General features: G+C 34.6%; 2 long non-coding RNA genes across 2 annotated transcripts in view; one reads left to right on the plus strand and one right to left on the minus strand.

The window, feature by feature from the left end:
- Nucleotides 1-7,683: 7,683 nt before the first annotated feature.
- Nucleotides 7,684-59,171, minus strand: LOC108585869. Its single transcript, XR_001902414.3, has 2 exons — nt 57,517-59,171; nt 7,684-7,940 (listed from the first exon to the last, which is right to left on the minus strand). It is a non-coding gene; the product is annotated as an uncharacterized LOC108585869 (long non-coding RNA).
- A 12,092-nt stretch (nt 59,172-71,263) lies between these two features.
- The window catches only part of LOC116274207, a 4,450-nt gene continuing 3,624 nt past the window's right edge, over nt 71,264-72,089 (plus strand). Inside the window, exon 1 of the long non-coding RNA XR_004182820.1 lies at nt 71,264-71,777. This is a non-coding gene — a long non-coding RNA (uncharacterized LOC116274207). The remainder of the gene's footprint in view (nt 71,778-72,089) is intronic.

Genomic DNA, 72,089 nt, shown 5'->3' on the forward strand with positions numbered 1-72,089 from the left:
TGTGTGCAGGTTTCTTATTTTCAACTCCTTTAAATGAATACCAAACTGGATCATAAGGTAAGAGTATGTTCAGTTTTTAAGAAATTGACAAAATGTTTTCCAAAGTGGCTGTACCATTTTGCAGTCCCACCAGCAAGAGTAAGAGTTCTTATTGTTCCACATCCTCACCAGCATCTGATGTTGCCAGTGTTTTTTATCTTGGCTATTATAATAGCTGTGCGGTGTTATATCATTTTTGTTTTAATTTGTAATAGCTGGATAGCATATAATGTCGAACATCTTGTAACATGCATACTTGTCTCCTGTGTATCTTCTTTGTTGAACATAGTGTCTGTTTCGGTCTTTTGCCCATTTTTTAACTAGGTTATTCATTTTCATATTGTTGTCCCTTAAGAGTTCTTTTTATATATTGCACAATCATTCTTATCAGATGTCTCTTTTGCAAATATTTTTTTCCAAATATGTAGCATGTCTTCTTAATCTCTTGACAGTGGCTTTTGCCCAGCAGTAGTTTTGGTGTTGTTTCTAAAAAGTCATGTGATAACCAAGGTCATCAAGGCTTTCTGGTGTTATCTTCTAGGAATTTTATAGGTTTACATTTGACATTTCGGTATATAATTCATTTTGAGTTAATTTTCAAGAATGGTATAAGGTCTGTGTCTATATGCACGTTTTTTCATTTAGATTGCCAGTTTTTCAGCACAATTGGTTGAAAAGATAATTTTTGCTCTTTTGAATTACTGTTGTGACTTTGTCAAAGATCCATCGATTATATTAATGTGGATCTATTCTGGGGGTCTCTGTTCTTTTGTTTTCTGTTCTTTTTCTCTTGGTTTTTTTTTTTGGGGGGTGGTCAATTATTTTGCCAATATTATGCTGTCTTGATTACTATAGCTTAATAGTAAGTTTTAAATTTGTGTGTCTCTGACTTTCATCTTCTCTTTCAGTACTGAGTTGGCTATTCTAGGGCTTTTGCTCTACCATATAAACTTTGGAACCAGTTTGCCAATTTTCATACAATAACTTGTTGGGATTTTATTGGAATTTTTTGACTCTATAGATCAACTTAAGAACTGACATCTCGATGACATTTGGTATTATAATCCATGAACATGGAATATCTCTCCACCTATTGAGTTTTCTTTGGTATCTTTCATCTAAATGTTGTAGATTTTCTCATATGAATCTTGAATATATTTTGTTAGATTTTAAACAGTTCATTTTGTGAGGTGATCATGTAAATAATGATGTGTTTTATTTCAAATTCCACTTGTTCATTGATGATATACAGGAAAGCAACTGACTTTTGTGTATTAAACTTGTATCCTGCAACTTTTCTATAATTGCTTATTAATTCCACAAGGAGCAATTAGTTTGGATTTTCTATCTAGACAATCATGTTATCTATAAACAGACTTTTTGTATTAACTAGGACTTCCAGTACATTGAAAAGCAGTGATGAGAGAGGAAATCTTACCTTGTTCCTGATGTGAGTGCCAAAGCTTCTAATTTTTCGCTATTAAGTAAAGCCATGGATTACTTAACCACATTTTGGTCAATGACAGACTTCATTAATAATAATGGTTCCATAAGATTAGAATGCCACATTCTTACAGTATCTTTTCTGTATTTAGGCATGTTTAGATACACTAACACTTACCATTATGTTACAATTGCCTACAGTATTCAGTATAGTAATATTCAAAACAAGCTTGCCACCTAGAAGCAATAGGCTATAACTTTTAGTCTAGGTGTGTAGCAGGCTAGACCATCTAGGTTTGCATAAGTACACTCTATGATATTCATACAACAACAAAATTGCCTAATGACACATTTCTCAGAATGTGTATCTGTCATAATGTGACACATGACTGTATGATGTTAGCTGTAGATTTTCTTCTAAAATCAAATTGGGTAGGTCCTCCTCTATTTGTTCTGAAAACAAAACAAAACAATCTATCACGAAAAGGTGCTGGATTTTGTCAAATGTTTTTTCTTCAACTGTTAATGTGATCATATAATTTATTTATTTATTTTTTATTTTTTGGTGTGTGTGTGTTTATACTTCAAGTTCAGGGATACGTGTGCAGAATCTGCAGCACTCTTGTATTTTGCTTAACATGCATTGGTGTTCTCTAAGGACATACATGTTAAGGATTGCTATGTCTTGATGAAGTATTAGCTCCTTTATTATTATATATGCCCCTTAATATCCCTGATAATTATCCTTGCTCTGAAGCCTTCTCTCCCTGGAATTAGTATAGTTACTCTCACTGATTTTGGATAAGTGTTAGCGTGCTATATCTTTCTCCATTCCTTCACTTTTTAACCTATAAGTGTTTTCATATTTAAGATGGATTTCTTATAGACAACATACAGTTGAGTCTTGGTTTTGATCCACTCTGACAATCTCTATCTCCTAATTGTATTTAGAACAATGATGTTTGTAGAGGATTATGTGCTCACAAACAGGGTGTTCCCGATAAGTCCTGCTCTGGCAAACGAAGCAGGGCATTCCCCATAAGTCCTGCTCTTGCAAACGAAGCAGGGCGTTCCCCATAAGTCCTGCTCTTGCAAACGAAGTCAGGGAAAGGTCAGAAAAACAACAATGTGTATTGTGACTTGGCAACATTCCACAAACGACTGTATAAAATAAAGCCAAGCGCGCCATTCGAGGTGGCTGCCATGTTTGTCTTGTCTTGTCTTGTCTTGTGTGTTCATTCCTTTGTTTAGGAAACACGCGGACCCCAACAGATGTTTAATGTGATTATTGAATAATCTCTACAATATTTTTTACAGTGTTCTATTTATTGCCCGTGTTGGTTTTCATTTTTGTCTTTTACAATTTTTTGTCTCTTCTGATTTAATTTATCATTTATGATTTCATTTTCTCTCATTTTTTAGCATAACATTATACTTCTTTTTTAATTTCTTTTTTCCTTTTTAGTAGTTGCCCTCGAATTTACTATATAATTTACAATAAAATGAAGTCCACTCTCAAAAAACACTATACCAGCCGAGCGCAGTGGCTCATGCCTGTAATCCCAGCACTGTGGGAGGCCGAGGCTGATGGATCACAGGGTCAGGAGATCGAGACCATCCTGTGAATGGTGAAACCCCATCTCTACTAAAAATACAAAAAATTAGCTGGGCATGTGGAAGGTGCCAGTAGTCCCAGCTACTAGAGAGTCTGAGGTGGGAGAATGGCAGGAACCCAGGAGGCGGAGCTTGCAGTGAGCCGAGGTTGCACCACTGCACTCCAACCTGGGCGACAGAGGGAGACTCCATTCCCCCGCAAAAAAAAACAAAAAACCAAAAAGCGCTATACCATTTCATGTGGAGTACAAATACCTTATAATAACAAAATATTTCTAATTCTTCACCCAACCCGTTTATCATTATTGTCATTCGTTTCACTTATACATAAGCATATATATAATGTATGTACATATACACACATGGAGAAGTATGCATACATGAATACATTGTTGCTATAGCTTATAATAAACTATGCTAGATAAATTATAAATAAGAAAAATGAAAGTTTATATTTGACCTTCACTTATGCTCTGATATTCTTCTTCTCTTTATGTAGATAACAAGTTTTTTACCTAAACCATTTTTCTTTTTCTACTACTTGTTAAAAATATTTTAAAAAATAATTTTTGTTTTTGTTAAAAATCATATTTCTAAAAAAGATTAAGATAAGGAATTTATATACAATGACTTATTTAGTAGTTTTATATTTAAAGCCCAATTTATATTGTTGAATGGAGAAAGCCTTTATAAAACTGTTTTCCTTGTGATGTTCAAGGTTTTGTCCTCTCCCATCTTTTATAGTGGCTCCACAGTTCTTGAATATTCTGTTTTTTCTTTTATCAGTCTTTTTCTGTTTGCTTTTTAATTTGGAAGTTTCTATGGTCATATTATTCAGTTCAGAGATTCTTTCTTCAGCCATGTTCATTCTGTTAATGAGCACATCAAAGCATTCTTTATTTCTGTTACAGTGTTTTTATCTCTAGCATTTCTTTTTTATCCTTTCTCAGAATTTCCATCTCTCTGCTTGAATTATCTATCTGTTCTTGTATGATGATTACTTTTTTTCATTAATACACTTAACATATTAATCCTAATTTTTAAAAAATCCTGCTCTTATAATTCCAACATTCCTGACATATCTGAGTCTGGTTATGATACCTGATCATGTATTCAACTGTTTATCTTTTCCTTTTTTATGTGCCTTGTAATTTTTGTTTAAAGACAGACATTAAACACCAGCTAAAAGGAACTGTGGTGAGTAGGTCTTTTATAATGTAGTGGTAAGGTGTGATGGAAGAAACATTGCATAGCCCTATGATTGGGTCTCAGTCTTTCTGTGAACCTGTGTCCCTGGACTGTGAACTTTATTGTTGCTTCTCAATTTCTCCTGCCTTAGGTGAGACAAAATGGCTGAAGTGAATTGGAATTATGTATTTCTCTTCCCCCATAGTGAAGGCTACAGAAACTGGAGCTGGGTGTTTCCCTTCGCCCCGGTAATATAGATTCTGGTAACCTCAGCTGATTAGGCTTTGGCAAAATAGATTTTCCTAACAGCAGCCTTGTTAAGAAGAACAGAATGCTCTGGCATGTTTCAAAAACAGTTCCTTGTCCTTCTCTCTCTTCTAGAAACACAAGGAGATTTTTCTCTAATATTCAATGTAAGGATCTGGTAGATCCCCTAAAGATAAAACCCAAATAAGTGTAGGGCTGGCCTTCCAGAAATTTGTTTAAGTTTTTCTCCCCTAGTATTGGTTCCCCAGTAGGTCTCTGCTCATGGGTTTCTGCTCCAGTAAGTTGTGATTTCTCTGTTTCTGCTGTTCTCTCTCTCCAGTTTTGAGGGCAGTAGTTTGCTCTGTGGCCTTACTTCTCTTACAGATCTAAGAATTGATTTTTCAGTTTACTTTTACACTTGTTAAAGCTTTTTACTTGTTTTTGTGGCAACGCCCAAACTCCTTATATGCAGAATAAAAAACCAGAAGTCACATCACCTTTTTAAACCCTTCAATTCACAGCATTTTAATTAAGTTCTAATTGCTCATAATTTCTTAAATATACCTAAAATGTCACTTGGTCAAAACAAGGAATAAACTATGCTTACATATAGCAGTCTAAAAATAATTTTGATTAAAAACAAACAAAAACATAAAAGACATTATTTCCACTTCCTAAAGTAAAATTACCTCTATTTATTTTAGAAGGCTTTTAAATAGCTTTGTCTATTCCTTTCCAGATTAAGTATCTTTAAAATTTCAGTGTAGCATATAAATTAATTTGAAATGATGATAAAGGTAACAGGAAATATTCTTTGTATTTTTATTAGAAATATTTTTATAATTTTTTAAAGCAAAAGAGGCATAAAGAATCTTAAGAAATACTGTGCCCAATTATCTTGTCTTAGAGATATGCTGCCCCAAATCATATAAGTAATCTGTCTTACACCAGCTTAGCAAAGTTGATTCCCTGACTCCGGATCTATTACTTTTACTGCAAGAGGCTCATGGGGATTTTGTTTACTTTATCTTTTCTTGTTTTTCAGGGGCATAGAAGATGTGGTGCTGCATGGAGGGATTCATTTGTGCTTTTTTTCCTGGTTATCAGTGATTTTATTTGCTTACTTCAAAGGAATTTTATAAAAGATTTACACACAACTAAACAAGTAACTCAAATTACAAAAATCCTTTGGAGGAGGCACAAAAATAAATATTCCAGGAGCCATCAAGATGAGTAAATATATTTTGCATTTACTTTTATGTTTTCCAAAGCTAAAATAAAGCATGGAGTTATGTAATACCATTTGCCAGTGGCAGAAACATACCATTTTCACATGATAGAACTTTTCTGCATACTAAATTATCAAATTTAATTACTTGTGGTTTTTTTCAACTGTTTGGAATATGAATAAAATAATACATATAATAGAAATTATTTTCAACATTGCTTCTTCTGATGATAGACTTTTTTCAAATGACTCTTAGAGTTTATAGGTTTATCTGTATGTATATACCTATAGTAGAAGCAGAGCATTATTGATAATTAAAGAAAATGTGGGAGGTGGAGTAAGTCTTGGGAAGGAGTGCTGCTATTGATGTTCATGTACGTGGCTTCAATGATCTCTGTAATTACAAACAATAGGGTCATACGGAATGGATAAATACCATCTTAATACTATTTTGTCAGTTATAGTCATTCTAGCTGTAAAGGAATGTAGACAGTCAGAATTGAATAGTAGCACCTACAGTGCCATATTCAGCTTTTCCTTTTTTTTTTTAAAGACACAGTCTGGTTCTATTGCCCATGCCGACTGCAGCCTCCGCTTCCGGGGTTCAAGCGATTCTCATGTCTCAGCCTCCTAAGTAGGTAGGATTACAGGCACCCAGCAACACTCTCAGTAACTTTTTGTAATTTTAGTAGAGACAGGGTTCGCTCTGTTGTCCGGGCTGCTCTCAAACTCCCAACCTCTAGTGATCCACCCACCTCAGCCTCCTAAACTATTGGGATTACAGGCGTGAACCACCATGCCTGGCTCATATTCAACTTTTTCAATTAAAAGAAAATTCTTTTGCAAGAATATAATCGGTAACACAATTGATGAGTCTGTCTTTTTTCCTTGCCCAGAGTGAGCATTATCTAACATCTTCATGGAGAGTGAAGAAAATTAAATTATCATCAACATTTTTTGAGGCGATTTTTGTGATTTTGGATGAGCAAAGTTGATTGAGCAAGCATTCTGTGGACCCCAGTTTTTGCCCTATAGCCTGGAAGACACAAGAATTTTTTTTAAAGAGTAATAATATATATTTTTAATTAATATTATATATTATTTTGTTTATTATTTTATAATGATAAATATTTTAATTTATTATCAATTGGGTTAGCTAAAATGAAAGCCACACTGTTTTAGGCGTACCTCGGTATAAAAGTTGCAATGGAAAATTCTAATTCATTAGAAATATAATTGAGAAAGTGGCACTATATTCGTTGTGATATAATGAACTATGGATATTTCTTTAAGTTCTCCTACAACAAGTTAAGGGTGAAGTAAAGTACAATTTTTGCACACCAATTTTTAAACTAGACACTAAAATAACTGTCTACTTATGTCAGTGTACTTAACTAACAAATAAGTCTATAAATCAGATGCCAATATTCCCATTTAACAGACCAGAAACGAGGTAAAAAGACCTCCAGTAACTGTTTCAAAACAAGCCAGATAATTGTAACGTAAGTATTACAATATTGTCTTATCTGACTTCAAAGCTCATCTTCCTTTCAGTTCTTTTTATATCTTTAAAATAACTGTGTTCATAAAAACACACTATTTATAATGTGAATTTGCAATAATTTCACAGACAAGGAAAACAGGTAGTTTAGGAGCAAACGTTTCTTCATTGGTTGCTATTTCTCCATTCTAAGATCTTATCTGAAGGAATCTTTTAAAATATTCTAGATTTGTTTTTATAGTTTTTAATTATTCCATCATTGTCTTCCTCAAGGTGAAGTCTTACTGCTACCTCTTAATTTTAGCAACATATTTTTACTACCTTGTTATTTCCCACAGCAGCTAGCTTTATTTCTTATTGTAAGTAGCCTCTCTGTTAATGATAGTCAGTTATCTACCATTGTATAACAAACCGACTCAAAACATTGTATTAAAATGATTTATTATTTCTTAAGATTCTGTGGTTACACCAGGCAGTTATTGTTTTTTGTTTTGTTTTGTTTTGTTTTTACTGATACCTCCTTGTCTCATTCATGGAGTTGCAGTCTACTGTGACTTGGCAGAAAGATGGATGGTTTATGATGACCTAACTCCCATATATCTGGAGTTGTGGTGTTGGCTATTGGCAGATCCTCCCTCTTTCAAGTTGGTCTCTCATCAGTTAGCAGTGTGACTTAGCTTCCTTAAAAGAGAGAAAAAGCATAAACAACGAGGACTCTTGGGGCTATTCTGTAGAACTCACATAATGTTTAATTTGCCTACACCTATTGGTCAAACAAATCACAGGGCCAGCCTGAATTCAAGATTTGGGGAAATAGCCTCCACCTTTTGATAGAAGGACTGTAAAATATTGTGTCCGTGTTTTCAATCTCCCATGACCACACATACTTATGTTAGTATTACTAAAAAACATACTAGTATTATTAATACTAAGAGATACAGAATCGTGTAGAACTAAAATCTCCAACTCAAGAGCATGATGGCCCTGGGTTCAAACCCCAGCACTAGTACTTAGAACTGTGTAAACTTGGGAAAGTTATTAAATCTTTCTGTATCTCAGTTTTCTTATATTTAAAATAGGGGTCATTTAATAGTATCTACCCATAAGGATATTAGCAGGATAAAATTGTTTTACATCATAAAGTGATTAGAACAGTACCTGGCTTATAGTAAGCACTATATAAGAGTTTAAGATTTCCATACTCTGTAACATTAGAATTAGTTAATTAATATACTAATGAAGTACTTTGGAGTAATTAAGTACTTACTGCATATTTGATGCTTAAATCTAGATAGTGTCCAGGTTTATCATTGGTTCAGATTAGTTTAAAGTCCATATTGGGAACAGATAGATATAATACTACCTCACTTTTCTTCCCCTGCCTTCCTTGCAAGTTAACCTTCTCAAATATCCTCTCTCTCTCTCCATTCCATAGTCAATATGTTTCTAAATATAATCAGTTACATGTCTTAAAACTATCTTCTTTCATTTAGCCCTTTGCCACTGCCTTGGTTAACACTTTCAGACCCTCATAATAAAATATGATAGTGGCCTCCCTATAAATATGACAGCTTGCTTTTTGTCTTGGTTAAAATTATCTCAAATACAAAACTTGAGACAAGGAGATGGGCACTGACAGGCAATCTATTTGGGAAGTGATCGCAGGCAGCAGTGTTTAGGGAAGGAGTTGCTGGTGTGGGAACCAGGCTCAAATCCACTGGGAGTGTTGACAAATGTGAAGACTCATCGCATGCAAAATGGGAGGGGTGCATTTATCAATCAACTTTCATCCTTCACAGATGAGGATCTAAACCTGGGAGCCTTAAAACACCCCTATTCTACCTCCCCACTAGGACTTCTGGGCTATGCTTATGGATAAACTACAGCAATAAAAAGTTCCTTGAGCAAATTATAAATTTTACAGCTTGCAATTGAGGTAAGACAGTGGGAAAATTTGGTGAATGTGATCTCACAAGATGTGACTGAAATCACAAGTGGATTGAAGGAATATAATGCAGGCAACAGAGGCATCTGCTATGTCCACATATAACTTCCACCCAGTTACCAGAATAAACCTTCTCTCTTAGTCCATTTAGGCTGCTATAACAAAATACCATAGACAGGGTAATTTATAAACAATAGAAATTTATTTCTCCCACTTCTGGAGGCTGGCATGTTCTAGATAAAGGCTCCAGCAGATTTGCTGTGTGGTGAGGACCCACTTCTTGGTTTTTAGAAGGTTGCCTTTTTGCTGTGTTTTCACGTGGTAGAAGTAACAAGGGAGCTCACTGAGGAAGGTGGAGGGTGCTTATTATAAAGGACTAATAACCTCTCAATCACCCCACTTATAAATAAGTTTCAATGCATGAATTTTCGTGGAGATGTAAGTCATCTATAAGCATCTTTTACAACCTAAATCTGACCTTATCAAATTTCATCTCCCAAAGACATCCACATACTAATCTCCAGGAACTAGTGAATATGTTATGTTACATGTCAAAAGAGACCATGCAGATGTAATTAAGGTTATGGACTGTAAAAGGGGGGATTATCCTGGATTTTCTGGATGGGCCCAGTGTAATTAGACAGGTCATTAAAAGCAAACAAAAAAAGTTTGTCGGCCGGGCGCGGTGGCTCAAGCCTGTAATCCCAGCACTTTGGGAGGCCGAGGCGGGTGGATCACGAGGTCAGGAGATCGAGACCATCCTGGCTAACATGGTGAAACCCCGTCTCTACTAAAAATACAAAAAACTAGCCGGGCGAGGTGGCGGGCGCCTGTATTCCCAGCTACTCGGAGGCTGAGGCGGGAGAATGGCGTGAACCCGGGAGGCGGAGCTTGCAGTGAGCCGAGATAGCGCCACTGCACTCCAGCCTGGGCGACAGAGCGAGACTCTGTCTCAAAAAAAAAAAAAAAGTTTGTCTAGATGTGAGCAGAAGAGACGTGGTAGAAGATAAGCAGCAAAAAGTGAAGTCAGAGAGATGCCAAGTATGAGAAGGATTTGATGAGCCATTGCTTGTTCTAAGTGAGAGGGCCATATATAAGGAAGAGAAAGAAACCTCTAGGAGCTAGAGGCCAGCCCTAGCTGACAGCCATTAAAGAATAGGGACCTCAGTTCTACAGGTATAAGAAACTGGATTCTTTTAACAAGCTGAATGAACTGGAAAGCTATTCTCTATCATTGTGCTCAAAGTGTCTTCAATATGAGAAAGAGGCATTTGGCTTCTATTTTTCTATTACTGTGCTGAAAGTGTCTTCAATATGAGAAAGAATGGGGATACCAATAAGAAACTAAATGCTAAGAGAAAGTAATTTACTTATTTGCAGATGCTATGATTGTCTACATAGAAAACCCATAAGAATGATAGAAATGATGACAACCTAACAGAGTTTGCACATGTTTGCTATTATCCATGTGCTTTATTTAATTATTTACATTTTAACTAGTCATGACTGATATCCAGGAAAACCATTCGTGTTTATATATTTATTAATTCTGTGATTTGCTACATTAGCAAACTCTGTTAGGTTGACATCATTTCTATCATTCTCATGGGTTTTCTGTGTAATCATAGTATCTACAAGTAAGTAAATTACTTTCTCTTAGCATTTAGTTTCTTATTGGTATCCCCATTCTTTCTCATATTGAAGACACTTTCAGCACAATGATAGAGAATAGAAGCCCAAAGCCTCCAGAGACGTGGCCAGCCAATAAATACTTTGACTTTAGCCTTGTAACTCTTGGGTCATATGAATTAATTGAGTCGAATTGGACTTTTTGGCCTGTAAAACTGTGAAATAATAAATTTATGTTGTTTTAAACCACTAAATTTGTGGTACTTAGTTGCAGCAGCAATAGATAACTAATATAACATTCAGAACATTTCAATCATTTTCCATCACTTTTGCTAGATAATGACCAATGAATTAATTTGCAGAACATTTGATGTCAACTCAGCCTAGACTTTCAATGTCAGCTCCTGCAAAACCCCCTGAGAGATCTAGCTGAAACAATATCAGAAATACTTTCATGATTTCTACTCATCCATACACACCATCTCATCATGCTTTTTAAAATATGCATCAACATTTTGAACACTATTCTTTTTGTCCTAAATTACCGTGTCTTCTCTGCCTTATACTTTCCTATTCAAATTGTGAAGAAACTCTCACCTAAACAAAGAAGCAAAGAAAACTCTTTTAGGCTTGAAAAGCAAATAATGTAGAGCAAAACAAAGGAGAGCTAAAATAAAATATGATGAAATGTAAATGTACTTAGGAAGTTCTGAATCATAATGAAATAAGGCAGGCAAAGGAGGAAAAGAACAGATCTTGAATGATCCTGGATGCTATGGTAAGGGGCTTATTCTTTTAATCTATCATTTGAGAGAATCCATTGATGGATATTTTGTAGAGGAGTTGCATAGTTAGATTGGGGGCTTTTTATAATAGTGCTCTGAAACAGTATGAAAGAGACTTTCGAAAAAGTGGTAATGAAAGTAAATCATGCCATTAATAGGAAAGACACAAATTAGAAAGAGATTTGTAACCTAAGCATTGGTGAAGACAAAATTACCTAAGAAATATTTGGCTTAGTGTATCCAGCAATAAAAAATTAATGAATTAATGTTACACACAACCTGAATGAATCTGAAAAATATTGTGTTGAACAAAATAAGTCACATACAAAAGAATACGCACAGTATGGTTCTGTTTATTAATGTTATAGAAAAGGTAAATCTAAATTGTGGTGATAAAACTCAGTTCAATGGTTGCCTTGGGAGGATGACTCTGACTCTAAGAAGTTATGTGTACATTTTTTGGGATTTTGAAAATATTTTATAGCTTGATTAAAGTGGTGTTTCTACAGGTGGATACATTTATCAAGACAACAAACATACATTAAAATACATGCATTTTATTTTATGAAAATTATAACTGAAGTCTATGAAGACATTTAGAGGAAAAGTTAGCAAAAATATAGATTTGAGGTGTAAGGAGAGGAGATATTCAAGTAATGAAGCCAATAACTTCAGACTTTCAACAAGGGTATAAGGACATGGGGATGTCATGAGTTGAGCAAGGGAATCCATAAGGTGAAGTAGGATAGAGGGACATGATAATGATTAGTTCAATTTGCAATATTAAGTCTGCAGTGTGCATGAAATCTCCACATAGAAGAGTTTGTATTTTTGAGATTGAAGACCAGGATAAAACATGAAAACTTGTATTTCTGTCATCATTTTTGCTATTAGCCATGTGCTTTATTTAATTATTTACATTTTAACCAGTCATGACTGATATCAAGGAAAACCATTCATGTTTATATATTTATTAATTCTGTGACTTGCTACATTCCAAACTCTCTTACTTGTCATCATTTCTATCATTCTCATGGGTTTTCTATGTAGACAATCATAATATTTGCAAATAAGTAAATTACTTTCTCTTAGCATTTAGTTTCCTTTGAAGACACTTTCAGCACAGGGATAGAGAATAGAAGCCAAATGCCATGATACGGCTGTGAAATAAGATTTTCCTTGCAATTCATTGAACTCCAGAACACGGAAAGAACCAATTAGCGTGGTGTAATCTTCAGTAGCATGTGTTTTAGAGTTGCACAAAAATTGATTTATGTCTTAATAATGTCATTTTAAAAGTGATATAATCTTGGACAAGTGGTTTAACATCCATGAGGCAAAATTCCCATAACCGTAAATTAAGAAAAATAATAGTAATACTTTTCATGTGCATTTCTGTGAAGATTAAGTGTAATGCAATACCAGATGTGGTAAGTTGTTTGAAATAATATCATAGTATCCACAAATATTATTTTCTAACATCCATGGCTTTTTACAATGGCTTTGCAGCAACTCCAACGAAGGACTAGTTTGCTTTTTATCTGAATTTCGATGAAGGACTAGTTTGCTTTTTATCTGAATTTCGATGGCCGTATGACTTGATTTGACAAATAGAATGCGCTACAAGTCAATACGTAAAATCTCAGACTCAAAAAGTTGTAGAAACCAAGAAACTCTTATTTTAGATCCTGTGAATTTCTGTTGTCAGTATCTCTGGTGTTTAGCATGTAGTTGGGTAGTTTTTTTTGTTAGCCAAAATGAAAATCTTCTCTTCTAACAATTAAGTCTATTCATATTTATTTCTACGACTGTTATTGGTCTCAGCTGTCAGATTTATAATTGCTATTTGTATTTTATTTGATGTATTTTATTGATGAATTTACTTGATATTTAGAAATATCAGTAGTTTTGATCCTGTGGTTATCTTTATACCTTTACTTTTTTAAAAGCCTTTAATCTCTTTTTATTTATTTTGTCTTACATTTTACTCTGCTACTTTTTATGGCATCTTTTGATTGCCACCTATTGATTTTTCATTATTCAATGAATATATATTTCTTATTCCCATCTCTCTTTTTCTACCATCCTTTACATTCATTATTTTGACTCTGTCAGAATACATTTTTATTTACATATGTATACATATTGAAGTACACATATGTATGTGTATATATGTGTATATATACAATAATTTTTTGGCCCTTGCCTTTACAATTAAATGTTCATCAGTAGTGCTTTTGCCAGTGTTCATTCAGTCATCTCTTGGTTAGATGAAGCACATTTTTTAACACAGGAATTAATATGCTCTCAGGGGCCAAATCTGGCATACATCCTGTTAAATTATAGTCCATGAAAGATGTATTTCACAATTTTAAACAGTTGTAGAAAAACAAAAGAAGAAGAAACTGTGACAGGAACACATAGAACCAACAAAGCTTAAAATATTCATTATGTGACTCCTTAACAAAACCTTTTCTGTCCACTCTAGTTGATTACTTGAGAACAGCTAATGAGGATAGTATACCCTGGGCTATTCACTATTTAAAACAATATTTAAATAGCTTTGATCCTTGGTGGACAACTTAATAGTAAACATTCTTTTTTCTCTCATTTTTAAATTAAATTTCTTTAAAAAATGATGCTCCATTAAAGGCTTGCTTTTTATATTGTTTTGATAAGTCTGATGCCAGTCTAATTGCATTGTCTTGTTATTTAATTGTCAATTTCGTTTGGAGGTTGTGATGGTTAATTTTATATGCCAACTTAGCTTGTCCATAGTACCCAGATATCTGTTCATACATGTCTGAATATTGCTGTGAAGATATTTCTTAAATGAGATTAATATTTAAATAAGTAGACTTTGAGTAAAATAAATACTCTCCATAATATGTGTGAACCTTATCCCACAGTTAGTTAAAAGTCTTGAGACAATTAAGAATGATCTCCCCCAGAGAAGAAGAAATTCTGCCAGCAGACAGTCTTCAGATTTAACTTCAACTCTTCCTTGTGTCTTCTACCTGTCCATTTACCCTGAAGACACTGGAATTGCTAGTTTTCTCAATAGCATGAACCAATTTTTATAAATAAACCTCTGTGAGTGTGTGTGTGCGTGTGTGTGTTGTGTCTGAGTGTGTAGATAGATAGATGCACATATATTTATAATCATCTATATATTTATGTGCATTTATGTGTATCTACATGTATTTATAGATATATTTATATATGGCCATATACATACTCATATATATTCATATATACATACACTTATGTAGAGAAAAAGACCTTTTATTTTTACCACTGTTCCCCTATATTTAATATGTATTTTTTCCTTACTGCTTTTGAGATTATTTCTTAATCTTTAAGTCTCAAATTTAATTTTAGTGTGATTAGGTGGTGTTTTCTTTTTAATTAACATTATTGAAATTTGCTTCACTCTTAAAATCTTTGGCTTACTGTAAATTACAAACTTTGAAAAATTTTCAGGAAATAATTCTTCAAATAATTTTGTGTATAATTTTTTCTCTCTTCTTTTTCTGGAACTCTGATAGAAACATGTGAACATAAGCTGCTCTCCCATTACAGGAAAGAAAATTCCTTTCCATGTGATTTTTTTAAAGGAAAAAAATTACAGAGATTAAATTCATATACCATAGAATTCATGCATATAAAGTATATAATTCAATGGTTTATAGTGTGTTCACAGAGTCGTGCTATAATCAGCATAGTCCATTTTAGAACATTTTCGTCATTCCCAAAATAAACCTTGTACTCTTCACCTTACAACTTTCCCATTGTCTCTAGCCCTAGGTAACCACTAATGTACTTTCTGTCTCTATAGATTTGCTTATTAGGGACGTTGCATATACATGGAATCGCACTAATGTTGTCTTTCATTACTGGCTTCTTTCACTTTACTAAGTGAAACACTATACTTAATGTTTCAGAAATTGATCCACATTGTGTCATCTATTAGTGCTTCATTCCTTTTTGTGACTGAATAATACTTCATCCAATAATGGTCGTCCATTTATCAGTTGATAGATTTTTGAGTTGTTCCCATATTTTGCCTCTTTAGCTCCTTGACTTTTAATGTAAAAAGATGAAGGGAAATCCTTAAACAGGACTTTCCCATGAGACTTACAGAAATGTTAAACTCAGGGAAAATATCGATTAGGCTCAAACTGGGAATTTTGAAATACTGTTCTTTATTCTATTTACAAATTATCCTTCTATATTATAAGTTTATTAAAGCAGGGATTTTTAAATATGTGGTTTATGTTATATCTCTAAATTAGATGGTCAGTTATCTATAGAATTAATAAATGAATATATTTTCTACCTCCAATACCAGGGAATAGTCCTCACTTAAAAATTTCTTTGGGGATGGGCACAGTGGCTCACACCTGTAATCTCAGCACTTTGGGAGGCCAAGGCAGGTGGATCACCCTATGTCAGGAGTTCAAGACCAGCCTGGGCAACATGGTGAAACCCCGTCTCTACTAAAATACAAAAAAACTAGCTGGGTGTGATGACATGCGCCTGTAGTCCCAGCTACTTGGGAGGCTGAGGCAGGAGAATTGCTTGAACTCAGGAAGCAGGGGTTGCAGTGAGCCGCGATCACACCACTGCACTCCTGCACAGGCGACAGAGCAAGGCTCCATCTCGGGGGAAAAAAAAAAAAATTAGCTGGGTGTGATAGCGGGCACCTATAATCCCAGATACTTGGGAGGCTGAGGCAGGTGAATCGCTTGAACCCAGGAAGTGGAGGTTGCAGTAAGCCAAGACTGCACCATTGCACTCTAGCCTGGGCAACGAGAGTGAAACTTTATCTCAAAAAAAAAAAAAAAAAAAAAAAATTTTCTTTGGGTAAACAATATTTTTCTCACACTTTTTGTTGCATGAGACAGGTTGATTATTCCCATGATTTATTCCGTACTTAAGGGCAGAATATGTCTACTGTTAGTTTTTTTAAAGACTATTCCAAGCGTTTGTTGTAGCCATCACAAAGGGTCCTAAATTTTATCTGAAGAATGTCTAACATGATACTTAATAGTCATTATTTAAGGTCACAATTTTGGAATCTAGTAATTAGCCTCATACTGAATTATATTATCTTCATCTCTTTATTTCATGCATATTCAACCAAACATTTGTTCAACACATATGACTTTGCTGATGACTTTGCCAATAAGTGAATTTACTGGCAGCACAGTAAATGCAAAAAGAAAAAAGAAAAATATAGCCACACTACTTTTCAGTTCCTTTTGAGACGTGTTCTTACTTTGTTGCCCAGGCAGGGTGGGGTACAGTGGCATGATCATGGCTTACTGCAGCCTCAAATTCCTATGCTCAATCAGCCCTCTTGCTTTGGCCTCCCAAAGTGCTGGCATTACACACATAAGCCAACATGCCTGAATCTTGCAGCTATTCTAATCAATGTGTAGTTTGTATTTATGCCCTTTGAATCTGAGCTGCCCTGGTGATTTCCTTTGAATGATAAAATTTAGAAATGATGGAAGAATTTGAAGTCTTGACCTTAGGAAGACTTACATATTCCACTTTTGCTGTCATGGTGGACCTTGTCACCATTTGAGTAAGTCTGGGCTGACCTACAGGAAGCAGATATAAACTATCAAAGAAGAGACTCCTTGAAACCAATGAGCCATGAGACAACCTGGCAGCTGACCACATTTCACATGAGTCTTGCCAAAACCAGTGGAAAACTTAACACAGATCAATGTGGCCCAAACTGTAGACTCCTAGAATAGTGACATAAACAAATAATATTTTAAACTACAAGTTTTGGGTTGAGTGGTCAAAGCAGAAATTTAAATAATGTCATTGTATAGTGACTAAAAAGTCATGTATATCAATAATCACACAGTTAAAAATGAAAGCATCAAAAGTCCAGAAAAATGCAGAAATATAGCTGAGAAAATTTTTAATCTTAGCTATTTTTGAACTACTTGTTGAATGTAGTGGTAGTCTCATATTTTCATCATGAATTGTTATACATGAATACATGCAACAAAAGTGTTCTATCAGGCAGTCACTTGTTCCATTATTTTAGCTGTTTCTAGTCTTTTTATGATCATCTGTGAAATCAACTGTGACTTTGAGAAAGTTGTTGGCAGTCATAAATTTATTTATTGAAAAGTAGAAATAAGACTTCTACGAAAATAAAAATGAAAATGTATCAACTCAATAAGAAAAAAAACAATTATTAAGTTAAAGAACTTTTCTCAGTAAAAATAACTCTCATTGAAATTAAAAACATAAAATCTGTAGACAACCGCATTGTTAATAATGAGGTGTTTGATATCCAGCAGCAATTATGGTCAGCCTTCATACAAGTACAAGAAACATAGAGTGAATAAAAATAAAACAGAAGATTTACTATCTCTGACGAATTCATGTGTAAATAAAACCAGATGGACAACTTTAGAACTCAAAGGGGCTTATGAAGTCATAAACCTTACCATTCTTTAGTTTAAAAAGAAGAAATAGAGATTCACGGTAAGTTTTTTTTTTCACCAGTGACAAAAACTAGTATTACACATTGGCCTGGGATCTAAGTTTACAAAGTCCAGTTTACTAGTTCTTCATATATATTTTTGAGAATTAATTTTATATTTTACCATAAAATTGGGATGCAGCTTTACTTAGTGATAAAGATACAAATCTATAGTAATCTTAAATAATGTATTTATCATGCATTTCCTTAGGAAAATCTTTATAGATTTTTATCTTCCTTGAAATACATTGTATTTTTTTATTTATTCTACAAATTCTGAAGTAAACATGACTTTTTAATATGCTTTTGTATATAACAGTTCTGAATGTACAGATTTAAATAATCAACTGTTCTCCATATTATAAGCTTTTGCTATTTTATTTGTATTAAAATGTTAGTTAAGTTAAAAAAACGATAATTTATTTCCAAAGCAAATTGTAGATATGAAGACAGTGGTTAACATTCTATATTTTCATATAAACTTTGGTATAAGTTTGAATTTGCTATACATGTTATTAGCTTTCTACTACTGAGGCACTGATTTTATCTTTATCTAAGTTGCTTAACTTCCGTGAGACTCAATTACGTCATCATTGAAATGGCTTAATAAGACTGTTTGGGAAAATGGAAATGATTGTCTTAGTCTGTCTTGTGCTGCTATAAGAAAGAAAATACCTAAGACTGGATAATTTATATAGGATGATAATTTGTCTTCTCAAGGACCTTGAATCTGGAAAGTCTATGACCAAGGCACTAGCATATTGCATGGCCCTTCTTGCTGTTCTGTAACATGTCAGAAGACATCACATGAGGAAGACAGAGAGAAAAGAGGGGTGAACTCATCTTTTTATTAGGAATCTACTCCAACGATAATGAACCCACTGTTGAAAGAATGGAATTAATTCATTCATGAGGTAAGGACTTTCATGACTTAACCAATTTTAAAGGTCTCGCCTCTCAACACGATTGCATTGAGAATTAAGTTTCAAACGCATAAATTTTGGGGGATACATTTGAACCTTAACAATGATTATGTGCATTGTAAAAATGGGAATTACAGGACTTTTTTTCCTTGGATTTGTAGTTTTGGAAAAGTCTGCTTCATTGTTGTTTTTAGTTTGGACATCAAAGACAGGAGTCCTGTTTTTGGTAATAGGAAAAACTTTTTACTATGTACCTAAGAAACATTTTTTTGAAACAAGTGCCTTGGAAGAGGCTGGTACCTAAAACAGGAAAGAGCCTCAGTGTTGGATATATCAAGATAAGGTGATTGGTACTAACAAATGATCTACACATACTCTTCTAATCCAAATCCTCATGTGTTTTAATCAGACACATTTTAGAGTAAAAAATATTTTTTAATAGAAAAAGTGAAGTTTTAAGTATGTGGAAAATTAACTAATGTGAATAAACTATTCCCCAGTGAGAACAGAATGACATAATGATTTAAAAGAAAAACTCACGTGAGAAGCTTGACTGTATCAGTATAAGTTGAAGTACTCGGATTCTTCCTACTGTTCTTTTTTATTATTTTTTCAAATGCTTTTCTTTAACCTTTCCTCCAGTTTTTAAAAAATTAGTTAATTATCTCTTTAGTGATCAACACTGTCAAAACTAAATTAATATCTATAGAAATATTTCCTTGGAGTGTTGCAAATTTCTAGTTATGAGAAAAAATTGTTGTATTACAGCCAGTAGACTGGGATTTATTTGGAACGGGAAATGTATTTTTTCCTATATTTTATATTAACCTGGTTCAGATCAGGCATACACCAAGCATTTGAATACCCATTAGTTGAGAAAAACAAAATTAAACCAGTACTCTAGGCCAGTATTTTTTTAACTTTTTAAAAAGTTTGATCAATTCTATTTTTGCCCATTAAATACTTGCACACATGCACATTTCTGTATATAATTTAAAATATTTCTTACTTTTACTAAATGTGATCCACTTCTATTTTAATCTGTTCTTTTTCATTTAAGAAATGTTCTTTTTCTAGTTTTAGCTCCAACAGTTAAAGAGTCTGAAAGTCATCACTTCAGTTCTGACAAGTTGAGAAATCTTAACAAACTGAAACCTTATGACTTTTCTTGAAGTTATCAGAGACCTGAGGTCACAGAGCAAACTGATATCTTGAAATATGGAGAGATAGGATGAATCCAAAAGTCATTGCCAAGATCTATTCATCTGGAGCAGAGGCTACTGGGGTCAGCAAGTCAGAACAAGTAATCTTGATGAATGCTGAAGACTGAGTGTGAACTACAGGGAGAAGGAGCAACTTCTGAGGCTACAGTGTAAGTGGATACTTTCTCCAGGACCCCCATCAGTCTCTCACTGTCAGGAGCCAAGAAGGATACCTTCCTGGCTCTAGCGGTGGGAAGGGAGGAATAATCATTATGAAATAAATTCAAGTTTTACCCAACAAAAGATTTCATCTGTAGGGGAAAAGGCTAATATAGCGTTATCCCATCTAAGAGAAGATAACTTCTCAAACATCATACTGCTTGCCTTCGTGTCTCACCTAAGTGGGGATAAAAAGTTAAGAAATGCTTGAAAATCACAGCCCAGAAACACACAGCTCACTAACCAACAGAATTTAGTCATAAGATTGCACAATACTTTCTTTCTCCTATAATTTACCACTACACCAATAGATTTCAGTGGAATAGCAGCAACAGCAACAAAAAAGTCATTAGTTTCAGACTCTCCCTGACAACAATTATTAGAAAAGCCCCAAAACAATGTAGAAGACAGAGTAAGAATAGAAAAAGAATTTTAATCTTTAGCACATACAACTATAGAAAACAGTAAACACAATCCTATTTCAAGCAAGAGTAACATAAATCTTCACACTAAAGGCCACATATAATGTAGTCCTTATTAACTGATACATCATGTCTGACTTTAACAAAAAGTTATAAGGCCTGCCAAAAGGCAAGTAAAAACATATTTTGAAGAGACAAAGCATCATAATAACAAGAACCAAATATGATATAGATGTTGGAATTGTCAAACAAGGAATTTTAAATAACTCTGCATATGTAATAAACATATAAAATAAATAGAAAACACTTATAAATATGGTAGATATTAATACAACTATATCGGTAATCATTTTAAATGTGAGTGGTCTGGATATTGCAATTAAAAGAAAAAATGGTAGGATAGAGAAAAAATAATATGCAATATCTATTAAAAATTCACTTAAATATAGATACATACATAGATTGAAAGTATATAAATAGAGAGTTACATCATGCTAATACTAATAAAAGAAAGCTATTGTAACTATTTAATTTCCAACAAAGAAAACCATAGTGCAATAAAATTCCAAGTGTTAGAGTGGCATTGTGTAGTGCTAAAGGGACCAATTCTCCAAGAAAATATAATAAGTCTAAAGGTATATGAAAGATGATAGTATTAGGAGGTGGGGCCTTTGGGACAGTGATAAGGTCATGTATTAGTCAGGGTTCTCTAGAGGGAGAGAACTAATAGGCTATATATATTATATGTATGTATGTGTGTGTGTGTGTATATATATAGACTCCCCTTTTTAATGTATGTGTGTGTGCATATGTGTGTGTATGTGTATATATGTATATACGCATATATATACACATGCACACACACATATACACATATATACACACACATATATACACACATATACATTAAAAAGGGGAGTCTATATATATATATACATACACACACACATATTATACACACACACATATATACACACACACACACATATATCTTTTAACTCAATGATGTTGCTGATAAATGAATTAACTGGCAGCACAGTAATGCATAAAGAAAAAGAAAAATATAGCCACAGTACTTTTCAGTTCCTTTTGAGACTTGTTCTTACTTTGTTGCCCAGGCTGGGGTACAGTGGCATGATCACAATCACAAGGTCCCACAATAGGCCATCTGAAAGCTGAGGAGCAAGGAGTCCCAAAACGGAAGAACTTGGAGTTTGATGTTCGAGGACAGGAAGCATCCAGCGTGGGAGAAAGATGTAGGCTGGGAGACTAGGCCAGTTAATCTCCTTTGGCAACACCCTCACAGACACACCAAAGATCAATACTTTGCATCATTCAATCCAATCAAGTTGACACTCAGTATTAACCATAACAGGTCATGAGGGTAAAACTCTCATAAATAAGATTAGCCTCTTATAAAAGAAGCCCAAACAAAACCTCCTCATTCCTTCCATCATGCAAACAAACAGTGAGGAGATGCTATCTAAGGATCAGAAAGTAGAACCTCATCAGTCACCAAAACTGCCAGCATCTTGATCTTGAGCTTCTCAGTATTCAGAACTGTGAAAAACAGACTTCTTTGATTATAAACTACCCAGTATATAGTATTTTATCACAGCAGTATGAAAAGACTAAGACAGAGACTCAAGTATACTTTTATCATTAATTGATAGAACAAGCAGACAGAAAATTAGTAAAGACATTTGACATCAAGAAAAATATCAATAAACTCAATCTAACGGATATTCACAGCACATCTCATTCAAAAACAGACTATTCTCCTTAAACTCCTGTGTTTCATTTGCATAGAGAGTCCTCCTTCTGAGAAATAAAACATACCTTTATAATTTAAATGTTTAGAAATCATACAATGCATGTTCTCAGACCATAATGGAATTAAACTATAAGTCTATATCTAAATGATAACTAAGAAATCCCCAACTATTTACTGCATGTACAACATATTTTCAAATAGCATATATGACAATAAAGAAATCTCAAGAGAAATTTAAAAATATTTAGAACTAAATATAAATGAAATTACAACTTATAAAAATGTATGAGATATACCAAAATCAATAATTAAAGAGAGATTCATAACATTAAAGACATATTAGGAAAAAAGGAGAGATCAAAAATCAATAGCCTAAGCTGCTGCCTTAGGAAAGTAGGAAAGAGTGATTTAGTACTAACACAACTAAATTAATGAAACATAATAATTAGAGCAAAGTCAATAATACTGAAAATAGGAAAAAATGGAGATTATCAATAAAATAAAAAGCTGAGAACTTTAAAATATCAATCAAATTGCTAAACCATTAGTAAAACTAACAGAGAGAAAGTGATCATATATTATCAATATCAGAAATAAAACAGTAATCATTACTACTGATGTAGATGTCATTAAAGGATAGTTCAGGTGTTCATTGAACAGGGCTATTCTCACAAATTTGATGTTAGATGATATTTATCAATTTATTGAAAGATATAAACTATTAAAACTCTCACAAGGGGAAGTAGAAAATAGTTCTATTGTATCACTAATTAACAACCTAACAAAAATATAAAGCAGCCCATATTGTTTTACTGGAAAAATTTACCAGTTATTTAAGAAAAAAAAACCCAATTCTTCACAACCTCTTCTAGGCAACAGACACAGGAAACATGTTTCCTAACTCATTATATAGGGCCAATATTATATATTGCTAAAGTGTAATGAATTTATTAAAAAGAAGGAAACTACATACTAATATCTTCCATGAATGTAGATACAAATGTCCCAGAAAACAGTACCAAATTGAAACCACAATATATGAAAAGAATTATTTATGACAAACAAGGGTGATTTGTTTCAGCTATTTAAGATTGATTCATCATTGAAAATCAAACCGCGTGCCTCAACATGTCAACAAGCTGAAGAAGAAAACTCATGTGATCATGTTATTTGATGAAGAAAGAACTTCTTCAAAAAACCAACATTAATTTGCAATTAAAAAATTCACAGCAAATTGAGAATATAGATGAATATTACCAACTTGATAAAGAACCCAATATTAATTTGCAATAAAAACTGCACAGCAAATCGGGAATATAGATTAACATTACCAGCTCGATAAAGAACATCTGCCAAAAAACTTATAATCAATAATACACAGAATTAGATGCTTTCCCCATAAGATAAGAAACAAAATAAGAATATCTTCTCTCAGCACACCTATTCAACACTAGATTGAAAGCCCTAGCTACTGCAATGAGACAAGGAAAATAAAAGCTATGCAGTTAAGAACGTAATAATAATGTGTTTTTATTGACATGATGTCATGAGTATCTTTGTAGAAAATCTCAAAGATCCTACAAAAAGAAAAATTTCCTGGAAGTAAAGTGAATATAAAAACATCGCAAGATACAAAGACAATATACAAACTCAACTGCTTTCTGATATACTAACAATGAAAAATTAGAATATGAAATTATAAAAAAGATACCATTATAATAGTACCAAAAAAGGAAATACATAGGTATAAATTTAACAAAATACATATGCAGCTTATATGCAGAAAACTACAGAACTCTGATGAAAATATTACAGAAGAGATAAATAAATAAATACATATGTGAATTACCCACCTGATTCTAAACTTTATAGCGATAAGCAAAAGACTTAAAATTACCAACAAAATAGTACAGAGGAAGACAAACTTTAAGAACATACAGTATCAATATCAAGATCTATTTTAATAGAGCTAATGGAGACCTTGTAGTATTGCCAAAAGAAAAGATACATAGATTAACAGAATAGAACATAGTCCAGAAATAGACGCACACAAATATAACCAACTGATCACTGACAAAGGAGCAAATTAATTCAATGTAGAAGAAATACTTTTTACCTAATAATATTGCAAAGATTAGAAATTCGTATGCACAGAAATGAACCTATAAGCAGACACTAGTTCTTTCATAAAAATTAACTCAAAATGCATCATAGATCTTAAATATAGAAGCAAAATTATAAAATGTCTAGAAGAAAAACTAGGAGACTTTCAGTTCGGCAATTTAAAAAATAAAACAATAAACTCATGATCTATGAAGGAAAAGCTGATAAGCTGAACTTGGTTAAAATTTAAAATTTCTGTTCTGCAAAAGATGCTGTTAAGAAAACGAAAATACAGACCACCAACTGCTAGAAAATAATTGGAAAACACCTATAATAAAAAACTCGTGTTCAAATATACAAAGAACACTCAAAACTCAATAAAAAAAAAAAAAAATTCATTTTAAAAAGAAAAAAAATCTGAACAAATACTTTGGATGTAAAGATGGCAAATAAACATGTGAAAAGATGTTCAACATCATTTGTCATTAGAGAATCACAAATTCAAATAGTATAATAGCACATTAGAATGGCAAAAAAAAAAAGAAGAAAAAGAAACACAAACACAGCCCCAAAAAACTGACAATACCAAACAGGATGAAAAGCAACAGGAAATCTCGTTCATTGCTGTTGAGAATGCAAAATGGTACAGCCCCTTCAATAACAGTTTAACAGATCTTATAATGCTAACAACCTAAAAATTAGACTTCTAGATATGTAACTAAGTGATATGAATACTTTTGTCTACATAAAAACTTGCACATATATGTTTACAGTAGCTTTATACATAATCACACAAAACTAAAAGCAAACAAAATGTCCTACAGTAGGTGAATGGATAATCCTGTGGTACATCCAGTTTAATATTATTTTGTGATTAAAATAAATTTGGTATGAACCTATGAAACACTAGATGAGTCTTAAGTATAAAAGAAGTATAGTTGGTGCTTTTTTTTCCTTCCAAGATTGTTGAATAGAGGCTTTGCCAGCATAACTTAACCACTTGGAAATAGCAAAATAGTGTGTCAAGATTAATGTCATGAATTTTCACTTAAAAAAGAACATAGGAGTTCAACAGAAAAGCAAAAGAAAACTTCAGATATTGAGAAAAAGAATGCAGACAGCAACCAACATTGACTTTGTCCAGCTGAAAATTAGTGAATCCCACGTGTATGTGTGGCGGGCGGTAGTGTCTCTGTGATACACGTACATTCCCATTGGAGAATCATACAAACCAAGCCACAGGGGAGCCTCTTGACCATCCCCAGCCTTGGATCGAACATGGGGAGGAGCCAGGAGACTGTGAGAAAGAATGGCACTGGGAAGTATTCCGTGCATGTTTTCATTCCTGGAGACAAATAGAAAGAAGCCATTTCTGATGCTAGCTCACAGCAGGCTGTATGGAAACCTGCCAGCCAGTGGAGGTAACAGTCACTGGTTTAGAAAGTGTCAAACCAGGGATTGGTATTCTGGTCTCAAGAAGAGGAGGGAACCTATGGCCAGAGCTGAGAGTTGAGTGTGGTTTTGTCTCCAGCCATGGATGTTAAGAGTTTGGCAACTCCCATTCATAGGACCAAAGAATGAGGGGATTTGTCTTAGAGGCATGGTTTTGACCCAGCTGGCAAGTTTTACAGCCTGGGGAAGTTTAACCGATTGAAGCGCACTCTGCATGCGACTTGTCTAACAGTCCCAACAAGCTGCCAGAGTTGTCCCGTGAGGAAGCCTTGCCAGGTTTGAGCATGAGAACAGAGCAGGTCTCACTCTTGTCTACTTGTACCTCTCCTGGCTGTGGAGATAGGACTGCCCCTCTTTCCTGGTACTGTGACTTAAGCACAGATGCAGTTACTTCACTCATTGCAGGGGCATTTCTCCCAAGGCCTGAGGACTGCGCCTTGACTCCAGTCAGGGCCAGCCCTTGTGCCCATCACTGTGGGGTACAAGTGCAGGATTGCCTGGCCCAACCCTGCCTGGGTCACTTTTGCCCCCTCCTCAGAAGCAGAGCACAGAACCAGGACCACTGAGCATTCCATTGTCTAACTCATCACCTGGAACACCCAAGTACCTCCCCTAGTTAACCCCTAGTGAACAAAGGCTAAGAATAAACCCTACTGCCACCACTGCAGCTGGCTCTCACTTGTAAGTGTCGCCTGCTGGTCTGGAGGTTGATTTGCATAGCTTATTACAATAACTGCTGACACAAATGCACAGAACTTGAAGAAAAACTTCTCACAATCTCTGCTACCACCATCACCCAGGACACCCCAATTTTTCAAGAGGTCATGAGACTGCTTACTGACCCAGCATACCACTACAACTGGCATCTGAGAAAGCCACCACACTAAGGCTATTTATGACTGAGGGAATCATACAGTCTTTGCCACTGAATGCACCCAGAAGCAAAGCCAAATGGTCCTATTCAACATACATCATAATCACATTCTAAAGCAAAAAAAAAAAAAAAATCAAGTTTCTTCATATGGGAATAAATCAGTGTAAAAATACTAGAAGTGTGAAAAAGCAAGGTGTTATGACATCCTCCCCACGAAAAACAAAGTAATTCTCTAGCAATGAATCCTTACCAAAACACAAACCAAAAAAAAGTTTCCAATATTTCACATAAAGTATTCGAAATACTGATTTTTAAGAAGCTCAGTGAGATACAAGAGAAATCTAAAACCTATACAAATAAATCAGAAAATTATTAAAGATATGAATAAGAAATTCATCAGGAAGATAAATATATTTAAAAACAAAAACAAAACAGAACTTCTGGAAATAAATGCATTGAGGGAATTACAACAAAAATTTGTAAGCTTCAAAAATAGAGTAAACCACACAAAAGAATGAATCTCAGAACCTGAAGACAGGTCTTTTGATTTAATCAAGTTATATAAAAATAAAGAAAATGATAATAATAAAGAATGAACAAAGTTTTCAAGAAATAAAGTATCAAATAAATTTAACTCACAAATCATAAGCTTTTTTTAAAGAAAGAGAAAAAGTAAAATTCTAGAAAATCTATTTAAGAAAACAATAGAAAAATGTCCTAGTCTAGCAAATGTCCTAGTCTAGCAAAACATCCAGTCAATACATTGCAGGACAGACTACACCATGGCATATTGTCATAACACTTTCTGAAGTCAATATGAAGGAAAAAAAAATCCAAACTCGGCAAAAGTGTCAAGTCACCTACTGAAGAAACCTCATCAGACCAAGAGTACACTTCTTAACAGAAATCTTACAAGCCAGAAGCAATTGGGGTCCTATTAAAAAAAAAAAAAACCTGCCAACCATAAATTTTATATCCTGCCTAAATAAGCTTCATAATAAAGAAGAAATAAAATTGTGCCCAGGCAATCAAACTTTTTCTCACTTTCAAACAAGTGAGTAAATTCACCACTACTAGAATGGTCCTATAAGAAATGCTCAATGGTCAGGTGTGGTGGCTCATGCCTGTAATCCCAGCTCTTTGGGAGGCTAAGGCAGATGGATCACGAGGTCAGGAGATCTAGAACATCCTGGCTAACATGGTGAAACCCCATCTGTACTAAAAATACAAAAAATTAGCTGGGCATAGTGGCATATGATTGTACTCCCAGCTACTCCGGAGACTGAGGCAGGAGAATCGCTTGAACTTGGAAGGAGGAGGTTGCAGTGAGCCAAGATCGTGACAATGAAAAAAAAAATGCTCAAAATAATTCTAAACATGGAAATGAAAATTGGTATTTACTATCATAATAACACATGAAGGTAAGAAACACACAGATCTCATGAAACAATTACACAAAGGAGGAAGATAAAAAACTCAATAGCAATATGACAGAATTTCACCAAAAAACAAAGATAAACAGAGGAAAAAGACAAAAAGATTCACAAAACAACTAGACAAAAATCAACATTATAACAGAAACAAAACCTCATATGCTAATATTAAGCTTGGACATAAATGTATTAAATGTTTCACATAAAATATACAATTTGGTGGAATGAATTTTTAAAACATGAAGTCATTATATACTGCTTACGAGAAACTCACTTATCTGGTAAAAATGCTTATTGAATGCATTTTTACCTGCAATGCTTATTGCAGGTAAAGGGGTGAGAAAAGATATTTCACATAAATGAAAAACAGAAGCAAGCTGGAGTATGTACTTATATTGGACAAATATATCAAATCAAAGACAGTAAAAAACACAAGATCATTTTGTAATGATAAATGGATCAATATGACAAGAGAATATAACAATTCTAAATATTCTAATATATGCACGCAACATCAGAGCACCCAGATTCATAAAGCAAATATTACTAGAGCTAAAGGAAAATATGAATAATCATAAAATAATAATGGGGACTTTGATACCCATCTCACAGTACTAGATAGAATATTGAGACAGAAAATGAACAAAGAAAAACTGGACTTAAACCAGACTTTAGAATAAATGGACCTAACAGACAGAACATTCTATCCAACAACCATAGAATATACATTCTTCTCATCAGTACATGGAATATTCTCCAAGATACAGCTTATGTTAGGTCATAAAAGAAGTCTCAATTTTTTTTTAAATAAAATTATATCAAGTATCTTCTCAGACCACGGAATAAAACTAGATATTGACACGAAAAGGAGCTATTGAAGCTGTACAAAAACTTGAAAATTAAACAACATGATGTGGAACAATCTTTAGAGCAACAAAAGTAAGATGAAAATTTTAAATTTTGAAATGAATGAAAATCAAAACACAACATACAAAAACCTTTTTTGATACAGCAAAAACAATGCTAGGGGAAAAGTTTACATTGTTAAATGCCCACATAAAAAAAGAAATATTACAAATTAACGTCATATCAGTATTCAAAGAACAAGGAAAAAATAAACCCAAAGCTGGCTACAAAAAGATATAACAAAGATAAGGGCAGAACTAAACGAAATTGAGAAACACACACACACACACACACACACACACACACACACACACACACACAATATAATAAGTTGGTTTTTAGAAAGATAAAGAAAATTGATTAATTGCCAGTTGGACTAATGAAGAAGTAAGAAGATCCAAATAAACATAATCAGAAATGAAAAAGAAGACAGTACAACTGATACCAAAGAAATACAAAAGATTATCAGAGGCCACTATGAAATACTGTGAACTGTATGCTCACAAACTATAAAATCAAGAGGAAATGAGTAAATTGCTGGAAAACAACCTCTGAAAATTGAACCAGGAAGAAAGAGAAATTCTGAGTAAAGCATTAATGAATAGTGAGAGTAAATCAACAATACAAAATTTTCTAAAAAAAGAAAAGACCAGGACAACAGAGATTCAAAGCCAAATTCTATCAAATGTATAAAAAGGAATGGGTAGCAATCCTCCTGAAACTTTTGCAAAAAGTTTAGGAGGAAGGATACCTCCATAATTCATTCTATGAAGATCTCATAGAATAAATTGTCTGGATAACAAAGTCAGGCAAGGAAATAACAAAAAAAAGGAAATTATAGAACAATATCCCTATTGAAAATAGATGCAAAATTTTTGTACAAGTGCTAACAAACTAAATCCAACAGCACAATAAAAAGATAATACACCATGATCAAGTTGGAATTTTTTTTCCCAGGAATGCAAGGATGGTTTAACATATACAAATTAAAAATATGATTAATCATATTAACATAATTAAGGTTAAAAACCATATGATTATTTCAATAGATACAGAAATAGCATTTGATAAAACTGAGATTCTTTCATAATGAAAACCCCCAAAAACTAGGTATAGAAAAAATATACCTCAAAATAATGAAGGCTATATACAACAAACCCACAGCTGACATCATACTGGAAGGGGAAAAATAAAAGCATTCCTTATAAGAATTGGTACAAGACAAGGATGCCCACTTTCACCATTCCTATTCAAAATAGTAATGGAAGTCCTAGCCAGAGTAATCACTCAAGAAAAGGCAATAAAAGGCATCCATATTGGAAAAGAGGAAGTCAAATGATGTTTGCTAATAAAATAATCTTATACTTAGAAAACCCTAAAGACTCCTCCAGAAAATTTTTAAATTTATGAAAGGCATTCAATTCCTGGATACAAAAAACAATGTTCACAAATCAGTAGCATTTCCATACATTAATAATGATCAAGGTGAGAATTAAATCAAGAAATCAATTCGATTTACAATAGCTACAAAAAAAAAAAAAAAAAAAAAAAGCCTAACAAGGAAGTGAAAGATATGTATAAGAAAAATCTGTAGAATACTGACAAAATAAATTTTAATTAACTCGAAGAAATGGAAAAACATCCCATGCTCATGGATCAGAAAACTTAATATAGTTAAATGACCAAACAGCTCAATGTACACCAGGTTTTCAGTTGGGAGAAAAGAAAAACAGTTGAAAGAAAGGAAAATGTGGGGGGTTGTGAATTATTATCTATGATACTGTAAGTGTGGATACATGACACAATGCATTTATTAAAATTCATAGAATTGGAGCATAAAGAATGAAACTCAAGTTTGAATTTTAATATATACAATATTTTTAAAAAGGAAAAACATTTGCAATAAGATGATCCAGGATAAAATAAAGAATGTGAGGCCGGGTATGGTGGCTGATGCCTGTAATCCCAGCACTTTGGGAGGCCGAGGCGGGTGGATCACGAGGTCAGGAGATCGAGACCATCCTGGCTAACATGGTGAAACCCCGTCTCTACTAAAAATACAAAAAACTAGCCGGGCATGGTGGCGGGCGCCTGTAGTCCCAGCTACTCGGAGGCTGAGGCAGGAGAATGGCCTGAACCTGGGAGGCGGAGCTTGCAGTGAGCCGAGATCGCGCCACTGCACTCCAGCCTGGGTGACACAGCGCGAGACTCCGTCTCAAAAAAAAAAAAAAAAAAAAAAAGAATGTGAAAAAATGATCTAATTGTATTAAAATTTCATGAAATAACTTTAATGAAGTGGTGTGGGGCAGGTTGTTGGCCTGAGTAACTTGGGAAATGAGTGAAGACTATGACACTTAGAAAAAAAATGAATTAGACATGACCTCTGTATTCTAGTTTATATTTTTTCTATGACAGTGTACATGAACAGTCATAACACTACTGTATATATTGAACAATTCAGTAAATGGATGGTAAATGGAGAGAGCCAGGTTTTTCTCTTTTGAAGTTGAAGATTGCAAATAAACAGGAGGAGAAAGATAGAATGTTCCTTGTGGTAATAGATTAGAATTTAGATCATCAATATGAACTTATATGTAGCTTAATATAAATACAGATACATATAAAATATGTATAATTTTTTGTATATACCGAGTTTAGTATTCCTTTCTCGTCACATATAATATTCCTTTCTCTGTCAGCTGACAAAGGTTAGAAGCAAGGATATCCCAGTAGCTGTAAGCACAGATGGCAGTCAGATCTTGTCTCTTAATATCATTGTATACTAAAAGGAACTGTGACTTTCTGGATAAATGGTTGATTCTAAGACTGGGTCAAGAAATATACAAGAGAGCCTTGTGCATTCTGTAGCGCCAGAAAGTAGTGATTTGCTACACACACACACACACACACACACACACACACACACTCATAGTGCTTTGTCAAAGGGTCACTGAGGCTGACTGCAAAAATTTCCATTGAAGAAAGTTAGAAAACAGAACAACAAAATTAAGTATTAGATTATAACCAAAAATATAGAACATATTCATTATTTCATACTGATATAAAAGAACAAATAAACAGATGTAGGTTTGTGAAGTGATGTCAACAAAATGGTGCAAAAGAAGATCTCTAAGCATTACTCCCCCCAAAAAAGAAACAACTGGAACTATATCAAGACAAGAATACCACCTAGCATTCACTAGAGCTCAAGGGAGAAGCAAAGACACCTCTGTTCCCACAGAATTAAAAAGAGTCATGACTAGTCACACGAATGTTCATTTCAAACTGTGCCACCCTTTCCCCAGGCCAGCCTAATGCCATTTACACATGATTTAAGTAGACCCATGTTTTCGAGATGGCAGGAGGGAATTGGAAGTAGATGTTTAATCTTTCCATTGGTCTTAGAATCTTTGTGGGAAGCCCATTCTGGTCCTATCCTACGGGAATTACTGAGAGTGTCAGGAGGACTGAACCAACTGGAGTGAATGCATGACAAAGAGCAGGCACTAATCATAGCAATAGGCATGTGAATCTCAGCAGCTACTCTGCCCTCTGGTCAATGGGGATACCACATTGAAGAGATTGGCCAGTTCTGTAGTGTATCAGGAAGCACAATCCATGGCAAGAACCAAATCCTTGGACAGATTTTCCACAAAGCCCAGATGTTTGTGGTAAGCCTTCTACTGACCAAGAATAAGCTGAAAGATCAGTATTAAAATACAGTGCCTACTTAAGTCACCCAGGATCAGAAAACAATGGCAGGGCAGTAAGTTTCAGTGCAACATTTTAGTTCCACTGTTCAGAGTAAGTCTTCCCAGAATTAAAAGGAACAACAAGTCAGCATTTAAATCTCAATATTAGTTATTAAAGACCTAACATCACAAAAGAACACCTAAAAAATCTGGAGGAGATGTCTGTCTCCTCAAATGCACAAGAATCGGTGCAAAAATGCACACATGGAAAAAATCCAGGGCCATATGACACCACCAAAATAAACCAATGAAGCTCCAGCAATGGACCCAAAAGAATTGAAAATCTGTAAAATGTCAGAGAGATAATGCAGAATAATCCACTTAATGAATTTTAACAAATTGCAAATAAAAATATAAGAACAGAAAACAAAAGAAAATTTGAAACACAATTCAAGAATAAAATAACATATTTGACAAGTAGAAACAATTTTTAAAAATCCAAGACATAAATAATACAATAGATAAATTGAAAAACTCATTAGAAAATTTCAATAGCAGAAGTGATCAGACAGAGGAAAAAAATGAGCTTGAAGACAGAATATGAACAATTACAATGGCAGATATGATAAGATCTGCTGTCACTGGGGAGGGAATGTCCTGGGTCCAAAATCTGTGGCTCACATTGCCAAGCTGGAAAAGGTAAAGGATAAATAATTTGCCATTAAACTGGGTTAAATGTGCACTGTTGAGTTTTCTATATATAAAATTCACATAAAAAATAAGCCTGTATAGACCAACAACAAGTAATGAGATCGAAGCAGTGACAAAACATATGCTATCAAAGAAAAGCCCAGAACATGACTGGCTTACTACTGAATTCTACCAAACATTTAAAGAAGAACTAATACTAGATTCTACTCAAACTGTTTCAAAAGATTGCAAAGAAAAGGTTATTTCCAAACTCATTTTATGAACCCAGAATTCCCATTATAACAAAATCAGGCAAGCACACAACAAAAGGAGAAAACATCAGGCCAATATCCCTTAAAAACATAGAGGCAAAAATCCTCAAGAAAATACTAGCAAATTGAATTCAATGTTACATTAAAAAGTTTATCAATCATGATCAAGTAGGATGTATCTCAAGGATGCAAAGAAAGGTGGTTCAACATACACAAATAAACATGATATATCATATAAACAAAATCAAGAAAATAAGTCTTATGCTTATTTAAATATATTTTTAAAGCATTTAATAAAATTTAGCATCCATCATGATAAAAGTTCTCAAAACTCTGGATATAGAAGGCATATAGTTCAAAGCAATATAGACCGTATATGACAAACTCACAATTAATATAATACTGAATGAAGAAAAATAGAAGGCCTTTCCTCTAATATCTAGAACAAGACAAGGATGCTTACTTTACCTATGTTATTTAACATAGTACTGGAAGTCCTAACCAGAGCAATTTGAAAAGATAAAGGAATAAATGTTATTCAATCTGGAAAGAAAAAGTTAAATTATTATTGTTACAGATTACATGATTCTATATTTAGAAAAACCTGAAGGCTCAACTAAAAAACCTATTAGAATTGATAAATTCAGTGACATTATGAGATACAAAATCAATATACAAAAGTCAATATATTTTCTATACACCAACAGCAAACTATCTGAAAAAAAATCAAGAAGCAATCCACCTTACAGTAACTACAAAATAAATACCTAGGAATAAACTTGACAGAAGAAGTAAAACATCTCTACAATGTAAACTATAAAATGTTGATGAGAGAAACTGAAGAAGACACAAAAATGGGAAGATATCCCATGCTCATGGATTGAAATTATTAATATTGTTAAAATATCCAGACACTCCCACCAGATGGATGACTAGAAGCAGCTAGTTTGTACTGTTCTTGTGGAGAGGAGATAGAGTATTGAGTAAACATTAGCTCTTCAAATGGATTGTTCAGGGGGCCATGATGGGATTCATCAAGCAAGCAATGACAACCCATAGAGAACAGAGAAGAGCAAGGCAGGACAGTCACCCCCTTGGACTGGCACAGAGTCAAGGGTGGCTCCCCACTGCTGGGAAAGTTTGAGTAAATGAGAGTTCCCAAGGACCCAAACTTCTGCCATGGATCTTTGCAGTCCTAGTGACAGAAGATCTCCCCTAACCACCCCCTTCACTGGAGCCTCCACACTGACAGGTAGAGTTGCATGCAGTATGGGCAGAGCCACCACTGAGGGCCACATAGAGCCCCAAAGGCCTTGGATTCCTGAGCACCTCAGCACCAGCTGCTATAGCTCTGCCAAAAGGAAGGACAGGCTATGTTGTGTGCCCCCAGAATAGAGACCTCATCTACAGTGCTGAAGAGTGAATGGACTATAGTCATTGCCCCCATTGCACCTTGCTACAAAAAAAACACTGGTCTGGGACTCCAGCACAGTTTCCCTATCCCTTTTTAGCACTCAAGCTGATCACAGTTCTGCATTTCTCTAGGATGGAGCTCCCAGAGGTAACTGACATGCCCACAGCTTCTGCTGCTGCCATAACCCTTGCCCGTACTGCCCTCAGGCTGGGGAGGGAGCAAAGAGCTCAAGGACTGTTGCAGACCTCCAGCATTCCGCAGCTGCCTTATAGAAAAACAACCAGACAATTTCCCATGTGAATCTCTGCCCCTGCTACTTCTTACTGGGCAGGGCCTCCTGACCTGGGCCCCTGGTACAGCCACCCTACCAACACCTGAACACTTTGGTTGATGGTGGCTCTGCATTTCTCTGGGGCAGAGTTCCCAGAGACAGTCAACAGACCCTCTGTCATTTCTGCTCCAGCAGTACTGTCCTTGTTACTCTTGACCAGAGGAAAGAAAAAAGAGCCTGCTCATTTTACTTGCACCTCCAGCACACCACAGCTGCCATACAAAGAGAAGCCCAATGTCTCCTCCCTTTGATCCCCCAACCCCCTGCTGTTGACCAGGGAGGGTCTTCACCTTGGGCTTACAGCAAAGCCATCCCACCCCCAGCTGAACATTCCTATTGGCAGCAGCTCTGTTTCGCTCCAAGGTGGAATTTCCAGAGGCAACTGACAGCTCCTCTATCACTGCCACTGCAATGGTGCCTGCTCTTTTTGCCACCAGGATGGAGAAGGAATGAAGACGCTGAGTGCTTTACTCGTACCTCCAGCATGTCACAGCTGCCCTATGGAGAAGAGACCACACTGTCTTCCCTGCAAGCCCCTCTCCCCACTGTTCACCAGGCAGTTCCCCCTGGCTTGGGCCCTTTTGGCAGCTACCCCACCCCAAACTGATCATTCTGATTAGCAGTGGCTCTGCATTACTATGGGATGGAGCTCCCAGAGATAAGTGACAAGCCTTCAACCATTGCTACTGTCAGCGTCCCCACCCCTGCTACCCCCAAGCTGAGAAGAGAACAAAATGCCAGAGCTTACGCAAGGGCTATGGTGCACAGGCTGGAGTGACAAGCTGAGATCTTTGGCTAGCATTTGATTAGAAGAGGAGCTCACATTCTCAGAGCACTGAGAGAGCACAGCTGCAAACATGAAGAAATACAAAGGAGCCAGGCATCTGAGTAAGACCCTACTTACTGGCCATTATGCTTAAGCACCATCTACTAGATTGCAGCTCAAACAACAACACCAAATATACCTTGCTAATGAAAATAAGGGCAAGAATTCAATTACAAATAAAAAAGTCTCTGCACAAAGTCTCAGCCCTCTGAAAACATCCAGAAATGAAGCCAACAGAGTATACCCAAATTATACCACGCTTAAAGGAACATCTGCCCACACAGATGAGAAAGAACCAGTGCAAGAACCCTAACAACCCTAAAAGACAGAGTGTCTTCTTACCTCCAAATGACTTCACTAGCTTCCCAGAAATGGTTCTTAACCAGAGTGAAATGGTTGAAATAAGAGACATAGAATTCAGATTCTAGATGTCAATATACATTATCAAGATTCAATACAAAGTTGAATCCCAACACAAGGAATTTAAGGGATACAGTAAAGTGATTTCATTTTACTAATTCATTATCAGCAAAATAAAATATCCATTTTAAGTATGAGCCAAATTGATCTTATAGAAGTAAAAAACTCACTACAAGACTTCATAACACAATCAGAAGTAATAATGGAAGTATAGACCAAGCTGAGGAAAGAAGCTCAGAGGTGAAAGATTCATTGTTCAAATTAACTCAGTCAGAAAAAAGTAAAAACAAATTTTTAAAAATGAATAAAACCTCTGAGAAATGTGAGATTATTTGGAGACCAAACCTATGGCTTATTAGTGTTCCTGAAAGAGAGGAAGAAAGAGCAAGAAACATACAAAACATATTTGAGTATATTATCCATGAAAAATTTCCCAAACTTGCTAGAAAAGTCAACATTCAAATCCAGAAAATTCAGAAAACCCCTGTGAGGTACTATGCAAGACAACCACCACTAAGACATATTCCATTAAACTGACTAAGGTCAATATGAAAGAACAAATACTAAAGGCAGCTAGAGAGAAGTGGCAGGTTGCTGACAAAGGAAATTCCATCAGGCTAATATCAGACCTTTCAGCAGAAATCCTATAAGCCAGATAAGACTGGGAGCCTATATTCAGCAATTCTTAAAGAGAAGAAATTCTACATAAAGATTTCATATCCAGCCATACTAAGCTTCATAAGCGAAGGCTAAATAAAATCCATTTCAGGTAAGAAAATGCTAAGGAAATTTTCACTACCAGACTTGTCTTATAAAAGGTCTTTGAGGGAGTGTAAACATGGAAATAAGACTTTTACTGGCCACCACATAAACACACTTAAGTACGTGAACAATTAGCATAAAGTAACTACACAATGACATCTGCATAATAACCACCTAAAAACATGATGACAGGATCAAATCTGCACATATTAATATTAACCTTGAATGTAAATGGAGTGAATGCCTCAATTAAAAGGTACAGAGTAGCAAGATGGATTAAGATGTAAGACCCAACTGTATGGTGTCTTCAGGAGACCCATCAACATGCAATGACACCCATAGGCTCAAAGTAAAGGGATAAAGAAAGATCTACCAAGAAAATGGAAAACAAAAAAAAGCAGGGGTGCTATTCTTACTTTAGAAAAAACAAACTTTAAACCAATAATGATCAAAAAAGTAAAAGAAGGGCATTACATAATGATAAAACGTTCAATTTAACCAGATGACTTAACTATCCTAAATGTATATGCACCCAACACTAGAGAACTCAGATTTATAAAATAAATTCTTAGAGACTTATAAAGAGACTCAGATAAACACACACAAATAGCAGACATTTTCAACAGCTCACTAACAATATTGGACAGATTATTCAGGCAGAAATCTAATACAAATATTCAGGACCTAAACTTAATACTTGACCAAAAGGCGCTAACAGACATCTACACAACTGTTCACCCAACCATAATGGAATATACATTCTTAATTGCACATGGCATATGCTCTAAAATCAATCAATCACACACTGCACCATAAAATAATTCTCAAGAAACTAAAAAAAAAAAAGCATGCCAACCACAGTTTTAGACCATAGTTTCAATAAAAATACAAATCAATACCAAGAAGATATCTCAAAATTATATAATCATACAGAAATTTAACAATCTGCTCCTGAATGACTTTTGGGTAAACAATGAAATTAAGGCAGATATCAAGAAATTCTTTGAAATAAATGAAAATACAGATACCGCATACCAGAATCTTTAGGATACAGCTAAAGCAGTGTTACAAGGAATGTTTACGGCATTAAACACACACACCAAAAAGTTATATCTCAAATTAACAACCTAAAATCACACCTAGAGGAATTTGAAAAACAAGAGAAAACAAATCCCAAAGCTACCAAAAGAAATGAAATAACCAAAATCTGAGCTGACCTGAACAAAATAGAGATGAGAAAAAAATCATGCAAAAAATCAAATAAACCAGAAGTTAGTTCTCTGATAGGACATTTAAGATTTATACAGCACTAGCTAGAATAATGAAGGGAAAAAAGAGAGAAGGTCCAAATATACATAATGCTAAGGGAGACATTGCCACCAATCCCACAGAAATACAAAAAACAAACAAACAAACAAAAAAAACCCGGAGAGATTGTTATAACTAGCTATTTGCACACAAACCGTAAATCCTAGCAGAAATTGATACATTCCTTAAAACGTACGTCCTCTCAAGATTGAATCAAGAAAATGAAATGCTGAACAGGCCAATAATGTGTTCCAAAAAAGAATAGGTAATTTTTAAAAACTTATTAACAAGAAAAAGCCATGGACCAGATGGATTCAGAGATAAATTTCGACAGACATATAAGGAAAAGCTGGTGCCAGTCCTACTGTAACTATTCAAAAAAATCAAGGAGGAGCTCCTCTCTAACTCATTCTATGAGGCCAGTATCATTGGGATACATAAAACCTGGCAGAGACACAATAAGAAAATAGAACTTCAGGCCAATATCCCTGATGAACATAGATTAAAAAAAAAAAAAAAAAAATTCTTAGCAAAGTACTAGTCAAGAGAATCCAACAGCACATCAAATAACTAATCCACCATGATCCCATAGGCCTTATTCCTGGGATACAAGGCTGGTTCAACATACATAAATCAATAATGTGAATCATCACAAAAACAGAACTAAAAACAAAATCATATGATCTTAATAAATGCAGAAAAGGCTTTCAGTAAAATTCAACATCCCTTCATGTTAAAAAAAAACTCTTGACAAACTAGGCATCAAAGAAACACCTCAAAATAATAAGAGCTATCTATGACAAACTCACAGCCAACCTCATACTGAATATGAAAATGGTGCTGGAAGCATTCTCCTTGAGAATCAGAACAAGACAAGGATGCTGTTTCTCACCACTACTATTCAACATACTACTGGATGTTCTACCCAGAGCAATCAAACAGGAGAAAGAAATAAAAGGCATCCAAATAGGAAGAGAGGTAGTCAAACTATTTCTGTTCACAGATGATATGATTCTGTACCTAGAAAAGCCAATAATAGTCTCTGCCCCAAAACTACCAGATCTGATAAAGAACTTCAGCAAAGTTTCAGGATATAAAATCAATGTATTATACAAAATTCAGTAACATTTCTGTACATTAATAATGTCAAAGCTGGCAGCCAAATTGAGAATATAACCCTATCCACAATAGTCACAAAAGGAATAAAACACCTAGGAATACAGCTAACCAGGGAGGTGAAAGATCTGGACAATTAGAATTACGAAGCACTGCAACAAAATCAAATACAGACCAATGGAATTACATCAAGCTAAATAGCTTCTTCACAGAAAAATAAACAATCAGCCTAGTGAAAGGCACCTAAGGAATGGGAAAAAATATATGCAAATTATCAATTTGGTGAGGGAATAATAACCATCATATGTAAGCAATTTTCAAACAACTCAGCAGCAAAAAAACAAATAATTGGATTTTTTAAATTGACCAATGATCTGAATAGACATTTCACAAAAAAAGATATGCAAAGGGCCAACAGGTATATGAAAAAATGCCCAACATCATTAATTATTAGGGAAATGCAAATCAAAACCCCACTGAGATACCATTTCACTCTGGTTAACATGACTATTATCAAAAAGCCCCAAAATTATCAAAGGCTGGCAAGAATGTGGAGAAATGATAACTCCAGTACACTGTTGGTAGGAAGGTAAATTAGTACAATCACTATAAAAAAAAACAGTGTGAAGTTTCATCAGAAAAATAAAAATAGATCTATCACATGATCTACCAATCCTATTGCTGGGTATATATCCAAATGAAATGAAATCAGTATATTGAAGAGATACCTGCACTCCCATGTTTACTGAAGCACTCATCATAGTAACCAAGTTTGGAGGCCACATAAATGGCCATAAACAGATGAATGGATAAAGAAATATGGCATATGTACCCAGTGAAATTATTCACCCATGGAAAAGAATAAAATTCTGACATTTGCAGCAACATGGATGGAACTGCAGGACATTATGGTCAGTGAAATGGCAGGCATAGAAAGACAAATATTGGAGTCTCTCACTCATTTATGGGAAGTAAAAAAGTTGATCTCAATGGCAGAGAGTAGAATGATTATTACAAGAGCCTAAGAGGGGTAGTTCAGAGAGGGGTGATAAAGAGAGGTTGGCTAATGGGTACAAAAATAGATCGAATAAACAAATTCTAGTGTTCAGTAGCAAAGCAGAGTGACAAAAGCTAACAAAAATTTACTGGGTATTACAAAAGAGTTGGAAGAGAAGATGTGGAATGTTTCCAACACAAAGAAATGATAAATGCTTGAGGTGATGGATATTCCAATGATCCTGATTGGTCATTACTCATTGTATGTGTGTATCAAAATATCATATGTGCTCCATAAATATGTACAATTATGTATCCATAAAAATATGAATGAATAAAAATAGACAAATCTCTTGTACAAAATTTAAGTAATTTATGTGGATATTTCTCCCTTGGGAAGGTCAAAGGAAATTCCCATACTCTAAGTGTGTGTAGTGAACAGCAATATCCTTCCAAAATTTATAGGATGGGCAGGGCAAGAGGAAAGTAACTTTATAGTGAAGAAAACTGAAAAACACTGTGTCCAGCCAGCTGCTCAAGGCCATAATCAATAGTGATAAGGCATGTTGGTAATATGTACTCTTTGTATGATGTGGTGAAAATGGTACTTAACCTCTGTGATTTTCCTCTTAAAACCCATAACCCAACCCTAATCATGAGAAAAACATCAGACAAATCCTAATTGAGGAACACATTATAAATTATCTGACTCATACTCTTTGAAACTGTGTAAGTCGTCAAAAACAAGAAAAATGTGAAACAATCCCATGGTCAAGAGGCGCCTAAGGAAACATAAAAGCTAAATGCAATACGATATCACAGATGGGAATTTGGAACACACAGACATTAGGTAAATACTAAGAAAATCTGAAAAATGTGTTGACATTGCTTAATAATACTACATCAATATTGGTTTATAAATTGTAAAAAATATGCTATACATTTGTAAGATGTTAATGATAGGGGAAGCTAGGTGTGTATGTATGACAACTCTCTGTACTATCTTCAAATTTTCTGTAATCTTAAGCTGTTCTAAAATAAAACTTACTAAATTTTAAAAAGTTATTCCAGTAATTATGTGCTATGTTGGTAATGATAATAATAAGCAATAAGACTTATTATGTGCCTAGCACATGCAAGCAATACCATAAGACATATAATTACCATAACTAACCCATAAAGGAGATCTTAATAATTCAATTTTATGGATAAGGAAACTGGGGCTCAGATAAGTTAAATACCTTGACCAAGGTTACAGCAATTAAATCGCAAAGCCAAAACTCAAGTCCAGTTGGTCTGTCTCTAGGAGCTAGGCTCTTAATTACCTTACTATTCTATCTCTTGAACATATTAATTTAATATTTCAATGTTCGGTTGAGTTTGAAAACATAGATGTGAAATGTATTAGGAAACCCAGGAACTGGGTACTCTGAGAGACATTTGATAGAACAATCAGTGCCATTCCAGCGAACTCTGGGTCTTGTTCTGTTTTTTAAAAATGTGCTATACTCCTTTTTTTTCCAACTCTGCCTACATTTTTTAAACCACATTCCTCAATTCCTGATCCTTTCCTCCCCTTTTCATTTCTCTGCTTCACTTTTGTCTGCTTAAACGTCACATAACTGACATTTTCCTTATTTTAATTTTTTTCTTATTTTTAAATAAATACGGTATAAATATAGTTGATATATCTCAGTGGCATGTTGTTAATCTCTTTGGTGTCCCCAAAGAGTCATCATAGAATTAGGCAAAATAACTGTGGAATTTCTGTTTGATGAATTATGCAGTTCTGCATTCTCAAACTCCTTTTCACTCATAGTGTCCACATCTTCTGCATATCCACATTGCCAGTATTTTTTTATTTTTAGTTGATACATAATGTTTGTACATACTTATAGGGTACCTGTAATATTTTGTTACATGCATAGAATGTCTAATGATCAAGTCAGGATAAATAGGATATCCACGACTGTGAGCATTTATCATTTCTAGGTGTTGAGAATATTTCAAGTCCTCACTTCTAGCTATTTTGAAATGTATAGTACATTGTTAACAATAGTCGCTCTACTCTTGAACAAGCATACACTTAGATAGAATAAATAAACTATAATGTCCTATGGCAGTCTTTATTGATTAAACCATTTAGGCATTTTATTCTATTAAAAATTAAAATAATCTGTTTGTATGCAAATGAAAATGTGGAGCATGAAAAAATTCTAACTTATCCTAAGGTCACAAAAAGTGATGACAGAATATTCATTCAAATGATTTTGGCATATATTTTTAATGCTTTCATGTTTACACAATTTAAGAAATAGACTTAGTTTCAAAAAAGTTAATAAGACAGTCTACTAGAATTTATGGTCATGTTTGCAAAGTAACCCCATAAAGTTCTTTAGGTCAATTTTGGTAGAAAAAAATTGTTCTACCTATTATATTACTAAATTGTCTCAGCACCATCCTGAGACAAATACATAACAATATATAATATATAATCCATTCATATTTCTAATGCATATATATTGCCAATATAACCTCTGTGTCACTTATCATTGTTATATATTTCCTTTATAGGTTATGTAATATAATCTTTGTGCTGTTTCACAATAATTTTCCAGAGTTATATGGCTACCAGATTGGTCACAGGATGGTCACCTTAGTGTTGTAAACTCTATGTTTAGCCAATTTTTGTACAGTAGTTTGGATGGGCTATTGTCAAGGTGATGCAGCTTTTAAGGTAATCAAATAAGCTCTAACTTTAAAATTTTTTTCACATTAAAATATTATTGTTTTTTTTTTTTTTTTTTGAGATGGAGTCTTGCTCTATTGCCCAGACTGGAGTGTAATGGCACCATCTTGGCTCACTGCAACCTCTGCCTCCCGGATTCAAGCAATTCTCCTGCCTCAGTCTCCCGAGGAGCTGGGATTACAGGTGCCCACCACCACGCCTGGCTAATTTTTTTGTATTTTTAGTAGAGACGGGGTTTCACCATGTTGCCAAGGCTGGTCTTGAACTCCTGATCTCAGCTGATCTGCCTGCCTTGGCCTACCAAAGGCTGGGATTACAGGCTAAAATATTATTTTTAAAGTAAATAATTACATGATATTTGAAATATATGTTATATATTATATATACTCAACTTTGAAAAAGGCTACAGATCACCTATGAACTAAGCTGAAAGGAATTATCATCAGCCCTTTTCCTCTCTCTCTCTTTCTCTTTTCCTTTTCCTCCCTCTCTAACCTAGATTTGCAAATGTCAGCAAATAGGACAGAGCTCGTTATGAAGGCCATGCTGCCTATGTAATCAGTCCAATTAGATCGTTCCCACCAACAAATTCTTTCAAATAACAACATCCTGTATGAAAATCAATGTAAGAATCACCAAATAATCATTGAATACATAGTAGAAATAGCTATAAATACGTGAGGTTATTTTCCTTCTGATGATCTGAAAGGAAAGAATAATTACTGACAACTCAAGCCTACATTTATGGGCTGTAACTTCAGCAGAGATGCAAACCGATAGCTTCTCAGCAGGGAATTTCATGAGCTGTGCTCATGTTTCAGAGATGAGCGCATATCTTTATCACTGTTTAATAGAGTTTAATAGTGTTTAAACCTGTTATGGCATATAATCTGGTGAAATGAAGCAGTTAAAAATATATTGAATAGGAAAATAGTTCTCCTGGATATGTCTGTCCCAGATATATTGCCTGTGGAATTCATCTCGTCATACCTTTAGTTAGAATTGTACATATCAAAATGGACAATCCAAAGAAGGCCCGTGCAATTCTGCAAGTGGACTGCTTTTCATAAAGATTTTCAGGGCTCATCTACTATGACTCACATTACTTTAGTTACTCGGGAAATCATTGCAACCATTTTCCTTTCTTTCGTCTTTCAGGTTGCTGCACACTTGCACATACATTTTTTTTTCTCAGTCACTTTCTCGTATCTTTTCATTTACAAAAAAAAAAAATCATTCTTTTGTTTACTTCTCCTTTTGTATGCATTGTATTCTGTTGGAACCTACACCATAACACCTTTAATTGTTCATCTACAGAAGCAGGCATTTCTGTTGCCATCCCAGCATTCTTTCTTCTTTCTTGAATATTAGCCAAATTTTCATTTGGTTATTCATTTCTATAGAGCTCTGTTCAGGTGGGCCAAAAGAGAAAGTTTCACCTCCCACTATTCTGTTCCATGCCATTGAGCATTATTTGACTGGTAACAAATCGTAGTCCTCTACATCTAACTACTAGTTGAAGGATGGGCATATTATGCAAGCCTATCGAATTGCAATTATGCTCAGAAATTTTAGAGAAATAGTTAAAACATTGAACCCGTCTCTATGATAGTTTTTTTTTGTTTGTTTTTTTGTTTTGTTTTGTTTTGTTTTGTTTTTGAGACAGAGTCTTGCACTGTCACCCAGGCTGGATTGCAGTGGCATGATCTCGGCTCACTGCAACCTCCGCCTCCTGAGTTCAAGCAATTCTCTGTCTCAGCCTCCCAAGTAACTGGGATTACAGGTGCCTGCCACCACACCTGGTTAATTTTTGTGTTTTTAGTACAGACGGGGTTTCATCATCTTGGTCAGGCTGTTCTTGAACTCCTGACCTCATGATCCACCCGCCTCAGCCTCTGAAATTGCTGGGATTAGTGATACCACCTCATGCCTAGGAATGAAGAAAAATATAAGCAGTAATAATATTTCAGAGAAATGAAGTAAGAAAATTTTCTAATTAGCCTCCAATTCAGTCATGCCTATACTGCCCTTAATCTCAGACTCTGTTATTATATAAGACAGCAAAATCACTTTTAATTTTAAGCCATGTTAGGATGTGACTTATTTCTCTTAAAAATCAAAGATATCAACATTTAAATTTTTAGATTTTTAATATCTTTAACTTTAAATGAAATAATAAGCCCTGTCTTATTTACTGTGTAAACATTTGAGATAATATTTGTATATTTGCTTTGTAAACAATGAAATACTATGGAAAAGTAAAGCATTATTATTACCCTGTGAAATAAATATATTTGCTATTAGCATTATTTGCCCTCAACTCTAGATTTTTAGATACTAAGCATAGCTTCCTCTGATTCAAACATTTATAAATGCCTCAACATTAACAGTGCTTGTAAATTGTACAACATTTTATTCTCTTCATTGCAAATATACGAACACCTGAGACTCAGAAAGACTATGCTGCTGTCCCAAACTCACACTACTGTGAGGTAGAATTTTGTGTAAAATACCAGTCTTCCACACTTTGAAATTAATGATCTTGACTGGGCTGACTCCTCTTGGGATATATTTTTTTCACCTCATTGTGACAACTGTTAGTGACTAGCTACCTCGTGTAGAATCTATTTTGGTATACAACATGTACCCTAGCTTCAGTTATCAGCTTGGACTTTCCACCGGAAGCCAAAACTGGCAATACACTCTGCCTTTTAGATCCATACTAGAGTCTGAGCTTGTTGATCTATGGTCTGGGCTTTTGAGAATTGCCCCAACTGATATCAGAAACCCTAACCAGCAAGCCTTGCTCATATTCCTAGAAATATTTCAAAGAGTGTTCTTCCACGTGTAGGTTATTTCAAATACATTACTGGATGTCTTGTGAAACTAATCCATTTTTACTGACGTGACTGGGAAATTAAACCATAAAAAGCCTACGCAAAAGATCATATATAGTTTTAAAAAGAAAAGGATAAGAAAAATGGCAGCAAGAGCTTCCCAAAACTTATCTTTATAAATTTAAAATGTTGGTCTAAAATCAAAATCTATAATTTAATCATTCTAAACAGAAATAAAACTTTAGTAAATTAAAGATACATATTGACAAAATCCTTACACCCAGTGGAGTACCAGCAGTTAGCAGCATGCATGAGAGTTAGGGGTGGAGATCAGCCAGGCATCCTCAATGACAGCATTCTCAGAACTCACAAGACCAAGCATCTGAAGATATGCTTGACTACAGCAGTCTTTAGGTCAGAGAACTTGTTCATCTTGTGTCATAAGGAAAATGTTATTTTTCCACCTCAGACAAATATCAGTGATAAGGGTTGCCAAGGCAAGCAGTACACTAGAGAATGAAATGGGAGAAATTGAGGACATCTTTGTAAGCCAATTCCTTAGATAAAATGAAGACTATTATAAAAAACAGAAGGAAGATCCCAGAGAGAAAGAGAGAAGATGAAACAAAACCACTTGAACCTGGGAGGTGGAGGTTGCAGAGAGCCGAGATCGTACCACTGCACTGTAGCCTGGGTGACAGAGTGAGACTCCATCTCAAAAAAAAGAAAAAAAAAAAAAAAGTGGGGGCCAGAAAAAGAAATAGAAGCCACTGTTTAATTGTTAATAAATGGAAGAAATTAATACAAGAAAGACAGGGAAAAGACCCAAGGGCGTTAAAACTAAACAATAGTTACTGAACCTCTTTACAAAGCCCATTCAGGAGTCTATCTTATTTTTCTTATTTTTCTTATCCTTCTGCCATTTTTCTTATCCTACTCCTTTTAAAACTATATCTACCTGATCTTTGTGTAGACTTTTTATGACTGAATTTCCCAATCATGTCAGTGAAAAAGGATTAGTTTCACAAGCTATCCAATAATGTATTGGAAATAATCTAGGTGTGGAAGACCAATCTTTGAAATATTTCTAGGCATATGACCAAGTCTTACTGGTTAGGGCTTCTGACATCAATTGGCACAACTCTCAAAAGCCCAGACCATAGATTAATAAGCTCAGACTCTAGGATAGCATTTCTTCTCATTGGGAGTTAATCTGGCCACTCTTGGTCATGGAGCTGGCAGTTAGCCTATTTAATGATAAATCATAGGGTTTCTGTCCTTCAGGAATTCACAGACAGGTGGAAACAAATCTAAACAAGGAAATTATACTAAAATGAGATGAAAGTATGCATTGTATTCACAGCGACCACTTGAGTATCTATATCTACCTAAATCTTCAAGGATGTATTTCTCCAAGTGGCCTGCATAGCACATTTTCTTATGTCTTTATATATTTCCACATGTGTGAAACATGCTACCAATGCTTGCTGAATACAAATTCATGACCACAGTTCTCTACATTTTAATGCATAGCTAAGCCAATTAGAAATCCAAAGGAGGCTTGAAATGGGATCAATCTGCATCTTGCAACTATCAAAGCAAATTAATGGGATATGATTTCCTAGAACTTAACAATTGGCATGTATACTTTTTCAAAGATAAAACATAAAATATAGTGAGAGGTCAATTTCCCTCATGGTATTATGTCCATGTAGAATTCTAAAATGTTACATATTATTATAGTCTTTTAACATAAAATATTTTTATGATATTATGATTACTGGTTTTAAGATATTTATTTTTTTCTTCTCTGATAGAGTGCAAGAAGGAAGCCGTCTTTTCCAGTGTTGCTTACTTATATCTGTCAAATGCCAGAACAACACTTAGAGCAAGGCAGACACTCAATATTTATTGTTAAATAAAATAATACATTAATTTGAGGGTAGCATCATGACAATTAATAAAGAAGGGGAAAACAAAGTGTGCTGATACACATACACACACACGCTCCTCATTAAGGGGAAGATATGGTTCAATTTCATTTTTTCAAATATAAATTATAAAAGTAAAATTTGGTTGATGGTATTTGGAGACTAGAAAGAACAGTTTAGCCTTTTTCTTATTTTATATTTCTTGAACACGAATGTAAAAAACATTTATATTATTTGGAAATCCTATTTAATTTTACTATGATTACTTTTCCTAGTTCTACTTTTGCCTACTGCAACTCCCAACTCCTTGTCATTTTTATCATTATGTACATTAGAGTCATACCACTACAAATTAGCAACAAAGAGAGCACATTCCATTTTATTCAGCTGCTGATGTATAAAATTTAAACTCCTTAGCAGGACATTCCAGATCTTTCCTAATTTACTTTCAACCTTACATTTAAATATATCTAATACTAGCATAAAGAAAAATACCATTAATATTCCGTAAATAGATTACATATTCTACATTATAAATGTATGTTGCATATGGTGGTCTCTGTCTCTTTATCTCACACCATATCCCTTTGCAGATATATATTTTTTTCCATTACAGTTGACTAAGGAATTGTTCTAATTAATTATTTTTACAGATACTCACTTAACATTGAGTGTTGTGCAATACAAACTTCCTGCTCTTAGTGACTTTTTTTTCCTTTTTTTTTTTTTTTTTTTGGCTTAGTAAAGAAAACAAAGAAAACAAATAATACTTTCTCCTTATGCTATCAGCTATTAAGTGAGCCCTAACGGGATGCTAGGCAATTCATCAGAGCCATTGGGCTTTTCTTGGTACAGTTTAAGAGGTGACAAAGGTAACAAATATCTGCAACCAACAGAATTTTAAGCAAATATATTGCAATTCAGAGTAGATGCTCACCAGAACGATACTGGACAGATCATAATCCAAAGTGTGAAGATGTCTTCTTGCCTAAATTTACCTACAAAATTTAGCAAGCATCTCTACAAATTAATGAATCGTTGACATGATGATGATGATGAGAATGATAATAATTATCATTTATCTAGCACTTATATGCCCAGTGCCATTTTTAAAATAATAGTCTCATAACACTTGCCCCATCATTCTGAGGTAGGTGTTATTTTATGTTCATCTTCATTTTTTGAATGAGGGACCTAAATTTACGAAGAATAAATAATAAAGGCAAACATTTGCTGTGTATGTATTGTGTGACAGATTATACGCTAAGTACTTTACATGGACAAATATCTTATCTAAACCTAATAACAGCTCCATAAAGTAAGTTCCATGTTAATCCCCATTTATAAATGAAGAAATATAGACATGCAAAGGGAACTTGCCCAAGATCACATACCTAGTATTAGAGTAAGACTCAAATCCATTTGTGTGCTACTGTTGAAACTTAGCTATTAATGACTTCATATTGCCTTTCTTGGATTTGTTTTCTGTATGCCAAATAGACTGTGATGTCAAATAGAACTGGCTTTGAATCTTGGTTCTTAAATCATGCAGCTGTCATTTTAATGTCCCTGAGACCCAGTTTCTTCTATAAAATTAAATAGCAATAATAGCTACCTTATAGGGTTGTTTAAGGGTTAAATGTAACACTGATATGTATAACATTTAGCTCAGGGTTTGGTACATACTAAATACTCCATAAAGAATAGTTACTATTATTATTTTTAAGATTTAGAACAAAAATAATCATTTACCTTAATAAATTACTTAAGGTAAATATTAAAACATGATCAATACTGTGCATAAAATGACAATAATAATCGTATCATAAAAGGAAATACAATTTTAGAAAGATAGTAAATTGTCTTACATCTGTATAGCGCTGTGGAGTATGTACATGGGTGTTGTACACCTTTTTTCCACTTAATCCTAATTATTTTCCTTGGATTGAGTAAAGCAGTCTGCGCTTCCTCTGCCACACACGTGAAACAGAGGTTCTGAGTGATTATCCAAAGCAAAAAAATGACTAGCGGTTGAGCTGGGACTCTTCCAATTAGTTCTCTCAATAAAAATCCACAATTCTCTCTATATCATGTACAGTGTAAAGAATACACACAAGCCTACTAGTTTTATGTATAGTTGAATTTTTAAGTACAAAATCATTTTACATACTTACGTATTAGTTTCACAATATAAAAACTTACTATGTATACAAATGCCAGTTCCCATCAAGAAACAGACTGTGTAGCACTCATACAATTTTACAAACACTTATTCTAAAAGTCGTATTCACTGCTACTTAAGAGAATAAATCCGACACTATCATACAGGAAGAAGAAAAATATAAACATTTAATATAGGAGAGGTCTTTGAAAAGTACTATGGTTAGAGGAAGTTGATTTTCTTCCCTTCATCTAAGTCAAAGCCATTGAAAATAACTTGCATCTGAAGAGAAAAAATGATGCATATTAAAAAGCGTAAGTGTATTCATTTTTAGGAAATAAGAGCTATTTTCCTTAAGCAGACATTGTTACATGGAATAATAAATCAAAATCAACCAGGTAGATATTTATATTTTAAAATATGATGCTTAGTTTTAGTTTCTGTATGTGGAAATGTTAAGTGTTATCCCAGGACATGATTTTGAAAGTTTCAGATTTTTAAAAAATCAAAAATTAAAAAGAGACATGCTGAATTGTGTAAGTTGCTTTTTGATTCTGGATATCAGATCTTTGTTTGATGCATAGTTTGTGAGGTTGTTACAAACCTGTAAGTTGTCAGTTTACTCCATTGATAGTTTCTTTTGCTGTGCAAAATATCTTCGGTTTAATTAGGTTGCACTTTTCAATGTTTGTTTTTGTTGCACTTGCTGCTGAGGATTTAGTCATAAATCTTTTGCCAAGGCTGATATCCAGAATGGTATTTTCTAGGTTTTCTTCTAGAACTTTTATGGTTTGAGGTCTTATGTATAAATATTTAATCCACCTTGAATTAATTTTTGTATAGGGTGAAAGGTAAAAATCCAATTTAATTCTTCTGCATATGGCTAACCAGTAATCCCAGTACCATTTATTGAATGGGGAGTCCTTCCCCATTGCTTTTTACAATTTGAGAAACAAAAAACAAATGATCACCTTAAAAAGTGAACCAAAGACATGAACAGATACGTCTCAGAATAAGACACATAAGCAGCCAACAAACAGGAAAAAAACGCTCACTAAAGCGTTTTTGGTGACTTCTCTAAATCACTAATCATCAGAGAAGTGCAAATCAAAACCACAATCAGACACTATCTCACGCCAGTCAGAATAGCTATTATTAAAACGGCAAAAAATAACAGACACTGGAGAGGTTGCATAGAAATGGGAATGCTTATACACTGTTGATAGGAATCTAAATTAATTCAACCATGGTGAAAAGCAATTTGGAGATTTCTCAAGGGTCTTAGAACTACTATGTGACACAGGAATCCCATTACTGGGTATATACCTAAAGGAAAATTAACAGTTCTACCAAAAAGATACATGAACTTGCATACTCATTGCAGCACTATCCATAATAGCAAAGACATGTAATCAGCATGCATGGACTGGATAAAAAAATGTGGTACATATACACTGTAGAATACTGTCCAGCTATCAAAAAGAACAAATCATGTTCTTTGCAACAACAAAGATGCAGCTGGAGGCCATTATTCTGGGGAAATTAACTCAGGAGAAGGAACCAAATACCACATGTTCTCACTTATAAGTGGGAGTCAAACAACGGGGTACACATGGACATAAAGAAGGGAGTATACACTGGGGACTACTAAAGGGGGTACCAAAAAAATGAGGGAAGAACTGAAAAACTGCCTCTTGACTACTATGCTTGCTACCAGGTAATGAGATCATTTGTACCCCAAACCTCTGCATCATGCAATATACATGTAACATATATGTAACATATTTGTCACATATATGTAACAAACCTGCACATGTACTGCCATAATCTAAAATAAAAGTTGACCTTATATTTAAAAAAGATGCTATTTACCAAACCAAAACAAATGAACAAACATCCTCTCCCACCAGGCTCTGTGAACTAGGAAATGTTAACATTTAGCAACTTCTGAATCCCAGCACTGAGGAAAGGTAGAAAATGGTCGTAACACATAAAAAAAGTAGGTACATTGGTAGTAACTAAAAAGAAAAAAGAAAAAAAAGAAGTAGCACAAAAATACCTACTAAGTGTGTCATATTCTGCTTTTACTTTTTATTACATCAGGCTCATAGAACACATTGAAAAATCCCACATGACATTTTCTTCTCATTGCCACCTAATCTTTTCCAAACATTCATGCCTTTCTGGTATTCACTCTGAGATTACTCAGCCTCTCACTCAGTACCAAAAATAGAGATCTTTAATAAGAAATTCCTCTACTCTTTCTACGATGTTTCTCTCTTCACTCAAACCTTTTCCCTTCCTTTTTATTTCAGAATAATTCTGTTGATCCCATTCACTCAAAGCTCCTCGTGGCTTAAAAAAAAATTCTTATTGCTTTTACATATAATTTTTTATTTTTTCCTGAGTTTTGTGCATCCTAATGTTATGCTCAAATCTCCTTCATGAAATGTTTTTACTCCTTCTTAATGCCCTTTCGAGGAACCTGTGAGCTTGGACACTGCAGCATGATGAAATGATCAAAAGATAATTCTCTAGATATTCTGGACTATGTAATAGTTACTGATCATTTAATACATGTTGGGCATAGGGCTACATATTTTCAACTACTTATTAAGTTCTCAGAAATCATTATGTTTTTCTAATGTTTAAGTCTTAAATTGGATTTCTAAATTGAATACATTTTAAATTTGCATTTCTTACAAATGTATGCTTGGAAATAAACATGCTAGTCTGAAAACAAGGCTAAATAGGATTAGTATGTCGAAATTTTATTCTGTATCATTTTGATTTTTTCTACCTTAATTGGACTTAGATAAAAAGTTTGAAATGTCCTTGCAGATAAACATATAACATAACAATAAAAACAATTACAATAACAATAATTGGTATCCTTGGAGTCCTGAACAAGAAAGAAAGGAAATCTAGAATATAGCTAATGGATTAATAGAAGACACATTGATCCAGAAACAAAAAGCCTCCATGAGGTCTCAGAAAAACTGACAGCTAGAAAAATATGTGATCAGATAATAAAGTGTTGTAGTATAAAACTTTATCCATGGTTCATTTTTGGATTATGACAAAGTTCTAGGTGTAGTCATGAAGTATATGAAGGCATATGTGGGCATGAAACTAAAGTCATTGGAGTTGAAGAAGAGAAACAATTATAATACATGTGGATTCAATTATTATGAATTTCCAAAGACACTATTATAGCCCAGGATCATGGCTCCAAGGACAGCCATGAAGTCAGTGACAAAACCTTTGGTGAATAACTTAGAGTGATTGTAGCAACGAATGAATGTATTGAAACCAGATCATTTGAATTCAACAGTGTTTTTATCTAAGAATAAAGGATTAATAATTTGGAATGGTAATTATAACAAGGGAAGATATCCTTATTCCTGTTCTTGAAGGTTTTGCTCTTATCATCAATGCGTGGTGGCTAGAAGATCAACATAGTTTTTCAGGGACCACAGGGGAGGCCATGTATTCTGTGGAGACCAGGATTTATTTAAGAAAAGAAAATAATGGGCAGAAAGAGTATTCATTGTAGTTAATTGCAGTGGAGCTAATTAATAGATCAAAGAGTCCAGATTTGGCAGAGAGGGCAGCAATAGGAGTGTTGAGTTAAAGGAATATTGGATACCATTTCAAAGAGAATATTTTATTAAACTGACTTCACGGCCCAAGGTAGTGAGTTGACAGAAACAAGAGGTGTGTTGGAATTATCTGCTGTCAAGATACTTACAGGGACTCTGGGCAAAGGTCCATTCAAACTGGTAGTAACACAGCCGGAAGTTTTGTGCTGTTTGATGGTAAACAATGTTTTATGCTTGTTGCCAGTCACATTTATCATTTTGTTTATATTTTCACCTACATGTTTTGCTGGAAAAATTGTGAATTTCCTATTTACTTGTCTTACCAGGAGAAAGACAATTATTCCAAAAAGGAAAAGAGAACACAGAACAATGATTAAGTCCCTTAAATAATTTTTGTATCTATAAGAGATTCTTTATAAAGCAACTCTAAATTATTTTTCAAGTGGAACTCTATTTTCTTTATTATTTTGATACTTCTATATCTATTTTCCCATATTATTTTCTACTATTTCTGTAAATCACCCAGAAGCAGCTTATATTTGTGTGACTCTAAGCTACACGTTTCTTATTATTGAATATTATCCTTCATCTGACTTTTTCTGATAAAGCTAAATTGAACTGATATGACAAAAAAACACACCTCTTACTGGAAATATTAATTATTCACAGATAGCATTCTAGTATCATGCACCAAATGAATAAAGAAAAATATCTCTAATTCTGCACAAGGTAATTTTGGGGAAACCAACATTCACAGTATTAGTCATGTTGATAGTCAGAACTATGAGCAGTTTTAAAGGACAGATATTCTTCTTTCTTCAGTGCTGTTTAATGATTTCTCATAGGCGTCCTTATAAGGCCGTAGAGGTTAGAGTGGGACAGACATGGGCTTTTCAGTCAAGCCGTCTTGAATCTGCTTAACTCATTGATTGGCATTTATTGGTGGTATTGGCTGTTTAATTTCAGAGCCTCCACTGTTAATACTACACTATATTGCCTCTCATAGAATCAACTCACTTGGCAATGATGAGAAATAAATGAAATATTTATCTTTTCTATGCTTTTCATTTATTTTATAGTATAGGACAATGAAGCAATTTTTTCAGGGTCCTGAAGCTATCAGGTGGTAGAACTGAGATTAAAAACAAATAAGCCAAAACCAAAACAAAGAAAAAACACTGTCTTAACTTCATATCCAGTGCAATGTCTAATATAACATATATTTTCTCATGCTTGAGAACATGTTTTAATGTGTAATTGTTTTACTTAAGAAAAAAAATCAATGAGGTCTATAATCATTCTGTTTTGAGTCTTGGAGTTTTTGTTTGTTTGTTTGTTTGTTTTCACAGTAGAAGAAACTAGTGGTCTTGAGAATGGTATTGTGCTTATACTGCAATCTCATAGTAATTATATGTATATTGCAAATATAATTTTTCTCTATTTTTTATTTCACATAGTTTTAACTAATATACAGAAATCACAGAGGTACATTATTGCTAAGATATAAAGATCATCTGTTGAAATGATTAATTATTAATGTATTCACATGCTAGCTAATTAAAAATATTTAGTGTAAGTGTATGTATTAGGGTTCTCTAGAGGGACAGAACTAATGGAATACATATACATGTATATGTGTATATATAAATATATGTATATGAATTTATTAAGTATTAACTCACACAACCACGAGGTCCCACAATAGCTCGTCTGCAGGCTGAGGAGCAAGGGGAGACAGTCCGAGTTCCAAAACTAAAGAATTTGGAGTTCAATGTTTGAGGGCAGAAAGCATCCAGCACAGGAGAAAGATGTGGGCTGGGAGGCTAAGCCAGTCTCTCTTTTCATATTATTTTCTAGCTGTGTTGGTGGCTGATTAGACTGTGCCCACCCAGATTAAGAGTGGGTCTGCCTTTCCCAGCCCTCTGACTCAGATGTTAATCTCCTTTGGCAACACCCTCACAGACTCGCCAAAGATTCAGGACTTTGTATCCTTCAATCTGATCAAGTTGACACTCAGTATTAACCATCACAAGTCCACCCCTTGTCAACTTGAACCCATACACATCTCCTGAGATCAGACATAATCTTCAAATAAAGACAATTAATAAGGTTGTAATTATACCGAAAGTAATACAACTAGCCTTCATACAACCGGAAACACACCAATTCCCAACCCAAATACTATTAGGTAAAGTTAACAATACATAAATGCTGATACGAAGTGAATAAATCTTATATCGCATGATAAAGGAGAAAGGAAATAAAATGAAGACTTTTTTTTTAGTAAAAGTGTATACATGCACAGACTTTTTTTTTTTGTTTTGAGACGGGAGTCTCGCTCTGCGGCCCAGACTGGAGTGCAGGCGCGATCTCGGCTCACTACAAGCTCCGCCCCCCCCCCCCCCCCCCACCCGTGAGGAGGTTCACGCCATTCTCCTGCCTCAGCCTCCCTGTAGCTAGGACTACAGGCGCCCGCCACCATGCCTGGCTAATTTATTTTTATTTTTTTGGATTTTTAGTAGAGACGGGGTTTCACCGTGTTAGCCAGGATGGTCTGGATCTGCTGACCTGGTGATCAGCCCGTCTCAGCCTCCCAAAGTGCTGGGATCACAGGCGTGCCACACAGACATGTTTTTAACAAAATAAGGAGGAAATACTCATGACGATTACAGTCCTCATTTCTGCAGCTGATCATGTGGTCATAGTTGGTATTGATGACTACCTTCTTCTACTACCCATTCTATATTCCTTGTGCCTTCAACAAGCACCTTAGCAGGTCATGTTTTTTGTTTTTTGTTTTGTTTATTCCTGGTGGAGTGTCCCAAACCTTCATTCCTGGAAGGTCTGGTCATTTGTGGTCCTGCCTGGATTGGACTATTGTTGTTTCCCAATGACCTTAATCACAGTGCATGGTAATACTAACAGATGCCCTAACGGATCTCCTGTATTCCCTGCACACGCTTCCTTACCTTTGTTGTGGAGTAGTAGACTGATTTCATCTTGATAATCCGGGTCAATCATGCCAGCCAAGTAACTCCTTTCTTAACCTGTTGACTTAAAAGTAAGAGAAGTCCTAAGTGTCCAGGTGGCAATCTTAACTTCCAGTTGAATGGAATTGTTGTGTCTCCTGGCGGCAGTATTTCTCCCTCTGGAACTAAGACCTCTAAGCCAGCAGAATATAATGTCATGGGAACAGGATGCAAAAATTTTGCCAGTGGATCTCTAGGGGTGATGCTGAGTGGTGCCAGTTCCACTTCCACCCCTTGATTCCCAGTCCCATGAATCTTGGCTATAAGAAAACAGTACCATGTATCGACCTCTGATTCATCACATACACAGCCTTCTGGAGCACTTTGCCCCAGCCCTGCAAAGTATTGTCACCTAGTTACCATTGTAATTGTGACTTCAAAGGGCATTCCAGCGTTCTGTCAATCTAGCTGCTTCAGGGTGAAGGGGAACAGGATAAGACCAGCAAATTCCATGAATAGGAGCCCACTGCCGCACTTCTTTACCCATAAGTGAGTGCCTTGGTCAAAGGCAATGCTGTGTGAAATACTATGACAATGTATAAGGCATTCTGTGAATCCATGGATGGTAGTCTTGGCAGAAGAATTGCATGCAGGATAAGCAAACTGATATCCAGAGTAAGTGTCTATTCCAGTGAGAACAAACCTCTGCCCTTTCCATGATGGAAAATATCAGATATAATTAACCTGCCACTAAGTAGCTGGCTGATCACCTCAAGGAATAGTGCCATATCAAGGGCTCAGTGTTAGTCTCTACTGCTGGGACATTGGGCCCTCAGCAATGGTCACAGCCAGGTCAGCCTTGGTGAGTCCATGTTGCTGAGCCCATGCATAACCTCCATCCCTGCCACCATGGCCACTTTGTTAATAGGCCCACTGGGCTAAGACAGGTTGGCTGAGGAAAGGGGCTTAGTGGTGTCCACAGAACTGATCATTCTTTCCACTTGATTATAAACATCCTCCTCTGCTGAGGTGACCCCTTGGTGAGCACTCACATGGGATACAAATAACTTCACAATTTTTGACCACTCAGAGAGGTCCATTCACACACCTCTTCCTCAAATTTCTTTATCACCAATTTTCCAATCATGCTTCCTCCAAGTTCCTGACGATCCAGCCAAACCATTATGTGAAGCCCATGAATCAGTATATAATCGCATATCTGGCCATTTCTCCTTCCTTGCAAAGTGCACAACCTGGTGCACCGCTTGAAGTTCTGCCCACTGGGAAGATTTCCCTTCATAGCTGTCCTTCAGGAATGTCCAAGAGAAAGGCTGTAGTGCTGCAGCTGTCCACTTTCGGGTGATGCCTGAATATTGTGAAGAACCTGTGAACCAAGCCTAAGTCTTCTCTTCCTCTGTCAACTGATCACGGGGAACTCCCCATGTAGCCATCGGTGCAGGCTGGGGAAGAAAAGGCAGAGTGGCAGGAGTGGAGGCCATGGGCATTTGAGTCACTTCTTCATGTAACTTACTTGTGCCTTCAGGACCTGCTAGAACCTGATCACGCATATACCATTTTCACTTGATGATGGAATGCTGCTGTGCACAACCTACTTTATGGCTAGATGGGTCAAAAAGCATCCAGTTCATGATAGGCAGTTCATGTTGCATGGTGACTTGATGACCCATAGTCAAAGGTTTAGTTTCCACCAAAGCCCAGTAATGGGTCTAGAGTTGTTTCTCAAAAAAAGAGAGCAGTTATCTGCAGAAGATGGCAGGTCCTTGCTCCAAAGTCATACAGGCCTCTGCTGTGATTCACCTATGAGGGCCTGTCAAAGGCTCCAAGTAACATCTGTTTTTCCATAATTTCAGCTCTTTTTCTACAGGAGATAAGACTCTCACTAGGGGCAATCTTAGCAGATTTGAGCCTCAATAATTTTAGGGACAGAATCCCCGAGTTTATAATTTTCTTTTATCACTTTATCCACTAAACTTAGGAGCAACCAATCAACTTCATTACATTCCTTGGTTCCCCATATATGGTCAAAGGTATTATGTACAGAGTCACTAAACTCCTTGGCTCTCAGAAGCCATGAATCATGAGGGTCAAATGCATTTATTTTGCATAACTTTCTAAACAGTTCATGTCAAGGACTACCAGGGTACTCCATACTACTAGAAGTAGAGACCTTAGCATTTTGGGGTCTAATCATGTTAAGCAACCAACTCCAGAAACCCCAAAACTAATGAAAGAACTCCATCCTTAATATTCTGTTCCTCTAGAATCATGCCTGGTACCAAAATCTATATTACTCTGGGTTCTCTAGAGAGATAGAACTAATGGAAAACATATATATATGTGTGTGTGTGTGTGTGTGTGTGTGTGTGTGTGTGTGTGTATGTATTAAGGGGAGTTTATTAAGTATTAACTTACATAATCACAAGGTCCTACAATAGGACATCTGTAGACTGAGGAGCAAGGAGAGCCAGTCTGAGTTCCAAAACTGAAAAACTTGGAGTCCAATGCTCAGGGGCAGGAAGCATCTAGCATGGGAGAAAGATGTAGGCTGGGAGGCTAGGCCAGTCTCTTTTCACATTTTTCTGCCTGCTTATATTCTAGCTGTGCTGGCAGCTGATTAGACTATGCCCACCCAGATTAAAGGTGAGTCTGCATTTTCCAGCCCATTGACCCAAATGTTAAACTCTTTTGGCAACACCCTCACAGACATACCCAAGATCAATACTTTATATCCTTCAATCCAATCAAGTTGACACTCAGTATTAAGCATCAGAATGTATTTTCTTTATCCAAAACTACATTGAGTGCTAGGATAAGACGCAAAATCTGATTTCAAAAATAAATTATTTTCTCAAATTTAATTTTGGATATATATACATATATGCATCACTACATATACATATACACATATATATAATCCATTACAAATATTTTTAACTCATGTAAGATCTAAATTCTTTTACTTTTCAAATTTCTTACTCCTTATAAGAGTAGGAAATTGAAGTATTGCCAACGTCACCTCCTGGCTGACTGCCTCTTTTCTTACAGTCCCACAAGCAGGGTTCATTGACCTGTCTCCTAGATACAGTTTCCCCAGATTCCAGCTTGTCTCATTTTCTCTACTATAACAATAACCTAAATTTACACTTTAATAAATATCCTTCAGAAATTGGATTAGGACAGGAATAGGAATTCTGGTACCAGAATACAATTAGCTACTGTATATCTTGAATTCCAAAGAGACACTTACTAAGTACAATCAGATAAATTTAAGACTCTATTATCATACAGTGGCAATCTCTTGAGTAACAGGCATATGTTCCTAAAGATGATCTACTCATATTTTAAAGCGTTAATCATCTAAATGTTTCTGCATTGGCTCATCTTCCATTAAATGCATCCTTTACTCTCCATCGAGAGGATACAAATTCTACTCAGTTCTATTTACTTTAGAGATATATTAAAAATATCTGAGGAGGGGGTACGGATCTCTGTTTTGAAATTTTGAACTCATGGGCTCACTTCCAACCATATTATTGTCACTTTGTGTCTGCTGAAGAAATTAATACTGTAAAGTTGTAGGACTTTTTAAAATGTAATTAATCTGTGAAATGTTCCTGTATACAAATACATTAACTAATTTCATGAAGTCTATCTGAAAACCTCATTTTTGACACCATTCCAAGACTCATTAATAGTGTACTCTCTTTAGTATATGAGCACCTGTAATGCTCAGCATTGTTTGTATGATGTTTTATCCCACATCACCTTATTGCCAGTGAATATCTACTAAATTATTCTCAGCATTGTTTGTAGGATGTTTTATCCCACATCACCTTATTGCCAGTGAATATCTACTAAATTATTCTTCTCTCTAACTTGACATATTTTATTTTTAGCATTAACTATTTAACATGCAGTTCAATTTATGTATTTTCAATTTTTGGAAGCCTATATGTGTGTGTATATATAGATATACACAAGTACATATAACAATAATATTTATCAAATATCAATAACACATTTGCATTAGAAAATCAGATAACATTATGTTCTTTTTTATTTTTGTATTTTATAATTTTTACAAAACTGAAAGATGTACTAGTATACTCAGATTGTTATAAATGGAAAAAGATTCATAAATATAAAACAACATTACCAACCACTCTCAGGTTTGCAAGATAAGGGAAATGTCCTCAAACAACAATAATAGTAGTAATATTAATAATATGATTTATGTTTTTACTAGTACTTTTCAATTCATAAAGACATTTGGAGAGGTATTATGAACATTTTATAGAAAAGGACCCTCATCCTGACCATGCTATGTGAGTACATAAAAAAATTGAACCCAGACATTCCAACTGTAAGTCGAGTGCATGTTTCATTATAATGAAAAAAACAACAGATGCTGGAGAGGATGTGGAGAAATAGAAATGCTTTCACACTGTTGATGGGAGTGTAAATTACTTTAACCACTGTGGAAGGTAGTGTGGTGTATCCTCAAGGATATGGAACTAGAAATATCATTTGACCCAGCAATCCCATTTCTGGGTATATATACGCAAAGTATTAGAAATCATTCTACTATAAAGATATATGCACACGTATATTTATTGTGGCACTGTTCACAACAGCAAAGACTTGGAATCAACCAAAATGCCCATCAATGATAGACTGGATAAAGCAAATGTGGCATATATATACCATGGGATACCATGCATCCATAAAAAAGGATGAGTTATTGTCCTTTGTAGGGACATGGATGAAGCTGGAAACCATTATTTGCAGCAAATTAACGGAAGAACAGAAAAGCATGTTCTCACTCACAAGTGGGAGTTGAACAATGAGAACACATGGACACAAGGAGGGGAACATCACACTCCAGGTCCTGTCATGGGTGGGGGGCTGGGGGAGGGATAGCATTACGAGAAATACCTAATGTAGATGACAGGTCGATGGGTACATCAAACCACCATGGCACGCATATACCTATGTAACAAACCTGTACATTCTGCACATGTACCTCAGAACTTAAAGTATAATAAAAAAACATAGAGATTCAACCTCTGTCTTGCAACACAGCTAGGATCTGGGTAAACTGGAATTGGAAAGGGTAGAGTGGTGTGTGGGTTTCTGGGCAAGAGTTGGAACCAGGAAAGAAAAAGCTATGGGAAAAATAATAATAATATTCAAAGTCCAAATGATTTTCATTTATTTTAGTAACTTTTAGCATAAAGACCCTTACACTGAGGAAATTTGTACTACCTTTTTTTTTTAACTGAATGTATATTTATTGAATAAATGTAAGAAATAACATGAAGTGAAAAATCAAGAAGAATGTTAGATCGATAGATACATCTTAAAGGAGATACTTGAAAACATAATGGCTATTTTTTCTGTATGGTTAACAGTGACAATAATTTTGTTTACTTTTATTTTTGCTGATTTGCATTTTCATATTTTCTTTTTTTTTTAATTATACTTTAAGTTCTAGAGTACATGTGCATAATGTGCAGGTTTGTTACATATGTATACTTGTGCCATGTTGGTGTGCTGCACTCATCAACTCTTCAGCACCCATCAACTCGTCATTTACATTGGTATAACTCCCAATGCAATCCCTCCCCCCTCCCCCCTCCCCGTGATAGGCCCCAGTGTGTGATGTTCCCCTTCCCGAGTCCAAGTGATCTCATTGTTCAGTTCCCACCTATGAGTGAGAACATGCGGTGTTTGGTTTTCTGTTCTTGTGATAGTTTGCTGAGAATGATGGTTTCCAGCTGCATCCATGTCCTTACAAAGGACACAAACTCATCCTTTTTTATGGCTGCATAGTATTCCATGGTGTATATGTGCCACATTTTCTTAATCCAGTCTGTCACTGATGGACATTTGGGTTGATTCCAAGTCTTTGCTATTGTGAATAGTGCCGCAATAAACATACGTGTCCATGTGTCTTTATAGCAGCATGATTTATAATCCTTTGGGTATATCCCCAGTAATGGGATGCCTGGGTCATATGGTACTTCTAGTTCTAGATCCTTGAGGAATTGCCATACTTCATTGGTCTTGATCTCCTGGCCTCGTGATCCATCGGCCTCGTGATCTGCCCGCCTCCGCCTCCCAGAGTGCTGGGATTACAAGTGTGAGTCATCACGCCTGGCCAATTTGTTTCTTTAAAACTATCTGCTATTCTTACTTGCTCTTCCAAAAAAGTCAGATATCTTTGTTGGGGAAAATTCAGTTACTGCTATGGTAACCCAGGACCAGGAAATTTTGTGATTTTTCTTTTTAAGCACACCATACATATTATTTATTCACAGCTATAACTGTAAATACCTAATACCTTCAGCTATTATCAAAAGGGTTTGCAAAGGGAATACTGGAAAACAGCATTTGTGTTTTCTGTTCCTTATTCAACATATATAGCCACCTGGTGTCAAGTGACTGAAAATAAATCTGCGTAGTCTATCAATATGAAATGAAGACACAAGTTTGAAATTAAAACACACATTATGAACATTGTAATTTTAAATTTTGCCTTTCAAGTTTGAATGTTAAATTGCTGCAACTATAAAAGTGACTTATATTTTCATTTGAGAATGGTGCCTAATAACATTTAAAAAACAATACCTAGCTCTCTGGTTAGTTTCTTCTCTAATGATCAGCCTTGCTGGCAATTACAACTTTTAGTAATAGAGAATTTTACAAATTAAAATAGTCCCAACCACTCCCTATCAATCAAATTTCTTTACACTTAGCAAGGCAGTCAATAATATATAATTTCTTATTTGACCAGAAACTACTAGAAAAAAAAAAAAGAATCTATTTTAGTGCATTAAAAAGTAGAACATTTTAATCATTTATTTCAATATTTTTACTCTTTATTTAACAAATATTTTCTTGAACAGCTACAAGGCACTAGAGATACAACAAGCAACACAGAAAAATCTACTCTGATAAAGCTTACGTTTCTGAAATAGCCACAAGGGAAAAAAAGTCAAATATATGGGAAAATCAAGTAAAAATAAGCACTATGAAGAAAAAGAAAGAATGAAAGAAAGACACAGAGAGAGAGATGCATATTGTGTGGCTAGTTAAATATAGTGGACAGGGAAGACACTATAAAGTGACATTTGAGCACATACTTGAAGAAGGAAGAGAATAAGACAAGGAGCTCTCTGGGGAAAGATTCCAGACAATAAAAGCCAAGGTACAGGGGTGGCTGACAAGCAGAGAGTAAGTAAAGGATTTGCAGAGGATAACATCAGACATATGGAGAAGGGCAATCAGGTAAGGACTAATAGAATGTTCTAGGGACTTTAGTTTTTAAGCTGTATGATATAGGGACATATCAGAGGATTCCAAATAGGTAAGTAGTGTACTATAGCAAATTTTAGAGCGAACTGCTGACTGCTGTGTTATAAATTGACCGTAGAGGGCAGATAAGGGGTAGTAGATTACTTCTGAGTCAAGTGGAAAATACCAGGCAAAATGATAAAAGCCACACTGGAATGTGACTTGACAGGTGTTGATCTTTACCATCATTACAACTAAAAATGACAAGTAGACACACTGAAATTTTTTATTATTTTTTATTTATTTTTTTTATTTTATTTATTTATTTTGTTGAGATGGAGTCTTGTTCTGTTGCCCAGGCTGGAGTTCAATGACATGATCTCGGCTCACTACAACCTCCACCTCCCGAGTTCAAGTGATTCTCCTGCCTCAGCCTCCCTAGTAGCAGGGACAACAAGCGCACACCACCACACCCAGCTAATTTTTTGTATTTTCAGTACAGACAGGGTTTCACCATGTTGGCCAGGATAGTGTCAATATCTTGACCTCATGATCCGCCCACTTTGGCCTCCCAAGGTGCTGGGATTACAAGCGTGAGCCACCGCGCCAGACCCACACTGGATCTATTTCTGTGGTAGCACCAATAAGCTTTTCTGGCAGATTAGATGTGGTGAGGGAGATAACAAGAAAATCCAAGAATGCCTTCCCAAATTCGAGCAACTGGATGAGGAAGATATTTGTTAAGAAGAGTAACATTGCAGAGGATATTAGGATTTGATTGTGGAAACACGTTAAATTTAAACGGACTGTCATATATGTAACTGGAAATATCAAGTAAGTAGTTGGATACATGAAGCTGGTGTTTAGGGACATGTTCTGGGCTGAAGATGTAAATTTGGAAGCTGCCATTGCATAAATTGAATTTCATGTAATAAAACTAGATGAAATAATAAAGGGACTGGGTGGAAATAGGCAAGCAGATCAAGAAACATGGTCTGGGGTACCCCAACATTAATCACTCAGGGGATAGAAACAAGAGTTAACAAAGAAGAGTAAGAAGGTAAATTTAGGAGAATATATTTTCCTTAAAGCCAAATGAAGAAAATGTTTCAAGGAAGAGGGAGTGATCCACTGCTAATGGTTGAGTTAAGATGAGGACTGAGAATTGATCCTTAGATTTAGGAATTAGGAGGTTGTTCATGATTTTGACCAGAGTTTTTTTACTAGAGTTTCAGGGGTGAAAATTCGATTGCCATAGATTCAATAAATAAATAAGGAGAGATTAGAGAGTGTGTATAAACATTCATGTTGGGGCATTTTCTTATGAGACAGCAGAGGAATAGGATATTAGATCGGGAGGAAAGTAATATAAAGAGGATTTATTTTGTTTGTTTATTTGCTTTTTTTTTTTTTTTTCCTGAGATGGCGTCTCGCTCTGTCGCCCAGGCTGGAGCGCGGTGGTATGATCTCGGCCCACTGCAACCTGTGCCTCCCAGGTTCAAGCGATTCTCCTGCCTCAGCCTCCCAAGTAGCTGGGATTACAGGCACGTGCCACCACGCCCGGCTAATTTTTTTTGTATTTTTAGTAGAGATGGGGTTTCACCGTGTTAGCCAGGATGGTCTCAATCTCCTGATCTCGTGATCGGCCTGTCTCGGCCTCCCAAAGTGCTGGGATTACAGGCTGTTTATTTGCTTTTACAATGGTATATTCTTTTGTCAACAGGACTGATCCAATAGACAAGAAAAAAAAAAAAGACATCAAAGAGAAGGGAAAATTGCTGGAATAATCTTCTTGGCTCACTATTAGGGATCTAGCACAAGAGAGAAGTTGGCTTTTAATAGCAGTACAGATTTTTTGGTTTTTTTAGTAATAATGGGAGGAAAAGTAGAGTACTTAAGTCCAAGTGTAGCTACACTGGTACATATTTTGATGGGAGCTTATGTAAATTCTCCTTTGATTGGTTATATTTTCTCAGTGCAACGTTATCTGAGCTTGAAAATGAGAAGTTTCGGTGGTTTTAAGAAAGGGAGGAAGGTATTAATTAATTAATAAAGTAATCAAAGAGACTAGAAGAGTGGTTAAGGAAATTTAGTAGGACTAAAGTACTACTAAAGTACTATGAAGACTGTCAGCCAACTGAAATTATTGGCTATAATTTTAGTTTGCAATTAACCTGACCTGTGTAATTTTCATATACAGGTAGTACACTCCTAATCCAAAAATTCAAAATCTGAAATGCTCCAAAATCTGAAACTTTATGAACACCAACATGATACCACAGTGGAAAATTCCACATCTTACCAATGTAATGGATCAGTCATAACTGTGTCACATGCAGAGAATTATTAAAAATATTGTATGAAATTATCTTAAGGCTATGTGTATAAGGTGTATATGAAATATAAATGAATTGAATATTTGAACTTAGGTCTGATATCTAAGATATCTCATTACATACATGCAAATACTCAAAATTTTGAAAAATATTGAAATCTGCAACAATTATTGCTCTAAACATTTTAGATGAGGGATACTCGACCTTTATTTCTGAAAGTCAAAATAAATAATTTGAACAGAAATGAATTATGGCCTGGTATTAAAACAGTTAGGTGTTAGCCAAAAATAGCAGACTCACCAGAAAGTTCTCAAAGCCAAGTTTCACACTGACCCTAGAGATCTTAGACAATCATGATTTTGGATTTTTCCATGTAAGATATCAGTGCTTATGTAACAAACTTCTGTTTGAAATTACTTTCTGTGTTCTAGATTATGTGATCCAAACATATTCAATATCATGATTCTATAATATTAAGAGTAGAGCTTTAAAAGATGTATATTAATTTATCATGTGTGATCTATATGTTATATACATTTTTATACATGTATTAAGACAATTATGTGATAATTGATTACATATAATATATAATAAAACAATAATAGAAATAAATATATAAAATATGATATATTGTATCATATATATCTATATATAAGTATATAGCAAAACAAACATAGAAATAGATATTTTAAGTATTCTACATTTTATGAATAACTTTTTCACTAAAGTATAGCATTAATCACATATTAAAGAGGAAATTGTGTGTGTGCTTCATTTTTAAAAAAGAAAAAATTTCAATAAACATGCAATCATAAAGCAATTTAGAAGCCTGACTCTAAATTGTCTCTTTCCATATTTGATTATACTGACTCTCAGAGCTGGAAAAAAAAACACTTCAGAAAATTATAGTTTTCATGAAAGAATTATAAACTAATTCTTTTTTAATTATGGTAAAATAGACATAACAAAATTTACCGTCTTAATTATTTTTGAGTGTACATTTCAGTAGCATTGAGTACATTCACATTATCGTGCAACAAATCTCTAGAACTCTTTTCATCCTGCAAAAACTGAAAGTCTGTATTTACTAAACAACTCCTTTTTCTTCCCTATACCCAGACCCTGGCAATCATCATTCTACTCTGTGCTTAGAAATTTGACTATTTGACTATTCTACATACCTCATATAAGTGGAGTTAATCAAAATTTGTCTTTTTGTGACTGGCTAATTTGATTTAAGATAATATTCTCAGGCATCATTCTTTTCATTGCTTTTGTCATTACTGCCTTTCTGCTTAAAGGCTGAATAATATTCCTTTGTATACATATACCACACTGTGTCCACTCACACATGAATGGACATTTGGGTTGCGTCTACCTTTTGGCTATTATGAATTATGCTACTGTAAATATGGGTGTACAGATATCTTCTCAAGAACCTGCTTTCAATTTTGGGAGTATATATCCAGAATTAAAAATGGTAAATTTTATTTTGAATTTTATTTTATTCTATTTTTAATTTTTGATTAACTATCATACTGCTTCACAGTGAAGCTGTAGCATTTTACATTCCTAACAACAGCACACAAGGGCTCCAATTTTTCCACATCCTCACCAACACTTGTTATTTTTATTTATTATTTTTGATAGTAGGCATACTAATGGTGTGAATTGGAATCTCATTATGGTTTTGCTTTGTATCTCCCTAGTATGTGGTGATGTTGAGCATTTTCTCATGTGTTAATTGATCATTTTGTATATCTTCTTTGAAGAAATGTCTATTCAACTCTTTCACCCATTTATCACAATATTTTTATTTTTTTAAGAGATGGAGTCTCATTCTGTCACCCAGTCTGGAGTGCAGTGGCATGATTACAGCTCACTGAAACCTTGAACCCCCGGGCTCAAGTGACCCTCCTGTCTCAGCCTCCAAAGTAGCTAGGACTATAGGCATGTGTCACCATATGTGGCTATTTACAAAAATTGTAGATCTCCTTATGTTGCGCAGGCTGGTCTCAAACACCTGGCCCCAGGTGATCCTCCCACCTTGGCCTCCCAAAGTTTTGGGATTACAGGTATGAGCCATCATGCCTTGCCATACACCCATTTTTCAATTAGGTTGTTTGCTTTATGGTTTTTGAACTGTGTGAGTTCTTTATATATTCCAGATATTATCCTCTTATCAGATATGTCATTCACAAATATTATCTCTTATTCCAAAGATTGACTTTTCATTCTTTTGATTTTTAAAATGATACTTCAATTATTTAAAGATTTTATTCAAAATTCGGGCTTACTTTTTCAATTTCCCTGATATCCATCCATTATTTCTTCTCACTAATTGAATTTTGTTGCATTTTAATATTTTTATCAAATGTATTCAAAATCTAATGACACTCTTATTTTGAAAGATTTTTAAACAGGTTGAAAATCTCCTTTTAAGTGTTGTATGTGGACAAAGAAATTTACAAGTGACAGCATTTCTGGAAGAAAATTAAATAATGATAGAAATATTTCCAAATAATTGTTTTCAAAAATATTCTCTCCATGACATTTATCAAAAAAAAAAAAAAAAAAAACCCAAAAACTTCTTTTAAAACTTTATCTTAACTTCAAAGGAATTTGTTTTATATTTTGTTGTAACTATCTGCTAAATGGTGTCTAGTAATAGCCACTTGAAGGTCTGCAAATTTCTGACACATATTTTGGAAAACAAAATCTTAACTTTATATTTGACAACTCTTAAGAACGTTACCAAGAACTCAGTGAAGTCGTATGTGCTACAAATATCAAAGTATTTCATGAATTTCAAGATCTACATTATTTAAGATTATTTTTCTTAAATAAAATGCATTTGATGAAATAGACTTTTAATGCGTTCTTCAGTGAATGATGATGCAGTGCATGCATTTTACTTGTTGTATTATATCTATAAGCTTACCACTGTGATATGGTTTTGCTGTGTCCCCATCAAAATCTCATCTTGAATCACAACTCCCACAGTTCCCACGTGTTTTAGGAGGAACCCAGTGGGAGCTGACTGAATTATGGGGCGAGTCTTTCTTGGCTGTTCTTGTGACAGTGAATGAGTCTTACGAGAGCTAACGGTTTCAGAAATGGGAGTTTTCCTACACAAGCTCTCTCTTTGCCTGCTGCTATCCATGTAAGACTTAACTTGCTCCTCCTTAACTTCCACCATGATTGTGAGGACTCTCCAGCCATGTGGAACCGTAAGTGCATTAAATCTCTCTTTCTTTTGTAAATCTCCCAGTCTCGGGTGTGTCTTTATCAGCAGTGTGAAAACGGATTAATATCCACTATTTTTCTCCTTTTGTTCACAAATACAATACCTCATCAATGACTAAAACTGTTAAACTAATATGACTTTCATTAAAGAAAAAATATTATTGAGAATATAATTTATGGTACATAGTTTGTTTGAATTTCAAAAAAAAGGTGACCTTTTTGTATTTCCTTACAGAAGTAGAATCTAGCAAATACTGTATGGTGAGACATATTAAACATCTGTACTTCCATCCAGTTATATATATTTGCCATCACAAAAAAGAAATTGATTTCACAATTATATTTGGATTATACTTCTTACACCATTAAGTAAGGAATTGAAAACTATTATTTGACTGAGTATCTAACAACTGAAATAGTTCAGTCACTACACTGGTTGGTGCTTTTCTACCAGAATAAAACACTATCAATGAGTTTAATTACCACCAAATTTTTGATAAATATAATTAAAACATCTTTTTAAGATAAACTGATAATTACAGAATTCTCTATTATTAAAATATTAATACCATTAATTCAATTTGATAGATTTGTCAATTTATATGAGTTTTTTTAAAAAGTACAATTCAGTTAGCTTAGTTAATTTTGACAGTTTTGTCCACTTCCTTGATTCAATTTTGATAAGTTTGTCCATCACAAATTTGCAAAATCTAGTGGAAAATTGTCACATTATGTTTTCCACAAATGAAATTTATTTAAATATTAATCAATGTAAATTTTTTAAGTAAATACAAAACTATTCTACTAGAATATACGATTTTTTTTTAAGACTTGGAAGTACTATTTTGGTATATAGCACTTGTTGAATATCTTTAAAATAGAAAGTAGTTGTGTTTTTTTTAAACTTTTTTTTTCTTATTCAGATTAAGAAAAAGTGATTTATGTAGGGTGAACCTGATCTATTGAAACTTCTGTTTTTTAACTACAATATTGTACATTATTTTATAAAATCAGAGTTGATTGAATATTTAAACCCAACTGAATCCAGTCACCACAAAGTCTTCATACAGTGGTAAAATATTCAAAATACCACAAAAAATCAATTCTAATCATGATAATATGTCAGTAGACTTTCATTTTAGAATATTTTTAAATTTATGAAAATGTTGCAGGTAGTACACAGGCCCATAGGCCCTGCATGCCCAATTTTCTCAAAGGTTGTTACCTTACATAACCATAGTAAAATTGTCATAACTAAGCAACTAATATTGGTATATTAACATCACCTGCATTCCAGAATTCATCCAGATTTCACTGGTTCTTCAACTGATATCTTTTTTCAATTCCAGGATTTAATTTAAGGTAACACATTATATATTCATTATGCCTCCATAATCTCCTATGTTCTGTGACAGCTCCTCAATCACTTCTTATAAAATATGTTTGAAAGCAAATGATCTAGAATTCTCCAATTTGTGGATATATATTAGTAGTTAGTTAATATCTTTATTTACCAAAGCATTTGAGTCTTGTCAAATCAGCTTATTTCTTCAAACAATGTAGAATTTCCTGCATTGTCTATAGCAAGAAGTAAAACAACAATTAAAATTTGTGCATAAATGCATAAACTTCTAACCTGATATGAGAACAGACATAATTTTCAGACTCAAAAAT

This window comes from Papio anubis, chromosome 3 (genome assembly GCF_008728515.1).
Source record: "Papio anubis isolate 15944 chromosome 3, Panubis1.0, whole genome shotgun sequence".
Lineage (NCBI taxonomy): Eukaryota > Metazoa > Chordata > Mammalia > Primates > Cercopithecidae > Papio > Papio anubis.